General features: G+C 57.3%; 3 protein-coding genes across 4 annotated transcripts; 1 reads left to right on the top strand and 2 right to left on the bottom strand.

The window, feature by feature from the left end:
• Positions 1-2039: 2039 nt before the first annotated feature.
• Positions 2040-2495, top strand: GTSF1L (gametocyte specific factor 1 like). Its single transcript, XM_004612619.2, has one exon. The coding sequence runs from the start codon at positions 2040-2042 to the stop codon at positions 2493-2495; it is 456 nt and encodes a 151-aa protein (XP_004612676.2).
• Positions 2496-8795: 6300 nt separating this feature from the next.
• On the bottom strand, positions 8796-32159 carry MYBL2 (MYB proto-oncogene like 2). The gene is made up of 14 exons (XM_055139762.1): positions 32085-32159; positions 27247-27340; positions 24070-24141; positions 23384-23476; positions 23070-23290; positions 19770-19932; positions 16757-17080; positions 15127-15519; positions 13325-13464; positions 12315-12414; positions 10976-11089; positions 10330-10422; positions 9371-9526; positions 8796-9009 (listed from the first exon to the last, which is right to left on the bottom strand). The coding sequence occupies exons 1-14, from the start codon at positions 32102-32104 to the stop codon at positions 8881-8883; spliced, it is 2112 nt and encodes a 703-aa protein (XP_054995737.1). The 5' UTR covers positions 32105-32159; the 3' UTR covers positions 8796-8880.
• A 12818-nt stretch (positions 32160-44977) lies between these two features.
• IFT52 (intraflagellar transport 52) lies at positions 44978-65955 on the bottom strand. Of its 2 annotated transcripts, none has more exons than XM_055140480.1 (14): positions 65668-65955; positions 62549-62673; positions 60624-60711; positions 58218-58347; positions 57764-57839; positions 56617-56688; positions 55688-55814; positions 54640-54729; positions 53148-53216; positions 51758-51912; positions 50796-50883; positions 49585-49693; positions 47111-47256; positions 44978-45270 (listed from the first exon to the last, which is right to left on the bottom strand). In XM_055140480.1, the coding sequence occupies exons 2-14, from the start codon at positions 62665-62667 to the stop codon at positions 45223-45225; spliced, it is 1317 nt and encodes a 438-aa protein (XP_054996455.1). In that variant the 5' UTR covers positions 62668-62673; positions 65668-65955; the 3' UTR covers positions 44978-45222. The 2 variants fall into 2 exon arrangements, with proteins under 2 accessions (XP_054996455.1, XP_054996456.1); XM_055140481.1 differs by having other exon boundaries at positions 54640-54726.
• Positions 65956-69304: the final 3349 nt, after the last annotated feature.

The raw sequence follows: 69304 nt of genomic DNA, 5'->3' as shown, positions 1-69304 counted from the left end.
ACAATTTCAGGTACACCGGTTTTCAGGCTGAGAACTCTGGAGTCTTCTCTGAGTGGGGGTGGGCAGCCTCCCCCCTGCCCCCATACTTCTGGAGGCTCCAGTATTGGTGCCCACACTCCACGACTTCGCCGTGTAAACTCATCAGCCCTGTTCGACAGCCCCTGAAGTTCCTGGAGCACGTGGCCACAGAGCCACTCGACACCTCCAAGTTTCACAACACAGACATCCTGGTAGGAGCACACCAAATTAGATGGGAAAGGAGCTTACAAACCAACTAAGCTCAATAAACAAAGAAAAAAATAACACAGAAGCTCCACTAGCCACAACAGCTTAGTAAAGCCTCAGACAAGGACCTCATGACCCCGGGGTGAGATATAACTATTTCCACAAATTTTCTTTCACTAAAATACTTTTTGATAATTCCATTAGTCATTTAGTTGCGATAAGTGATATAAAACCAATTATTTCGTGCTGCTAAGTGGTCAGACTTTGGGAGTGGGTGGGAAACTGGGACTGATGGTGGCGGGAAGGTCACACTAGTGGTGGGATTGGTGTTAGAACACTGAATGCCCAAAACAACAGTATTAGGGGCTGGAGTGTCAGCACAGCGGGTAGGGCGTTTGCCATGCACGAGGCCGACCCAGATTCGATTCCCAGCATCCTGTATGGTCCCCTGAACACCGCCAGGGGTAATTCCTGAGTGCAGAGCCAGGAGTGACCCCTGTGCATTGCCAGGTGTGACCCAAAAAGAAAAAAAAAACTATTATAAACAACTTCGTAAACCATGGTGTTTAAATAAAGAATAAATACATAAAGGGTTGGGGATCTGAAATTGACATTTAACTGGGGTCCTGATTTCCTAAAGTCACCCAGTGCACCTCACAGCACACTGAAATGAGACCAGAGAAGGAGGAAGGTGACAACAGCCCAGCCTCATGGGGTGAGGCAGGATAGCACAGTGAGTAGGGTGCTGGCCTTGCACTAAGCCAACCCAGTCCCCAGCACCCCACATGGTCCCCCAAGCCCCACCAGGAGTTACCCCTGAGCATAGAGCCAGGAGTAAGCCCCAGCACCTCCAAGTGTGGCCCCAACACCCCACCCCCAGAACAAGTAAGGGAAGAAGGAAAAAAGACAAAAGCCCATAAAAGAAAGAGGCAAGGCAGCACCCCCTAAGATGGTAAGACTGAGGGCAAAAGAGCTGGGCTGATGTTCTTTCAGCTTAAAACTCACAAACAAGTGGGCACAGCTTATGGCCACAGCTGGTGTAAATAAAGGAACCTAGTCAGAGGCTGCCTCGCTCCTTCTACCCCTACCCAGCCGCGGGGAAGTGGGCGGGGCGTCAAGCTGAAGTGTCTCATTGCCCCGCCCCCGCGTGGGGGAGGGCAGGACTTTGAGTTGAGGCTCCTGGTTGCCCCGCCCCTAAGCAGGAGTGGGCGGGGCCTCGAGCTGAAGATCCTGGTTGCTCCGCCCCTCAGTAGGGAGTGGGCAGGGCCTCGAGCAGAGGCTCCTGGTTACTCCGCCCCTGAGTAGGGGTGGGCGGGGCCTCGAGCTGAGGATCCTGGTTGCTCCGCCCCTCAGTGGGAAGTGGGCGGGGCCTCGAGCTGAGCTGAGGCTCCTGGTTGCTCCGCCCCTCAGAAGAGTGGGCGGGGCCTCGAGCTGAGGATCCTGGTTGCTCCGCTCCCTCAGTAGGGCGTGGGTGGGAGCTGGAAATGAGGATTCCAGCTGCCCATTGTGACCTCCATGACAACGCCTGACCTCAGTGTCCCTGCCAGCGTCCGCAGGGGCAGACCTGCCCCACCGTCCACAGGGCTGCTGTGGGTTGGGGCTCTGGGGTCTGCCTTCTGGACTTTGGATCTCGTGTGTCCCTCCTAACGGTGCCTGCTCGGAGCAGCCGCGCCCCGCCGCCTCCGGCCCCTGCTCTCACTCCTCGGGGACGCAGGGGCTAAGGGCCCGGCCTCCAGGCTTAGCTGCTGCCCAGGCCGCCCCCCACCCCGTACCCCCCCAGGCCCCAGCGCCCGTGCTTCCCCAGGCCTGTTCTCATGGAGCCCGAGGCCTTGGAAACGTGCCCCTACAACCCCCACCACCGGATCCCCCTCAGCCGCTTCCAGTACCACCTGGCCTCCTGCCGGAGGAAGAACCCCAAGAAAGCCAGAAAGATGGCCAGCTGCAAGTACAACGCCTGCCACGTGGTCCCCATCAAGAGCCTGCAGGAGCACGAGGCGGGCTGCGCCAGCCGCAGCAGCCTGGAGGAGGAGGGCAGCTGGAGCCCCCCGAGGCTGGGTGCAGAGCAGGACCCCGACGGCCCGTGGCTCTCCCGCTGGCATCCCGGCCCCGACACCTGGAACGTGGACAACGGCAACTGCGGCCCCATGTTCGTCCTTAAGACTTTTATCCCTCAGAAGCTTGTTTGTGAAAGCGACGCCCAAGCGTCAGAGAGGGGGGGCTACCCCGCACCCCTGCCGGCCCCCCAGAAGAACCTCAGACCAGGCGAATGATGCCCCCAGCAGCAAGGAGTCGCCTGCACCGGCGGGGCCTGGCAGGCCCCGGGGCAGCCCTGCAGAATAAAAAGGCCTGTGACAGCACCGCCCCGCCGGTCTGGCGTGTTCTGGCTGGAAGGGGTCTCGGGCTGATGCAGGCTGAGCAGAGCCAGGGCCTGGGTGAGAAAGTGAGTCGGGGAACCTCCCTGCAGGCTGGTCTGAGGGTCCTGATAAAAGTGATGTTTAGGGGCTGGAGCAATAGCACAGCGGGTAGGGCGTTTGCCTTGCACGCGGCCGACCCGGGTTTGATTCCCAGCAACCCATGTGGTCCCCCAGCACTGCCAGGAGTAATTCCTGAGTGCATGAGCCAGGAGTGACCCCTGTGCATCGCCGGGTGTGACCCAAAAAGAAAAAAAAAAAAAGATGTTTATCTGCAGGGAGGCAGAGCTCGTAGGGCTCTTGCCAGGCTGCCCCTGGTTCAGTGCACCACAGAGTCCCCCAAGCCTCTCCCGGATGCCAGAGCTGAGCCCTGAGCACTGCCACTGGGTGTGGCCCAACACCACCCCCAAGGGGTGAAATACAGCAGTTGCAGGTGACTGAGCACCTAAGTCTCCACAACATTGATCTCAGCAGTCCAAGGCTACAGGTGAGGAAACCCAGGCTGCAGAGGGGAACTGAATCGTTAAAGGACAGAATCAGTAGGATAGTTCAGTGGGTAAGGTGCTTGTCCTGCTCATGGCCAACCTGGGTTCCATGCTCGGCCCCCTATAGGGTCCCCTGATCCTTCGAGGAATGATCTGTGACCTCAGAACCAGGAGTAAGCCCTGAGCACCACTAGGTGAGGCCTCAAAACAAATTGACAAACAAAACCTATGCTGTTAGCTGCTATGTTACAAGTCTTGAACCTACTCAGAAAGTGAATATGGGCCCAGAGAGATAGTACAGCGGGTAGAGCCATTTTCTTGCATGCTTGCCAAAAAATTAGGACTTAACTTTTTTTTTTTTTTGCTTTTGCTTTTTGGGACTGGAGCGATAGCACAGCAGGTAGGGCGTTTGCCTTGCAGGCGGCCGACCCAGGTTTGATTCCTCCGACCCTCTCGGAGAGCCTGGCAAGCTACCCGTGGCGTATTCGATATGCCAAAAACAGTAACAATAAGTCTCACAATGGAGACGTTACTGGTGCCCATTTTGAGCAAATAGATTAATGGGACGACAGTGCTGCTATAGTGCAGTGCTTTTGGGTCACACCACACCAGTGATGCTTAGGGGTTCCTCCTGGCTCTGTGCTCAGGAATTAGTCCTGGCGGTGCTTGGGGGACCCTATGAGATGCTGGGGATTGAACCCAGGTCAGCCGCGTGCAAGGCAAACACCCTCCCCACTGTACTATCACTCCAGCCCCAGGGCTTAACATACTTTAAAACGTTCTACTTAATACACTTAATCCAATGCATTGTCTGGTGTACACTAACCAGAATACGGGCTAGATCTGCACTAACTCGTCTGGAGACTCGGTAAGTGAGCCTGTCCACCCCCTTTTCCGTACGGGACAGACAGAGGTCCTCAACCAGCGTCCTGCAGAGCCCTCAGGTCAGTTGCCTTCTGTGGACAGGGGTCACCTCCCTGAGTGTGGTGGCAGGTGCTCACGTGACCCCTTCAGCCTCAAAGTCTCATTCAAGGGGTTTCAGGCAGAGTCCAGAGCTTCTGTGGAAACTTCCTGTTGGAGATCTGAGGGGAAAGATTGGCCTCATGGGAATGTCTCCTCTAGCTTCCTGCTCTGCATCTCAGCCCACTGCTCCCTCTCCTCCTCACCCTTGTCCCCACCTATTTGTCGGGGAGCGTCTGCTACACTTACCTGCCACCTTTCTTTCCCTCCTGTTAGCATCCTGCTAACACACACTTAGCAAAATTCCAGGGCTGAAGTCATAGACGGTGGAGGGTTAGGCACCTGCCTACACACGGCCGACCCATTTTCATCTCCAGTATGCCGTAGGGTCTCCCAAGCCCGCCAGGAGTGAGTGATTCCTGAGCACAGAGCCAGAAGTAATCGCTGAGCACCGCCGGGTGTGGCCAAACATCGGAGGAAAGGGGGAAAATAAAAACCAACTCAGAAAATCGTATCAACTTTACTTGAATCTCACCAGTTTTTCTTGGTTCTGTTTTGGGGCGACACCTGGCTATGCTCAGGGCTTACTCCTGGCTCTGTGCTCATGGTGTTTGAGGGACCATAACGGGTGCCAGGAACCAAACCTGGGTTGGCTGCATGCAAGGCAAGTGTCACCACCCCTCACCCCAGCCCCTCTCCACCATCTGTCTCTCTAGTCCCCTCACCAGCTTCTCTTTAGAATTCCAGGATCCAAGGTATTACACTGCAGGCCGGGAGCCCAGTGTGCTGGAGTGTGTTTTACATGTGGGGGGGCCTGGGTTTGGTGGTCCGCATGGTCCCACGAGCACTGCCAGGAGCAATCCCTGGGCAACAAGCTGGGAATAGATTCTTGGGCACTGCCGGATGTGAGCCCCCCAAAAAAGACCTTACATTGATTCAATAAATATACTGTCACTGTCATCCCGTTGTTTTGCTCGAGAGGGCACCATTAACATCTCCATTGTGAGACTTGCTGTTACTGTTTTTGGCATATCAAATACGCCACGGGTAGCTTGTCAGGCTCTGCCATGCGGGCGGGACACTCTCGATAGCTTGCCAGGCTCTCCGAGAGGGACAGAGGAATCAAACCTGGGTCGCATGCAAAGCAAGGGCAAACGCCCTACCTGCCATGCAATCGCTCCAGTCCAATAAATATACATACATGACATACTTATATGTTCAAACTTTTATGATAGCACCGTAGCACTGTCGTCCTGTTGTTCATCGATTTGCTTGAGCGGGCACCAGTAATGTCTCCATTGTGAGACTTGTTGTTACTGTTTTTGGCATATCGAATACGCCATGGGTAGCTTGCCAGGCTCTGCCGTGCGGGTACTCTCAGTAGCTTGCCGGGCTCTCCGAGGGGGGTGGAGGAATCGAATCCAGGTTGGCCGCATGCAAGGCAAACACCCTACCCGCTGTACTGTCGCTCCAGTCCGTACATAAAAGTAGAAAAATACAAAAATTCAGGCAAAAGCAGGGTGACCTCCAGGAGACCCCCTCCGAGGTGCTCCTGGCCACCCAGGGGAGATCCTGGTCTCCACACGGGCAGCGTCCCCTGTGCTCGCTGCTTTCGAATTATAAGGGGCGGGGGTGGGGGGTGGGGGGGTGGGGGAGGATCAGGATTTTTTCGGTCTGGATAAACCATTTCACAGTCGCTGCCCAGCGGGGAGCTGGCAGTTGAGTGGGTTCATTCACACTGAACGAGAATGAAGAGAGGACTCAAGACAGGAGAAAAAAGAATGCGAAAGGAAAGTGCAGAGAGAGAGTACGGTGGGGAGGGGCTTGGCTAGACAGTGACCCAGTTTCGATTCTCTGCACCCCCATATGGTCCCCAGGCCCTGCCAGGCACGATCTCTAACCACAGGCCAGGAGGGAACCAGGAGCATAACCAGATGAGCATAACCACAAAAAATTAAAGTCAAAAGTGTTCAGGGGGATGGTTCAATGGGCTAAACACACCCTGCACACAGGAGCCCCCTGGCACTACCTGGCTTACCTGAGCACTGCTGGGAGTGGCCCGGAGCACCACGACCCCCACTCACTCCAACAAAACAAAAACCCTTTCTAGACCTTCCTAGACCTTCCAGAAATGTCTGTCCCCTCGTTTAGCTGCAAACACAATAATGGCCACCAGGTGGCATCACCTGCAGGCGCTTCAACAGCACAGCCAGCAGCTCTTTTGGTAAGGAACATGAGTCGAAACATCTCACGAAAACAACTAAAATTAAAAATAGGGTAACCCTGGGGGCTGGAGTGATAGCACAGCGGGGAGGGCGTTTGCCTTGCACGCGGCCGACCCGGGTTCGATTCCCAGCATCCCATAGGGTCCCCCGAGCACCACCAAGGGTAATTCCTGAGTGCATGAGCCAGAGGTGACCCATGTGCATTGCCAGGTGTGACCCAAAAAGAACATTAATTAATTTTTTAGAAATAAGGTTCTGTCCCCTTCTGAGAGGGACAGAACCTACTCTACTGGGCCTGGAAGGAAAGAAACATTTGCCACGGCAGACATGAGCCTTGACATGAAGCTAAAGAAATCCACAAAGAGAGAAACAGCGTATAGTACAGTCGGTGCGGCATTTGCCTCGCGTGCGGCGGCCCAGGTTCAGCCCCTAACACCCGGGATGGTCCCCAGAGCCCCACCAGGGTGATCCCTAGGCACAGAGCCAAGAGTAAGCCTGAGTGCGGCCGGGGTGGCCCCTCACTGAAGACTGAGCCTGAGCCAGAGGGAGACAGGAGGGGCAGTACTCCCACGCAGAGGGCCCGGGTTAATCCCCAGCACCTCGCACGGTCCCCTGAGCAGCACCAGAGGGACCCAGCCCTGCCAGCCAGATGTGGCCTTCCCCACCCCCAGCCACCCCCTACATAAAGACCAGTGAGGGATGATTCTCCTTGGAGAGGCCCCACGGAGACCAAGAGGGGCTGGGATGTGCCTCAGTGGGTGCTCGCCTCCCATGGGGGGGGCCGAGGTCACCCTGGCACGGTTAAGGGGCCGACCCCGTAGTGCCAGGCCCTGCCCATTGCACTATCTCCCCAGACCCCTAGTTGTTTATTTTTAACCCCAAGGACCCTCTTACAGCGATGCTGCTTCTAGGGCAGCCCCACCCAGCATCACCCAAGAGCACCTGGGAATTGTGCCCCAGGTGCGGGTGGGGCCCCGCCGGAGGAGCCTGTGCCACCCCCAAGCAGTCAGGGGTCGCTCCTGTCCCTGGCAAGCGTGGCCCCGAAGCCTGAAGAGAAACAGAGCCCTCGACCCCAGGGAGAGGCTTCTGGAGGTCTTTGGAAGCCGCCGCACGCCACGAGCCGGAGGCCCAGAGCAGTGCCAGGGCCTTCAGTCGTGCGCAGCAAAACCGTCTCGGCTGGGGCTGGAGTGACGGCACAGCGGGGAAGGAGTTTGCCTTGCATGCGGCCGACCCGGGTTTGATTCCCAGCATCCCATATGGTCCCCTGAGCACTGTCAGGGGTAATTCCTGAGTGCAGAGCCAGGAGTGACCCCTGTGCATCGCCAGGTGTGATCCAAAAAGAAAAAAAACATCGTAGCAAATGCTTGCCTTTATTGATGACGCTCAGCTGCACGGAATGTTCCAGATCCCAAGCATGCTGAAGCACCGACCGATCCCTGGCCCATCTGCCCCCAACCCCACAGTGGGGAGGGGGAGGCCCGGAGCTTCTGACGGGAGTCTGATGAGGCACTGCCCCCTCTGAGAGCGGGTCCCCTCGTCACCCACAGCCCAGGCGGCAGGTGGAAGGGCCCGGCCAGGCCTCAGGCTGCCCCTCCCAAGGCCCCTGGCGGAAGTCCCGGCCAGGGCAGTGTGGGCAGCGGGACTGAGCTGGCCTGTGGACGGGCCGTGGGTGCCCTGGGCAGGCCTCTCTCGACAGTCAGGGCGTGTGCTGGGTGGTACCATCGTGGGGGAGGGGGGGTCCCAGTGCCCCTAAACCCCACCACTCAACTCCACAGCTGGTCTTACAACCCCACGGGTTGACATAATTGAGTGGGGGGAGGGTTACAACAATCTTTAAAATGTTTCTAAAAATAAATGTTTTTCTGGTCAATTCTCAGTACACGTCTGGCTTATAAACTTACACCCATGCCCGCGGGGGTCCTGAAAAGACGCCCCACACAACGGCGGGCTGTGGGCGGGGGGGACGCGCTGCAGCTGACGGGGCCGCGGGCTCCTGTCCTGCTCCAGTTCCAGCCTTGCTTCCTCCCAGGGCCATCCCACCCCGAGCCCCCAGCCCTGTCCTGACCCCAGGGCACAGCCGGAGGGCACTGGCTGAGCCCTGAGCGCGGTGTGCACCCCCAAAGGAACACTCCTGCAGCCCGACCCCCCAGACCCAGGCCCTCCAGCGGGCACCTGCCCCTCGGCCCCTGACCTCCGGGCTTCAGGGAGTCGGGGCCTGGGGTCCCCACGGATTCACTGGTGGGCCTGGGGCTGTGCGGGTATCATGGCAACAGCCCCGCGGAGCCCCACGGCCTTCCCCAGGCCCTCCCGCAGCGCCAAGAGCAGCTTCCGGGGCCACCCCTGGGTGGACCAGGCAGTGAGGGCCGGGCCAGGGGACAGTGACTGAGGACGGTGGGGCCAGCAGAGTCCAGGGAGAACATTTTATTCTCTGCAGACGGGGTGCGGGGAGCACGGCCACGCCCCGCTGCAAACGGGCCGGCCCAGAGGGAACAGTTCTGCTCGAGCACCAGGGTGCACCGTGGGGACAGGGCCCGGGCCGGCCCGCGTGCCCCCTGTAAACACGAGCGGAGCCCCTCAGGACAGGATGAGGGTCCGGGACGTGTGGCTGGGCTTCAGGCGGCCCAGGACCTGCCGCGCCTTCTCCTGCATGAACAGCTGGTCCTTGGTCCCACCGCAGGCCACCGTCTTCCAGGCACTGGTCATCTGTGAGGAGGAGGCCACAGTGAGCGTGCAGGCGGGGACAGCTGCGCCCACACCCCCAGGGAGGCCAAGGGGCCAGGCCCCCTCCGGCACCGGCAGGCCAAGGCCCAGACATGAGGCCGTGTGTGTGTGTGTGTGTGTGTGCCTTGCCAGTGAGAGTGAGGCCGTGTGTGTGTGTGTGTGTGTGTGTGTGTGTGTGTGTGCCTTGCCAGTGAGAGTGAGGCCGTGTGTGTGTGTGTGTGTGTGTGTGTGTGTGTGTGTGTGTGTGTGTAGGGTGGGGGCCCCGGATGGCACCGAGAGCAAGGCAGGTCTGCAGGGACCCCCACCCCCACCCTGGCGCGCCCCGCGGGGAGCCAGCACTTACGGGGGCTGGAGTAGAGAAGTAGCTCCGGGGCTTGGGGGCGGCCGCAGGCTTCTCGGGCCTGGCCTGCAGGAAGCCCCGGTTGAGCAGGCTGGTGTCCTCCTGGACGCCCGACAGGGACAGGCCGAGGCCCGAGGAGCCGCAGGGGACGCCTAAAGGCTGCAACCAGAGCGAAGCAAGAACTGGACCCGGCCGCACGCTCCCAGGAAAGCAGGCAGGTTCCGGCCCGGGGGACGGCGCTCGGGGCTGGGCACTCGCCCGGCTGCAGGAGTCCCGGGTTCAACCCACTGAGCGTGGCAGGGAGTGGCCCCAAAGGCCAAAAGGACGGCCCTGGGCCACGCGGCCAAGAGACGGTCCTGAGGCCATCTCTGCGGAGGGACTCCCTCCCGTTTCGGGGCCCACACCCCGTGAGGCGCAGGAGCGGACACCCCTGCCTGTCTGGGAAACGTCCCCAGAGGGAACGTTGGGGGCACTCCTGGCCCTGCTCGCCCAGAATCCCCCTCTGCCAGGCGAGTCGCCTGGCCTGGGGGCTGCAGAAACCAGCAGACCCCTGCAGCCTCAGGCATCAGGACGGCCGCCCCAGGCCTGTGCCAGCCCGACGGCATGGGTTCCCAGCGCAGGGTACCCGTCTGCGGCTGCTCAGTGAACACGGAAGGACATGCCTGCCCCATGACCCTCCGCCCCTGGCCGGCTGCAGGCGGCCAGGCTCGCCCGCGTCAGCTTCAGGGGCTAGTGTGGCTGGTTCTGGACATTCGGTGCCCTCGTGAGGTCAGCCCGAGCCAACCGGCCCCCAGCCAGCCCTAACAGCGGGTCCCCACGGGAGAACGTTAAGGATGGTGCCAGGCCCGACCCCCACCCCGACTCTTTTCTTTTCTTTTGGCTTTTGCCCCGAGTTTCGTCCTGCTACACAGGGGACCGGCTGCCTCGCGGGAGACCCCCAGCCCACCCTCGCGGGAGAGCACCTTGGGCAACGGGGACAGCAGCAGCTTCACGTCCTCGTCCACGATGTCCAGGGCCAGAGACTTGCGCACCTTCTTCACGGGGCTCCGGCGCAGCTGGGGGAGGGGCGCGGTGAGGGTGGGCGCCGGGGACACGGCCGTCCCTCACAGGCCCCTGGAGAACACCCGTGCCACACCCCGGGGGTCTGGCTCCAGGACGCAGGGGGCGGGGCTGCCAAGCCAGGCCAGCCGTGCCCCCCCAACCAAGTGACGGCTCACGGTGGCATCAGGCAGAGCGGCCCCCCCACCCGGTCTGGACGGCCCCTACGTGGGCCCCTGTCGGCTGCCCCGCCTCGGCCAGCCTGGCCCACCCGACATGGACACCAGGATTTCCGTGGCGCCCTCGCGGCCACCCCCCCACCCCCCATGGCCCCGCCTCCCCCGGCCCCGCTCACCCCATCTTCCACGGTCCCGCCTCCCCTGGGCCCCGCTCACCCCCATCTTCCATGGTCCCGCCTCCCCCGGCCCCGCTCACCCCCATCTTCCACGGTCCCGCCTCCCTGGGGCCTGCTCACCCCCATCTTCCACGGCCCCACCTCCCCCGGGCCCCGCCTCCCCCAGGCCTGCTCACCCCCACCCCCATGGTCCCACCTCCCCCGGGCCCGCTCACCCCCATCTTCCGCTTCTGCTTCTCGAGCCTCAGGTCGTCGTCGCCGCCGAGCTCCAAGCCCGCCTCGGAGCGCAGCACCTCCTTCAGGTCCTCCTCCAGGTGCGGGGTCTGGGGCTGCGGGTGGCCGGGTGGCGCGTGAGGCTGCAGCCCCGCAGAGGCTGACAGCGGCGGGACGGGGCAGGACCCCCCCCACCCAAGAAGCCCCCGGAAACTGTCAGCTGCCCATTGAGACCAGCTGACCCGAGCCCTCAAAGGGGTCTGGAGAGCAGGCAGGTGAGCCTCGGGGCCACCCCGCGCCCCACTCACACACGGACACACACAGACAGACATGCAGACACATGGACACACATGCTGACAATGCAGATACATGGACACACATACATGTAGACATACGGACACACACATGCAGACATGCAGGCATACATGCAGACACATGGATAGAGGGGCACACAGATACATATGTGCAAACGAATACTTATATACAAACATGCAGACACATGGACACAGAGGAGTTGTGCAAACATGCGAGTACACGTGCACGCATACACACATTCTCTCTCTCTCTGCCCTGAAGTGTCAGCTCTCCCTGAGGAACCCGAGCAGGGAGTGGGAGAGGAAGGCCAGGCCCCAGCAGTCTGGGAGCTAGGAGGCCTGCAGGCCGCCTGAGCTCATTCCTAGAGCACTTCCGGGCCCATGTGCCAGCTCAGCCCTTTCGGCACTGGGTGGAGGCAGCAGGGCCTCTGCTGAGCAGGACCCCCGGCACCTCCAGCCCACCTCCAAGAGCCCTTTGGGGTCTGTCAAGGACCCCTGTCACAGGGGCCAGAGCGATAGCACAGCACGGATCCCCAACGCCATGTATGATCCCCCAAGCCCCACCAGAAATAATTCCGGGGGCAGAGCCAGGAATAAGCCCTGAGCACTGTGTGGGGCCCAAATACCAAAGAAAAGAATCACGAAGACCAGAGTCACAGTGTGAGCAGACTGGCACAGGCGTCCCCTCCAGCGCACTGATTTCTGGTCACGGTGGGGAATGGAGCCCCCAAATCCCTGCAGGAGCCCCCAGATGCCACTGGGTCCCCAGCACCATCGCTGTCCCTGGGGCATGCTCAGGGAAAGACCCCAGACAGCTAGGAGGAAGCTCCGGGTGCTGGGTGGGACATTTGGGTGGGGAATGTCTGCTGTGCAGGGGGCTTGGGGGGTCCAACCCCTGCCCTGCTTGACCCCCAACAAACAAACGAAAAGCCTCGGAGATGACTGGCAACCTCCGGTGGGGCCAGTGGAGAACCAAGTCCTGGGCCCCTAAGAGGCAGAGGCAGCGGCCCCCACTGCAGGCACGTACCAGGGGCTTCAGGGGTCCGTACTTCTCCAGCGCGTTCTTGAAGGGGGTGGGCGTGTGCGGAGTGTTGTCCATGGAATACTTCTGATCTGGGGTCACAAACCTGCAGAAAGGGGGCCACGGAGGCTCAGAAGCAGGACTAGGAGGGGGTCCGCGGGCAGGGACCGAGAATCTAGCTCTGGAACCAGGCCCTGCCCTAGAGGGCTGGAAGGGACGTAGAGACAGAGCAGGTAAGATGCTCGCTTGCCTTGGGCACAGCTGACCCGGGTTCGATCCCCCGCATCCCCTATGGCCCTGGGTGCACCACCAGGAGTAATTCCTGAGTGCAGAGTCAGGAGGTAAGTCCTGAGAACTGTCGGGCTGATCCCAAAAGCAAACAAACTAAAACAGAGAACACGCCTCTCCCGGCGGGCAGCCCTGCAGCAGGGAGGGTGTGGGCCATGCACGAGGCCAAGTCAGCTTCTACCTCAGTGTGTCCCCCCAGCAGAACCAGGAGTTAAGTCCTGAGCACTGCAGGGTGTGGCTCCAAAACACAAAAGCCCAAAACAAACAAAACGGGCCAGAGCACTATTAGTACAGTAGTCAAGTGCTCACCTTACACTCAGGCAACCTGGGTTCAAGCCCCAGAATCCCTCAGGGATCCCCTGAGCCCACTGGGAGTCTGTGACCCCAAACCAAAGGCGGAACATGCCCTCGTCCCCTCGTCCCCTCTCTGGGGGGGACGGGAGGGTGTGATATCTGTGTATCGGAGCCGACCTGCCCAGGCTTGCGTGGACGGGGCCCGTGGGAGCACTGGCAGGAGAGGGACTCTCTGAGCCAGAGACCCCCGACACCCCTTCCTTGAGGCCACCCGCAGCACACGGGTGGATGGAGGTTGTGAAAAACAGCCAGGCCGGGCTCTGCAGTGGAAGATCTCGAGCCCGGAGATCTCACCAGCGCTGGACCTGCCCCCTGAGTGAGACTGCCCCCGCCCCCCCACCCCGCGTCCTGCCCGGCCAGCAGGGGGCGCTCACGCGGCGTGCTTCTGGTGCAGGGGCGTCTTGTCGCGGTGCAGGGGCGTGGTGACCACCACCTTCTGGCTGCACACGGGCGTGGACGTCAGCGAGGGGCTCTCCAGCTCCAGCGCATCCTGCTTGTTCCAGAAGTTGAGAAACTGCCCGGAAGGAAGACCCAGGGAGGGACAGAGGTGGGCCTGGGCGTCGCCCACGGGCTGCCCCAAGTCAGCCAAGGCCAGGACCCAGAAGCAACCCTGCCGTGTCCAGGCTGACCCTGGGCGGGTCCCCACCCCGACCCCCAACTTCGTCTGCTGGATAAAGTGCTCCCCGCCCCCCCCCCCAGGCCCTGCTTCACGTGCTGCGGCTGTCCAGCTTGTACCTCACCCTAAGAATTCCAGGGTGTAGGGCAGGAGCCATAGCGAGGCATGCAGCCGCCCCGGGGGTCAACCCCCCCCCACCGCCTCCCCCTTGGCCCCTAGAGCCCCACCAGGAGGAAGCCCTGAGCATCATCGCTGGGTGTCGTCCAAGCGAAAGGAAACACAGCTTTCTGGGTGGTTCTCAGGGTCCTGAGTATAGGTGACCACGCCCCTTCTCAGACACGCAAGCCCAGAGGGGGCCAGAGCCAAAGCACCGTGGGTCCCCATGGGCCACGGCGCCTGCCCTGAGCACAGAGCCAGGAGTGAGCCCTGAGCATTGAACCAGGAGTGAGCCCTGAGCACAGAGCCAGGAGTGAGCCCTGAGCACAACTGGGTGCAGCCCAAAACCCAGAAGGGAAGAAGCCAGATAAGTGGCTGGAGTGCATATGTGCCGGCCTGGGAGGGGCCCAGGCTCCGTCCAGCACCACCCACCCCCACCTCCCCCCAGCACTGCCACGAGTGATCCCAAACTCTCCCGAGCACCACAGGTGTGACCAGCAACACAACAATCGCAGCAGACAGGCTCAGGGAGGGCTTCCCAGCGGGTGGGCGCTGGAGGGTCTGCAGCCCACTGCCCCAAGCTGCCCCGGAGCCGTGAGCCCCCAGGAGGCCAGCTGCTGCCTCCAGGGTCTGGGGTAAAGACAAACAGGGGAAGCTCCTCACTCGCCTGCTCCTGGGCTCATCACTCGCCCTGCACCCCTGCTCCTGGGCGGAGGCCCTGTGGCCAGCAGGGCCCCTCCTGAGTACTGCACCCAGCACAGCCCCGAGCAAGGCCAGGTGTGGCCCAGACACAACCTGCAGGCAGCTGGTCTAGGAGGCGAGAAGCCCCACCCAGCCCCCCTAACACTACTGGGCGGCCCACCGGCGCCCCTAGCTCATGCCCTGCCTCGCACTCAGGACTGCGCAGCCCAGGCTCCCCTGGGAAGGAAGAGCCTCAAGCCCCGCCCCCACCTCCAACGGAGCCGCCTGCTACACCGAGGGTCCCCAGCACGAGCCAGTCTCCCCCCACCCGCCCACCTGCTGCTGCAACCCCAGGCTCAGCCAACTGGCTCTGAACTCACAGTCCTCTGTCCCTTTCTGCCCAGGCGTCACCCCCTTGTCCCGACCCCACTCCTCCTCCTCCCCCTCCTCCTCCTGGAAGCCTTCCTGTCTCCACTTCGTGGACCAGGCGTCCCCGGCAGGGCTGCCAGCCTCCAGGACCCGCTGACCACACTGACCACACGCCCGGGCACCTATTCGGGAAAGGGACATGAGCGTTCCCAAGGACAGCGGAGAGCATGAGGCAGCAGGAGAAAGGCAGGCCCGGCCCGTGGCGGGCGCGGGACTCCAGGGGGCCGGGGCAGCCAGAGCAGACCCTGCCCACCCACCCCCCTGCCCCCCGCCCCGGCAGGCCGGGGTGCGCACCTGGGAGGGCGAGAAGGGCAGCGCCTTGACGGGGGTGCTCTTGGGCGTGAGGCTGCGGGAGTCCAGGCCCGAGAGGCCGCCGCCGGGCTCCGTCACCGGGGACAGGGCCACGCGCCGCTTCTTCTGCCGCTGCAGCACGGAGGGCGGCGTGCCCACGCCCGGGCCCCCCACCTCGGTGCTGGGGGAGATGGGGATCAGCTCGCCCCGGCTGCCCCGGCTCAGGTCCGAGATGGTGTGTCCGTCCAGGCGGTACTCCGTGACGCTGGGCGCCGGGGTGGTGGGCGGGCGGGCGGGGGGCGCGTGGGGCTGCAGGGGGCTGCTGCCCAGGCTGGCCTCCAGCGACGGCTCCTCGGGGAGGTCGAACTTGCTCAGGTCGCACCACGCGTCCGGGTCCTGCCCACAGAGAGAGGTCAGCCGTGGCCGCAGCTCCTCCCCTCGGGCAGGGCAGAGCAGCAGGGACAAGGACGCTGGGTCCAGGGAAGCCCCGGGGCAGGGCGGGGCGCGGGGACAGGAAGGGGGTCTGCGGCAGGGCACCTGTGTCCTTGTGCGCAGGAGACACTGAGGTCCAGCCCCGGCACCAGGGCAAAAGGAGAAATTAAAAATCAACTAGCGGGGGCTGGAGCCATAGCACAGCAGGGAGGGCGTTTGCTTTGCACGCGGCCGACCCAGGTTCGATTCCCAGCATCCCATATGGTCCCCTGAACACCGCCAGGAGTAATTCCTGAGTGCAAAGCCAGGAGTAACCCCTGTGCACCGCCAGGTGTGACCCAAAACAAAAAAATAAAATAAAATAAAAATAAAAATCAGCTAGCACAGGGGTCTGGAGCCAGAGCACAGCGGGTAGGGCGTTTGCCTTGCATGTGGCCAACCTGGGTTCGATTCCCAGCATCCCATATGGTCCCCCGAGCCCCGCCAGGAGTAATTCCTGAGTGCAGAGCCAGGAGTAACCCCTGTGCATTGCCGGGTGTGATCCAAAAGGAAAAAAAAAAATGAGACTAGCATGGAAAAGAGGTGGGAGGCCCGGCCCAGCCCAGCCCCTAAGTCAGACACTCGTCCCTCCCCCTCGTCCCTCCTCCTCTCCCCTCCCCCTCCTGGGGGCGCTCTGGCGCCCTAGCCATAGTGCAAACAAAACTAATCTTTATTTGGACAGGAGAGGCGGACAGACGGGGCCAGGGAGACTACTTGGGAAGCCCCCAGGCTGGAGCCGAAGCCCCTCCTGGCTCCCCCAGCCCTTCGGGGAGCAGCACCAAACACCACGAGGTGTGGCCCCCAAACAAAACCTGCACGAGAGAAACAGACAAGGACCCAGAGAAGCTGGGGGGAGGCTCCGTGGCAGTGCCCGAGACCCCAGATTCCACATGGCCGTGCAAAGGGGCGCGGGCGCCGGGCCAGAGGCGGGAAGGCACGCGACGGTCCCTAACAAGCCTCGAACAAGGCTGGTTCGGTGTGGCCCCCGGGGCCCCTGGCGGTCACTTCAGAAGGCGACTCTCCCGTTTCAGTCTCCCCATGCCCTGGCTGGACGCTCAGCACCTGCCAGCAGGGGGCTGGCCCCCAGGAAGCACTGGGGGCTAGGGGGAGGGAGCGGAGACGAGGCCCTGGGCCCACTGTCCAGTGCCGTGACGGGCCTTACCGACTCGATCAAGTCCAGGGCCTCGGAGAAGCTGGAGCCCATGGCGGGGACCAGGAGATTGGCCGCCTCCACCACCCACTTGTAGGGCAGGCTGGTCTCCTGCGGGGAGCCGCCCTCCTCGCCCTCCTCCTCCTCGTCCTCCTCCTCCTCGAGGGCCTCCTGCTTGGGGAAGACGTCCAGGGGCTCGGGCTTCGGCACGTACAGCTCTGCAGGGCCGCTGTCCGGCTCCCGAGACGCCGAGCTGGTGGCCACAGTCTCTTCCTCACTGCTCTCCTCCTCCTTCATGGCGGGGAGCACGGCGGGGCAGGCCGGCCCGGCACCGCCCTGCTGGACAAGGGGCGAGGGGGGCAGTGTTGGGACAGGCACCGGGCAGACCCCACGCCCCCAGGACCCCGCCGGACAAGCACCTGGACTCAAGCGGGAGGGGTGACCTGACTCCGTGCCTCAATACCAGGCAAGGGGCTGGAGAGAAGCACAGCGGGGAGAGCGCCTGCCTTGCACGGGGCAGGCCCGGAGGCCCAGGTTCGATCCCCTGCATCCTCTAGAGAGCCCCAGCACTGCCAGGAGTGAGTCCTGGGCACAGAGTCAGGAGTAAAGATTGAGCACTGCTAGATGCAGACACACACACACACACACACACACACACACACACACCCCACAGTGAAGATTGAGCACTGCTAGATGCAGACACACACACACACACACACACACACACACACACACACACACACACACACACACACACACACCCCCCACAGTGAGTCCTGAGCATAGAGTCAGGAGTAAAGATTGAGCACCTCTAGATGCAGACACAGACACACAGACACACAGACACACACACACACACACACAGACACACACACACCCCGCCCCCAGTGAGTCCTGAATATAGTCAGGAGTAAAGATTGAACACCACTAGATGTAGACAGACACAGACACACACACACACACACACACACGCGCGCATGCACGCATACACACATACACACATCCCTCAAGGAAAAAAGTCACTACAAAGACCAAGAGGCAGCTGGAGTGATAGGCCAGAAAAAGGGCATTTGCCTTGCACATGGGTGACGTGGATTCAATCCCCAGCATCCCTTACGGTCCCCCAAGCACCGCCAGGAGTAATTCCTGAGCATCACTGGGTGTGACCCAAAAAGCCAATAAATAAATAAATAAACCCTCCTAAGAGAAGGGCTGGAGAGAGAAAGAACAATCTAAAACATACATGAAGTTCACTGTGGGCCCGGGAGATGCTGACAGGGCTAGAGCGAGGGGTCTGTGTGCGGGGCCCAGTCTTGGTCCCCGACACTGCTGTGCAAAACGCAAGATCCTCCTGGGCAGTGCGGCTGAGGCCTGGCCTCCACAGGGCGCACGGACACAGAGGGTTCAGAGGATGCTCCACAGGACAGATGGAGGGACGGGGAGGCAGGGAGGGGCAGAGCTGATGCAGAGGGCCATGGCGGGACGGAGTGGGGAGGACGTGGGCCTTGCACGCAGCTGACCCAGGTTCCATCCCCGGCATCCCACTGGTCCCCAGGGCCCATCAGGTGTGATCCCTGAGTGCAGAGCCAGGAGTGCCCCTGAGCACCGCTGGGTGTGGCCCAGGAACAAACAAACAAACAAACAAAAAAGTGGCTATGGGGTGGGGGCGGGGGAAGAAAGGAATTAGGGCGTGGGGAGATCGACACACTCAGAGCCACAGCGAGCACCAAGCACATAGCACCGTCAGGTGGAGCCAGGCTGGCCTCCCGGCGCTGATACGAGCTGAGAAGCCCAGAACAGGACAGCGGTTAGGGCGGGGCCGGCCCAAACATTCCAGCCTCCCGTGTCGTGTCGAGGGGGTGTGTAGGATAACATAGCCTCAGTAGTTTAGGTTTATTGGGTTACTCCCGTTACAGTGCTCCTATTCCTCTTTGTTTATTTGTAGCTTCTTTCTTGGTGTTCTGTTGACTTGTAAATAATGTTTTTCTCTTCTCCTTGAGTCCTTTGCATAGTTTATTCAGAGCAAGTCCTTTTTGTATGGACACAGGAAGACTTAACAAATGTTATGCTTTTGTAACCTGGGAGTCATTTGACTCTACATGATATTTTCCTCCAGGGCATCTGTTCTCTTGACCTAAGCCTCAGCTGCCCTTACTTCCTAGCACCCCCAAAGCACGGTCCCGACGTGGGACAAGAAGGACCCAGGGCAAGCGGTGAGTTGTGTGCTACCCTGGCATCGAGATGGGCCTGGCCAAAGTGCCTAATGCTTAACTATAAGTTAAGAGCTTGATCATGGACAAATGCTGTCATGATCCAAACAGTGATAACTAGATTTGGACCCTGCTAGGGTGAGGAATGATTAATCTGGCCTGAGTGCTGTGGTCTGAGCCTGTGGCAAGATGTTGCCAGGAGAGCTGCCTTGCAAGCCTCAATGTATCCCTTGCTATGTCCATACAAAAATAACTAGTATTAAGATGTTAATAAGTTCCTGGACTAAGGAAAAGAAAAAAACCTTAAGAGTGAGGAAGGGCTTTGGAGTGCCCTGCCCTCAGGAAGGGCTTTCTTATGTTGATTTTGCGACCTGGCTGGTTGTAGCCTGGAGGGTAAGGTGGGAGAGACAAGTAAGTAGGAGGAGAGAGAGAAGCCAGAGAGAGAAGCAGCAGTTGAGCAGTAGATCCAGAGAGAGGCCGGAGCTGGGAGTGCGGGAGATGAGAAAGCTTGAAGATTGAATAAACGGTAACTAATCAGCAACCAGCTTGGTCCTCGTTCTTCCTTCGCCTGTCCTTGACCACCGGCCGTCCCGATCCAGTCCACACACTGCGGTTCCAGAGCACCGAACGCGGGTGGTGAGACAGAGCCGCCCGGAGAGCCCGCGAGTGCACTCGCCCCTCGGCGAGCCTTAGTTTTTTACAGGGGTGCAGGGTCACACGCGGGCCTCGCCCACAAGCCAGGGCCTGGCACCCGCGGTCTCCTGGGTGTCCCCAAGCCCACCGTGCCAGCTCTCCTGCACCCCCGACCCGCTCACCTGGCCTGCCGGGGGCGGGGCGCCCTGGCCGCCGTCCTTGCCCTCCAGCTCCAGCAGCAGGTACACCGGGCGCCTGCAGTCCTTGGACTCGCCCAGGAAGGCGCCCGTGTCCACCTTCCTCTTGATGGTGGAGTTCCAGTGGTTCTTCACAGCATTGTCAGTCCTGCAGGGTTCCAGGGACACGCTGAGCCGCAGCCTCGAGGCGGGGAGACCCCGCACGCTAGGACCCGCCCCCCCAGCTTGGCTGCCACGACTGGGTCAGCCGGGCACACGCCCAGGCCCCGGGTGCCCAGAGAGAGCTGCGGTTCAGCCTCTGCACACTGAGGACTCAGTCTCCGGGGAAAGTGCTCCCGCTCGCCAGCCAGACTGAGCAGGGGGAGCAGGGAAGAGCTGGGGTGACCCAAGGCGTCCGCCGTCTCAGCCTGGGGTCCCTCTCTGGACAGTCCGGAGACTTCTTCACAGATGTGATAGGGAGCACGGGTAGCAGCACTACAGCGGGACAGGAGTAGGCACAGGTAACAGTACTACAGCAGCTTGGTACTACTCTGGTAGTACCAGAGTACTGCCAAGCACAGGTAATGTACTATAGCAGGACAGAGTACTACCAAGCACAGGTAATGTACTATAGCAGAACAGAGTACCACCAAGCACAGCAGGCCAGAGTACTGCTGAGCACAGGTAACAAACAGCACTACAGCAGGACAGAGTACTACCAAGCACAGGTAACAGTACTACAGCAGGACAGAGTACTACTAAGCACAGATAATAGTACTACAGCAGGACAGAGTATTACAGAGCACAGTAACAGTACTACAGCAGGACAGAAGTGCTACAGAGGCCCAGTACTAAGCACTTCCCTTTGGGGCTCCGAGCAGAGTGCTCTCCCTTGCCTGGTCTGTGCGCAGTGCACAGCTGCCTGGGTGAGCATCACCAAGCCCCCAGGTTCTCAGGCACTGTGCTCAGGGCGGGAGGCTGAACGGAGCCCAGGGCCACGGCGTCAAGCCTGCCGGTTGCTGGGCCAGGGCCTGGAGGGGCAGGGGAAGGACGTCCGGGAGCTACTGAGACTGGACCCCAGAACAGTCCCTTCCCTCAAGAGAGCTCAACCCTGTGGCAGAGCAGCTGGCTGGGCCTTTGCCTTACAAGGCAGCTGACCCTGATTCAATTCCCAGCACCCCCAGGAGTCATCTTTGAGCAGAGCAAGAATTAGCCCCTGAGCACTGCCAGTTGAGGCCCAAACCTGATCCCCTAAAATAATTTCGCTTGGGGGGCCGGAGAGATAGCTCAATGGGCTGGAATGTGGACTCCTGGGTCCGCACCTAGGCACCCACGGTTTCCTGAGCACTGCTGGGCGTGACTCTCCCGAAAGAACTCACACCCCGTGTTCACACAGACTGTGCATGTGGGGCCGGGAGCGAGTACGGGGTGTTACGGCCAGTTTCAGCCCCAGCACACACAGTCCCCCCAGCACTGCCAACAGTGACCCTCCATGCAGAGCCAGACGTGGCCCAAACCCCCCACATACACCCAGCAAGTTTCACCCATTAAGCTAAGGGGAACACATGGCCCCTCCAGCCCCAGCCAAGGGGAACCCCCGAGCACCACCCAGAACCCAAAGGCCAAACAACAATAACAAAAGAGAAAGGTCAAAAATTGAAAGTTTAAGGGCTGGAGCGATAGCACAGCGGGGAGGGCATTTGCCTTGCACGCGGCCGACCCAGGTCCGATTCCCAACTTCCCTTAGGGTCCCCTGAGCACTGCCAGGAGTAATTCCTGAGTGCATGATCTAGGAGTAATCCCTGTGTCTCGCCAGGTGTGACCCAAAAAGAAAAAAAAAATTAAGTTTAAATATGGACAGTTCTTCAAAAACTAGAAATTGAGCTTCCCTATGACCCAGCAATACCATTTCTGGGAATATATCTCAAGAGCGAAAAAAAAGCACAGTAAAAATGACATCTGTACTTATATGTTCATTGCAGCACTGTTCACAATAGCCAAAAATCTGGAAACCACCTGAGTGCCCAAGAACAGATGACTGGTTAAAGAAACTTTGGTACATCTACACAATGGAATACTATGCAGCTGTTAAGAGAGGTGAAGTCATGAAATTCGCTTATAAATGGATAAACATGGAGAGTATCATGCTAAGTGAAATGAGTCAGAAAGAGAGGGACAGACATAGAGGGACTACACTCATTTGTGGAGTATAGAATAACATCACATGAGACTGACACCCAAGGACCGTAGATACAAAGGCCAGGAAGATGAAAGCCTGCCTCATGAGTGGGGGGAGAAGGCAGCTGGAGTAGAGAAGGAATCACTAAGAAAATGATGTTTGGAGGGATCTGTCAGGACGGGAGATGTGTGCTGAAAGTAGACTAAGGAGCAAACATGATGGCCTCTCAGTGTCTGTGTTGCAAACCATAAGGCCCAAAAGTAGAGAGAGAGTATGGGGAATATTGTCTGCCATGGAGGCAGGGGGGGAAAGGGGGGGTATACTCGGGATATCGGTGGTAGGGAATGTGCACTGGGAGGGATGGGTGTGTGATCATTGTATGATTGAAACCCAAACATGAGGGGCTGGAGCAATAGCTCAGCGGGTAGGGTGTTTGCCTTGCACGCGGCCGACCCGGGTTCGATTCCCAGCATCCCATATGGTCCCCTGAGCACCGCCAAAAGTGATTCCTGAGTGCAGAGCCAGGAGTAACCCCTGTGCATCGCCAGGTGTGACCCAAAAAGCAAAAAAAAAAAGAAAGAAACCCAAACATGAAAGCTTGTAACTGTATCTCATGGTGATTCAATTAAAAAAAAAAAAATGTTTAACGATGGGCGCAGAGAGGCAGGACAGTGAGCAGGGCGCTTGCCTGCACGCGGGCAACCAGGTACCCCAGGTGGCCCCAGGCGCCACCAGGAATGTCCCCTGAGCACAGAGCCAGTAACAAGCCTGAGCACAGCCAGGTGCCGTGGCCCCCGATTAAACAAGAACAACAACAAAGGTGTAAGGAAAGGGGCTGGAGAGACAGCCCAGTGGGTAGGGCGCTTGCCGTGCACGCGGCTACCTGGGTTCGAGCCCAGCTTCCCATAGGGTCCCCAGAGCCCGCTGCACATTATCCCTGAGCACTGAGCCAAGAGTACGCCCTGAGGACTGTCGGGTGGGGCCCCCGCAAACTCCCAACCGGCGGCTGGGAGTTCACCCCAGGAAGGTTCCGGCAAGAAGGGAGCCACGTGTTCCTGGGCTCTAGGATCCCGCCAGGAGGGCGACACGGGGCCCCACCCCCGCCCCCACCCCCGGCAGCCGCTCACCGGCCCGGCAGCATCTTGGCGATCTCGGCCCAGCGGTTGCCCAGCACCCTGTGGGCCTGGCAGATGATGCGGTCCTCCTCCTCGGTCCAGCAGGACTTCTTCACCTCGGGGTTGAGGTGGTTGTGCCAGCGCTCGCGGCACTGCTTGCCCAGCCGGCCCTTCAGGTGCTTGGCGATCAGCGTCCACTGCTTCGTGCCATACTTCTTGACCAGCTCGATGACCTGCGGCCACCAGTCAGCCGCGACGGCTAAGAAGACCTGCAGCCCCCGCCCCCCCGGGACCCCGCCCCCCCCAGCCGCCTGCCCGGGCCTCACCTTCTGGTCTTCCTCCTTGGTCCATGGCCCCTTGACCAGGTCGGGGTTCAGGACCCGCAGCCACCGGTACTGGCACTGCTGGTCGGTGCGGTTCTGCGGGAGGAGAGGCCTCCTGGGGTGACCGGCTCCCCACACAGCCCTGGGTCTTTAAACCTCCCCCACCCCACCAGCATGCTGGGTAATTCGTGTCAGGGGGCATCCACGTCTGGACGGACGGTTTCGGATCACGGGGAAAAGGAATGGGGGTGCGGGCGCAAGGCTGCGGGGCCCAGGAGACAAGGAAACAGCAGTTCCGGCCACAAGCCCGCCCTGGCAGACACCTGCAGGGCGTGGGGCGGGGAGGCATCCCCCAGAGGGACCCAGGTGGCCGCCCCGCAGCTCGCAGGTGCCACGTATCCGCTCAGCTTGGGCCCAGGCAGAGGAACTGGTGTCATGAGCAGGAAGAAATGCAAATGTGTCCCCCAGGAAGAAATGCAAATGTGTCCCCACAGCCCGCAGCCCAGGCTGGGCTGAACTCTGGGGTGCCGAGGTCAGGGTGCTGCAGGACCCAGCCTGGGAGCCCAGGTCTCGGGAACGCGTTTTTGCTCTCAGTGGAGACCGAGGGGGGTTTACTTGGGGTAGGGGAGGGAGGGGTGCACAGCGGGGGTCGCCCTTGTCACCCAGCCACCCCGGGGGCCCGCACTCACAGGGAAGTGGCTGGCCAGAAACTTCCAGTCTTGCTGCCCGAACTGCCTCACCAGGGCCCTCAGCTGCTCGTCCTGTGGGAAGACAAAGGCCTCAGCCCAGGGCTGCCCCAAAGCGCCAGCTTCCTGGGAGCCCCGGCATGCACCGGCCATGCCCGCCGCCACTGCCCGTGGCTCCGTCTAGAGGGAGGAGCTGGCGGGAGACACCCACAAACCCGATGGCCACTGGTGCTCGGGGGGTGGAGAGCCCCAGGAGGCAACAGGGCACGTTCAAGAGTCCCGGAGTGACAGCACAGTGGGGAGGGCGTCTGCCTTGCGTGCAGCCGACCCGGGTTCGATCCCCGGCATCCCAATGGTCCCCTGAGCACCGCCAGGAGTGATTCCTGAGTGCAGAGCCAGGAGTAACCCCTGAGCATCGCTGGGTGTGACCCCTGCCAAAAAAGATAAAAGAGCCCCCAGAATGCAGGGCGCTGTGGGGGGCAGGTGTGAGGCGACTGGAAGGCAGGGGCAGGGCTGGGCGAGACTGGGCAGCCGGGGCCGATGCGGCATGCCAGCTCACTGAGGACTGGTGACATGGGCATCCAGGCTCCCCAGGACGGCCGCGGGCAACGGGCAGGAGGAAGGGAGCGAGGGCAAGGAGGCCTGCCCGGGGCTAAGACTTGGGCAAGCGCAGGGGGAGCTTTTGCCTGGCGTGCAGCCACCCGGGGTTTGATCCCGGGCACCCCATATGGTCCCCTGAGCACCGCCAGGGTGGCCCCCGAACAAAGTCAAATATCAAAATAAAATGTGGGTGGAGCCATAGTACAGTACAGTCGTTGCCTAGCACGTGGCTGACCTAGGTCCAATCCCCGGCACTCCAGACAGTCCCCCCCACTCCCCGCCCCACCAGGAGTAAGTCCTGAGCACAGAGCTAGGAGCAGGCCCTGACCACCACCAGGGGTGGCCAGAATAAAAAGAAAGTGAGCAATGGAACACTGCAAGACCCCCGGTGCCTCGCGTGCATCACAGATCTCGGGAGCTGTCCCCCTGCAGTCCCTGTCACTCCTCAAACTGCCGCTGACCCCGTCCTCTCGCTCAGACACGGCCCAGGCAGGCCTCCTCCCCTAGCACCACCAGTCAGGGACCCGCCCTTCCAGCCAGAAACACGCTTCCCTGCTTGCCTTTTCCCCACCCACAGTTGGCTTCCTGTTCTCCTGTCTGGGGGCAGGGGCTCCCCCAACTGTGCTCGTAGCCTGGAGGCTGCTCCCCACGATACCTGGCCAGGTCGCACCTCCAAAGTGGCTCGGGTCCTGGGCTGCTGAGGTCACTGGGGCCACACCTGGGTGGTGGCCGGGGACACGTCCACAAGGCTGGACACAGGACGCGCGGTCCAGGTGTGGAACCCGAGACCCCGAGCAGGGTGGGCATCCGTTCGATGAGTGCCCGCCCAGGCCCTCACTCCGGTCCTGACTTCCGTTCCCCAGTCTTGTCAACGACACCTCCCGCTGCCCGAAGCTTCCGGACTACAGACCTGCCCCCGAAGGGCACTTCAGTGACCCGACCCTCCCGTGCGCGAGGAGCCTCAGCCCAAACGGACAGGCTCGGGGGAGCACAGCACAAGGCAGGGCCGTGATGGGCTGGCAGGCCCGGGCGCCCTTATCTCGCCCACCCAGGCGGAGCCGCTCCGGGCAGGGACAAGCTCCTGTTGGTTCTTCGGGGTCCACGGGAGCCCAGACACATCCCTGCTCCACCAGGATAGACAGAACCAAGAGCGCCACGGGGAAGAAACCTTTACGAGCACAGCTCAGACTCACAGAGAAAGGAAGAAGGGCCCGAGCAATAACAGCAGCAGGGAGGGCGTTTGCCTTGCACGCGGCTGACCCGGGTTCGATCCCCGGCATCCCATATGGTCCCCCGAGCACTTCCAGGATTAATTCCTGAGTGCAGAGCCAGGAGTAACTCTGAGCATTACCAGGTATGACCCAAAAAGCCACCAAAAAAAAAAAAAAAAGGAAGATAAGTGGGGGGGAATACCTACAAACACAGGAGAAAAAAGCTGAAAATAATTCCATGAAACCAAACACGGGCGTGCCACACTGCTGTGAGGTCACCGGGTGTGATCCCCACCGCCATGTGCAAACTCCAGTACAACCAAGTGTGAGAGAACCACCATGAGGGTCCAGCCTTGGTGAGCCCCACAGCAAGAAGTGAGGACCCCACCGAGTGCACTTGAATGAGTGTCAGGAGTAACACACCCAAGTGTGCACCCCCAGGCACCAAACAGAAGGAGGGAGATGATGAGGCCTGAACGGACACCTGCCCTGTGTACGTGTCCAATTTCCCTCCCTGCGGCATGAACGCTGCTCAAAACACAGGGCTGAGAGAGACGGTACAGCAGGTCGGGTGCTTGCCCGGCACACGGCTGACCCAGGTTCGATCCCTGGTACCACATATGGCCCCCCCTCGAGCCCTCCTAGGAATGAGCTCTGAGTTCCGAGCCAGGAGAAAGCCCTGAGCAATGCCAGATACGGCCAACAGAAATTTAAAAAACTCAACTAAGCACAAGAAGCTCCATTACGGGTGAGAGATGGTAAGTGGGAGACCTGGGTTCAATTGCAAGCACAAGTGGCCCCCCAGATGGGCCGGATCGATAGCACAGCGGGTAGGGCATTTGCCTTGATCCCGGGCATCCCATATGGTCCCCCGAGCACCGCCAGGAGTAATTCCTGAGTGCAGAGCCAGGAGTAACCCCTGAGCATAGCCGGGTGTGACTCAAAACGCAAAAAACAAAAAAGTGCCTCCCCCCGCTTGGGGGCCGGAGAGATAGTACAGTGGGTAGGGCATTTGCCTTGCACGCAGCCGACTGAGTTCAATCCCAGGCATCCTATATGTCCCCCGAGCACCACCAGGAGTAATTCCTGAGTGCACAGCCAGGAGTAACCCCTGAGCATCGCCGGGTGTGACCCAAAAGGCAAAAAAATTTAAAAATAAAAAAATTAAGTGCCCCCCCACCCCTGCCAAAACTGAAAGCTGGACATTCTCCAAGCGGAGCACACCCACTTCCCACTCCCGGGGACCACAACCACCACCAATCGCCAGCCCTGAGGCCCGAGAGACGCAGCCCTCCTGCAGTCTCCTCGTCCCTGAGAAGGCTTCATCCTGGGGGCGCCCCCAGCCTGCGACTGCCTCCGTGCCCCTCACCTCTTCGTGGGTCCATTTGACTTTGCACTTGCTGTCCCTCTGCTCGGGCACGTCGGAGTCAGTGTCCTGGGAGTGCAGCTCGTCCAGCTCCTCCCTGCAGGGAAGGGGAGAGGCCAAGGTGAGGGCGGAGTCGCCGGGAGCCAGGAGCCGCCACCCCAGGGACACGCCTGGGAAATTTGGGGAAGGCAGGCGGAGCGCGTGCGTGCCTGCGTGCGTACTTGGCCCTCTTTTATTTCAACTGGGCTAAGGCTATTTTTGTGTGTTTGGGGGCCACACCTGGCAGTGCTCAGGGATGCCAGAGATCAGACCTGGGTTGGCTGCATGCAAGGCAAGCTCCCTCTCTCCGCCCCAAGGGAGGGCTATTTGAATTTTCTTGATTTTTTTTTTTTTTTTTTTTGCTTTTTGGGTCACACCCAGCGATGCTCAGGAGTTACTCCTGGCTCTGCACTCAGGAATTACTCCTGGCGGTGCTCGGGGGACCATATGGGATGGCAAACGCCCTACCCGTGGTACTATTGCTCCAGCCCCGAATTTTCTTGATCTTTATTCATTTTCAGCACAATTCGTGGTTTCAAAAGCTACACAAAGGGGGCCAAAGCGGTAGTACTGAGGGTAGGGTGCTCACCTGGCTGACTGGGGTTCTGTCCCAACACCCTATGTGGTTCCCTGAGCCTAGCCAAAAGTTACCACTGGGTGCAGTGCACCAATGGGTGTGACCCAAGACACAAAACAAACAGGAGGGCCGGAGGAATAGGACAGGGATTAAGGATTTTTCCCTACATATGTCCGACCCCAATCAATCCCTGGTACCACATTCGATCCCCAGAGCACAGCCAGGGGTGAACCCTGAACACAGAGCCAGAACACAGTCAGGTCCGGCCCCAAAACCAAAATAGAATCAGAGCTTTGAAAAAGATGGCTTGGAGGTTCAAGACCTCCACTAGGGCAGCCTGGTTCCATCCCCAGCATATGTTCACCTCTGTAAAATCCTGGGTCCAATTCCTGGCATTGCAAAGAAAGGAAAAAAAAAATCATAAAAGAAATATTCAAAACCAGGGCGGGAGAAGTAGCTCAGTGCCAGAGCATTTGCCTTGATGTGTGAGGTCTTGGACTTGATCTCCAGCATCATAAAAAATAAAATAAAAATTCAATATACACACACATATGCAAAACCAAACACCAAATACTTTCATATCAATAACTTTCAAACACGACATGGCTATTTTAAGGATTAAATCCAATTAAATGCGTAGGCAGAGGCTCGAGGCTTAAGTGCAGGCTTCACATGCAGGAGCCCCAGCTTCTTGGTCCCCCTGCCCCGCTGGGAGCGACCCTGAGCACCACCAGGTCTGAGCACTCCCCCCCCAAAAAAAAAAAAAACTAAACCCAATGATACATATGCCTGTGGAGCACCCAGATTCTAAACAATAATTCTTATCTGGGAAAAACACTTATCTCAGTAATTACGTCCATCTTTTTACATCCCCTCTCTGAATCCTTTCTCGCCCCCCTCCCTCCACCCGCTGGTCTAGTTTACAGAGAAAAATCCAAGTCAAAGCAGCTTTGAAATCTGATTATTTTAATTTCCGAAAAGGCAGATTTCCAAGTCACTTCAAAATCCTCGGGCTGGAGTGGTAGCATAGCGGGGAGGGCGTTTGCCTTGCACGCGGCCAACCCGGGTTCAATTCCCAGCATCCCATAGAGTCCCTTGAGCACCGCCAGGAGTGATTCCTGAGTGCAGAGCCAGGAGTAACCCCTGAGCATCAGTGGGTGTGACCCCCCCCCTAAAAAAGCGAAATCCACTCATGCATCTGGCTTAATGGTTACCAGAGCGGGATCCCTGAGCCCATCCCCAAGGCCGCCGGGTGCTGGGGTGAGGTCAGGAAGCTCCCGTGACAGACAGGTGGCCATCAGGTGACGTCCACACGGGTGCATTGCAAAGTCAAGCTTGTTGTCATGGAAACACTGACCCACTGCAAACAGGCAGGCAAAGGCTGTGGGCCTTGGGCACCACCCTCTCTCCTTCCCCACTCCAGAACTTTGCCGCTCAAGGCATCTAGGAAATGTTCCAGAAGGGTGGTGCCGGGGCTGGAGAGAGAGCTCAGAGGGCTGACCCAAGGCAAAGCCCATCTGGACTGCATGGAACAGCCCCTTGAGCCTGGCCAGGTATGGCCCAAACCCTCCGCTCCCCAAACAAGAAAAGAATGTAGGTGCCTCACCCACTAAACAATGCAGAAAGGTCAGGGCTGGAGCCATAGCACAGCAGGGAGGGCGTTTGCCTTGCACACAGCCGACCCAGGTTCAATTCCCAGCATCCCATATGGTCCCCCGAGCACCGCCAGGAGTCATTCCTGAGTGCAGAGCCAGGAGTAACCCCTGAGCACAGCTGGGTGTGACCAAAAAAGAAAAAAAAAATCACAGGGGCTGGAGTGATAGCACAGCGGGTGGAGCGTTTGCCTTGCACGCGGCCGACCCGGGTTCAGATCCCAGCATCCCATATGGTCCCTTGAGTACCGCCAGGAGTAATTCCTGAGTGTAGAACCAGGAGTGACCCCTGCGCATCGCCAGGTGTGACCAAAAAAAGCAAAAAAAAAAAAATCACAATGCAGAAAGGTCAGTCGCAACTTCACATTGGAAGGTCAGGTCCCGAAGGGCCTTAATATGTTTGCTCAGGGCCAGAGCGGTAGTGACATCTGGTAGGACCTTGCACATATCTGACCCGGGTTCGATCCTTGGCGTCCCGTATGGTCCCCGAGCCCTGCCAGGAGCAATCCCTGAGCTAGGAGTAAGCCCTGAGCACAGCTAGCTTTGACCCAAAACATGATATTTTGCCAAGTTTGCTGAGAGGGGAAGCTGGTGCGTGACGCCCAGCGCGAGATCGCCAGGGCTGCAGGGACCCAAGGAGCACCACCAGAGAAGGCCCTGGGGGGGGGGGGCGGAGGAGGGGAGGACAGTGAGTAGGGTGCTGGCCCTGCCTTGGGCCAACCCGGGTTCGATCCCTGGCATTCCACATGGTCCCAGAGCCCGCCAGGAGTGAGTCTGGAGAGCAGAGTCAAGATTAAGTCCTGAGCACCACTGGGTGCGCCCCAAAAGAACAAAAACAAAACACAGAACAAGAAAACTAAAAAGACCAGTGTGGGGGGAGGGGCTGGAGCAATACTACAGAGGGTAGGGCAAGAGTACGGAAGGTAGGATGTTTGCCTTGTGCCAACCCAGGTTCTATTCCCAGCATCCCAGAGCACCACCGGGAGTAATACCTGAGTGCAAAGTCAGGAGTAACCCCTGTGCATCACCGGGTGTGACCCAAAACGCAAAAAAAAAAAAAAATCACCGAGGGGCTGGAGTGATAGCACAGCGGTTAGGGCGGGCGTTTGCTTTGCATGCAGGCAACCCGGGTCCGATTCCCGGGTTCGATTCCCAGCATCCCATATGGTCCCCTGAGCACGCCAGGAGTAATTCCTGAGTGCATGAGCTAGGAGTAACCCCTGTGCATAGCTGATGTGACCCAAAAAGCAAACAAACAAACAAAAAGACCAACTGGCCCAGACACCTTTCCCATAGAAACCATCCCTGTGGCCAGCATTCAGCTTCCAGGGGCACAGGGTCCACAAACTCTCCTTCAGGGGTATGTGCCAGGCTGGTCTCTGATACTCTACTGAATGCCCGGGAGGGAGCCCTGGCAAATGCCCCGCCCCTCGGCTTCTCATGCTCCCCACTTAACAGGGGTGGAAACTGAGGCTCACTATCTGCCCTTTGCCAGACAGACCAGAGAGCCGACTGCAGCCCTGCACCTTCACACCCTGCCCTACTGGGCCCCGGAAGGGGAAGGTGGGAACAGAGGGGAGGCGGCCCTCGGCCCAGTCCTGACCCTGCCAGGGTGAGTCAGGTGAGCGGGAAGCCGCGGGCACGGGAGAATTACGGCCCCGTGGCCGGGCCAAGGCAGAGCCGCGCGCGCCTCGGTGCCACCCCACGTACTCCGGGGAGGGAAGTTCCTCCACGGCGCCCCGCGGGGGACCTTCCCTGGGCTCAACTTCCTAAAGCCAAGACCGGGTCTGACAGTGCCTGGACACGAGACGGGCTGGGGGGCTGCAGGGACACGGGGGGGGGGGGGGGGGGCGCAGGGCCCCGCGGAGCGCGCGCCCGCCCGGCCGCGCACGGTCCCGCGGGAGGGCCCGGGAGCCCAGGGCCGGGGTCCAGGCTCGGCGCAGGCTCTCCACGGGGGTCGGTGCGGCCGCGGTCACGGGTCTGCCTCCCCCCGGGGACTGGGGACCCCCACCGCGCTGGCTCGCGTGGCCCCCAGCCTCGGCCCCGCATGCACCCTTCCCGCGCTGCAGGAAACTCACCCGGACCGGAACCCGGTCCGAGGGGGGACAAAGAGCTCCCCTCCCCCAACACCTTCCCCGGCCCGGGGTGCGAGCGCCGGGCGCGGGCAGGAACGACCCCCCGGAAGCCAGCACCTCGGTGTCCCGCCGGCCCCGGGGGAGGCGCTTCCCGTCGGCGGGGCTGGCCGCGCGCCCCGGCCGGGCCCTCCCGCTGCCCTCGCCGGCCCACCCCCACCCCGCAATTAGGCGGGAGATCTAATGCCACCGAGCAGGCCCGGGTGCGGGTCCCGGCGGAGCCGCCCGTTCGGGCCCCGAGGCCGGGCAGGCTCGGGGTGGGGGCGCTGGGGAGGGGCGCGGCGCGAGGGTGCCCGGAGCCCCCGGCCGGGCGCGCGCGGCCCGGGACGCAGCATTCCCGCGGGAGCCGCGGGGCCCGGGTCGGGGGGCTGCGGCCGAGGCCGGGCCGTGGGGGTGCGGGTCCGGCGACCGAGAGGGGCCCGGGGCGCCGCTTCTGCTCACCCGCGCGTCCGCCGAGACATCCCCCCGGCCCGGGCCGCGCCGCGCTCGCCCGCCTGCCGGCTGAGCCCGGAGCGGGAGCCGGGCCGGGGCCGGCGCGTGGGCTGCTTCGGCCGCTCCGGGTCCCGGAGCAGCTCCGGGGCGCGTCAGCGTGGCCGGAGGTGCTGCCGCCGTCCTCGGGCACCGCGGCCGCCGCCGGCGCGCACAGAAGCACTTTCCTATCTCCCGCCAAGCGCGTCGGCGCCGCCCGGACCTGGCGCGCAGACGGGTGGGCGGGCCCGGGGCGGGGCCTGCGGCGGGAAGGGCGGGGCCTGGGCGGGGAGGGGCGGGGTCTACGACTGCGTGGGGCGGGGACACTTTGGAGGGGCGGAGCCTGTAGAGAGGCGGAACCTGCGCCGGGGCGAGGCAGAGCGGAACCTCAGCGGCGTGGGGCGGAGTCTGCGACGGCGTGGGGCGGGGCCTAAGGCGGGGAGGGGCGGGGTGGGGCGGGGCCTACGGCTGGGAGGGGCGGGGCCAGCGACCCGGCGGAGCCTGGGACCTGGCGGATCTTGTCGCGGGACTGGCCCCAGCTTGGAGCCGGCCGTCCTGAGCGGAGGGCGCGGGTGGGGCGGTGTGCTGGGAGGTGCCACCCTGCCACCCTCGTCCTAGGACGGAGGCCTGCCGAGCTCAGGCCAGGGCGGCCCAAGAGTTGCCCATATAGCGAAGGCTAAGAAACCGAGTGGAGAGCTGGAACGAGACGGCTAGGGAGCGCCCGAGCAAACACCTAAGAGTGAATTCATGCCTCCATCCCAGCCCTAAAGCCGACCCCCCCCACACCCGCAATACCTGGACCAGAGTGGCACCTCCCTGCTGGATCCCTGCTTCCTCTCCAGCCTCAGGTTCAACGACCTCTTGCTGTGACTGCTGAGACTGGAGTGATCTCCTAAAATGCAAATTTGACCTTGTCTCTCCAGAATTTAAGACCTCCTCCTCATCCTCAGGGTACAACTCATTCTAATCTGGTTTGCAGCATTCAAGCAGATCACCACCCAGCACTACCCTAATTTCCTGGAACTTTTCCTGTTCCTCCTACCTAATTCCTATTTATCCTCTGGACTCACTATGGATTTGTGAGTCTCTCCCTGTAGGCATGCAAAGGTCCTAAAGACCCTCAATTCCACCCCAGTATCCCCAGGGCCCAGAATTCAACTGTTGTGTTGAATTCAGTCCGCCAGTCCCTTCAACAAACTCCTAGAAGTTAAATAAGGATATCCTATTTTATTTATTTTATTTGATGGCCACACCTGGCAGGGCTACTCCTGGTCTGGTGCTCAGATGTCACTTATGGCAATGCTCAGGGGACCATATAGAGTGCTAGGGACTGATCCTGCACTCCTGTATGCACTCAACTTGTTTAACAATCTCTCCAGTCTGGACTGGATTTTCCATTTTATTTGCCATTTACCTGCCAAGGAAGGGATCCAGGGTTTTATTTGGTTGTTTGGTTGGTTTTGGTTACTGTGAGGGGGCACATCTGGCAATGTTCAAGGGTTACCTGTGGCTCTGCACTCAAGAATTGCACCTAGGGCCGGAGCAATAGCACAGCGGGTAGGACATTTGCCTTGCATGCGGCCAACCCAGGTTCCATCCCCAGCATCCCATAGGGTTCCCCAAACATCGCCAGGAGTAATTCCTGAGTACAGAACCAGGAGTAACCCCTGGACATCACTGGGTGTGACCCAAAAAGTTGAAAAAAAAAAAGAAAATTGCTCCTGGCACGCTCGGGGGATCATAGGGGATGCCATGGGTTGAACGCAGGTCAACCGCATGCGAAGCAAACGCCCTACCCATTGTACTATCTCTCCAGCCCCAGAATCCAGGATTTAATCCCCAGCAAAGTATGGTTCCGTAGCACCACTGGGAGTGATCTCTGAGCACCACCAGTGTGTCACCCCTCCACCAACACCAATCACATAAACTAATATGGACCAGAGACATAGGACAGAGGTTAAGTCACTTACCTTGCACATGCCCGACCTAGGTTCAATCCATGGCACTTCAAACGGTCCCCTGAGCACCACTGCCTGTGGCCTACAAACAAAAACAATAAATTAGTCTCTCCTCACTTAGCACCTACCTGGCATAGGGGTAGGCCACAGTGGGCCCCCAGAGGAAGTGCCTGGAGGAAAGGAAGTGAAATGTGCAGCCAGATGTGGGGGAACCTGGATCTCTTGAGACCTGCTAGCATCTTCCATCCCATTTCCAGAAACTGGGCCAGCCCCTGCTGATGGCGGACTTTACTGCAGCAGAGAGAACACTCACTGACATCTTCAGTTGTTCGGTTTGGGGGCCACAAGCGGAGTTTTGGGGGCCGGGGGAAGAGGAAGGTCACTCCCTATAGGGTCCTGGGGGACCGTGTGGCATAGTCGATTGAAGCTGGGGCTTCTGTAAGTAAGACATTCCCTCCAGCCGTGAATCCTTCAGGGCTGACACGTTAAGCATTGATATCTTTAAGTGCTAGAAGCTTCCACATCAATTAATTCAGGGCTATGGAGTTCATGCCCAATTCAATCAGCTTTATCAGTGGCTGAACAAATAGCAGTACTCCTACATTATTAAATAATAATAATAAAATAATTTAAAAATTAATTCGGGGCTTCGCCCACCCACTTCCCTAAGAAAAGTTTTTTATGTGGACATCCCCTTCCCATTGCTAGAGCCTCATGTTTCAGAAAACTAACTATGTAGTCACACTCCCAGGTGAGATGCCAGCTCCGTCGTTCACAACTTAAGTAAATGACTTACCTCCTCTCGGCCCTCGTTCTTTATTTGTACATATTAGAAGTACCCACAACATAGCATCCTTTTTTTTTTTTTGCTTTGTTTCGGGGGTCCGGGTCACAACCGGTGATGGTGATACTCAGGGATTACTCTTGGCAGCGCTTAGAGGGACCATATGGGATGGGGGGGGTAAGGGGTGGAAACCGGGGTCTGCCACATGCAAGACAAGCCCCTGTTCTATGGGACTTTGGCCCCCAAACTTAGAAAGCTTGTTCTCTACATACCAGCCTCTTCTGCACGCTACAAAAACCTGAACTATTTTCCCCCTCATTTACTGAGCCACACCCAGAGGTGCTCAGGGCTTACTCTTGGCAGTGCTTGAGAGGATCACCTCGGTGCTGGGGACTGAACCCAGGTCAACTCTACACAAGGCAAACACCTACCCACTGTGCTTTCTCTCTGGTCCCTAAATCTGAACTTTTTCTTTTTGGCTTTTCTTTTTGGGTCACACCCAGCAGTGCTCAGGGGTCACGCCTGGCTCTGTGCTCAGAAATTACTCCTGGTGGTGCTCGGGGACCACATGGGATGCAGGGATCAAACCCGGGTGCAAGACAAGCGCCCTCCCTGCTGTACTATCACTCTGGCCCCCCCAAAACTGAACTCTTCATCCTCAGGGATCACTCCTGGTGGTACTGAGGGACCAGCTGCCATAACAGGGGTCCACCCAGGGCAGTCTGCAAGCAGGACAAGTGCCTTCTCCCTGTACTCTTTCTGGCACCTAATTTTTTGCACCACAAGGTCCCCCAGTATTTCCAGGAGCAACGCCCTGGCACAAAGCCCTGAAGGAACTGGAGGAGCTTCCCCACACCACCAGGCATGGCCCACAAACGAACAAAACAATTCAAATTGCTCCTTAACAGTTACCACTTTATAGGGCCCTCGTGGGATTAAATGAAGTTAAATGAAAGCGTATGATTAAATCTGACAGCAATCCCTGGAGTCCAATAAGTACTTTATTACTTTCATTTAGTATAGTTAGAATAGTAATCTTTCGGGGCTGGAGCGATAGCACAGCGGGTAGGGCGTTTTCCTTGCATGCAGTCGACCCGGGTTCGATTCCCAGCATCCCATATGGTCCCCTGAGCACCGCCAGGAAGAGCCAGGAGTAACCCCTGTGCAGCGCCGGGTGTAACCCCCCCAAAAAAATAGTAATCTTCTTTTGGTGGGGAGGGGGTATTGTTACTGTTTGCTTGTTTTGTTGTTGTTTGGGGGCCACACGCAGTTGCTTACTCCTGGCTCAGCCAGTGCTCAGGGATCACTCAGAGCAAGCTCCCTGCCCCGCTGTCCTCTTCAGTTGCCCTCACACTGTGCCCTTAGGTCCAGGCAGCTGCTTTGCAAATGGCACAAGGGATCCGCGGCTCAGGCAAGGTATGTGCTCACAGTAAGAGGCAGGGGGCGCCAGAGAGCACAGGGACCAGGGCCTGAGCAAGTAATGGGACCGCTGCACCCTAAGTTGCGGCCGTCCACAGGGGTCCCGCAGCTTTAGTTGGGGCTGTCCACGGGCAGGGAGACTGCTTGGGTGGCAGGTGGACTCTGACAGACCCCGCAAGTGCATCTTCTCCCACTATCATCACACCAACACCCCTAAGTCGAGTCTATTTACAAAGTGCTCAGGGCCCAGCAGCAGGCTGAACGCAAACCCAGCGCTGACAGATGACAGGGGATAGAGGAGGGTCACGTGCCCTTCTGTCTGTCTTCTTCCCCTTTCTGCCCACTGAGCCCTTTCCTTATTGTCCAGGTCCTTCCGCCCTACTTCCTACTTCCTCTACCCACAATTTTATTGGTCTTTTAGCTCAGATTTATGTGTGTCAGGGGTCGGGGGTGGGGGGTGGGGAGGGCAGGTCACACCCAGGGATGCTCAGAGCTTACTCCTAGTTCAGAACACAGAAATTACTCTTGGCAGTGCTTGGGGACCATATGGGAGTCCAGGGATCAAACCCGGGTCGGCCACATGCCAGGCGAGTGTACTATCTCTCCAGGCCCCAACTTCAGCTCTTTACGATGATGCATGGCTCCTGGGAGGTACATAACCTTGACGGTCCCACTGCCTGTCAATCAGGAGACACGGTGACAGCCCAGAAAGCTTTAGTAGAGACTGCAGCAGGCTGGGAGATGGTGTCCTCAGGGGCTCAAAGTAACCCTTGTGGGGCTGGAGCGATAGCACAGAGGGTAGGACTTTTGCCTTGCACGTGCCTGACCCGGGTTCAATTCCCAGCATCCCATATGGTCCCCTGGGCACTGCCAGGAATGATTCCTGAGTGCAGAGCCAGGAGTAACCCCTGTGCATTGCCGGGTGTGACACCCCCCCAAAACAAAAAGGAAAAAGAAAAAAAAAGTAACCCTTGTGTCTACAAGAAGTGGCTTTTATGGGGCCGAAGAGCTAGTACAATGGTAAGGAATTTGCCTTGCAAGTGGCAAACTGGGGCTTGATCCCCAGCACCCACATGTCTCTGAGCCCTGTGAGGAGTGATTCCTGAGTGCAGAGGCAGGAGTAAGCCCTGAGTACAGCCAAAATGTGCCCCCCCCAAAAAAAAGAGCAAGGGCTGGAGCGATAGCACAGAAGGTAGGGCATTTGCCTTGCACGAGGCCAACCCAGGTTTGATTTTCAACATCCCATATGGTCACCCCAAGCACCGCCAGGAGAAATTCCTTAGTGCAGAGCCAGGAGTAATCCCTGAGCATCACTGGGTGTGACCCAAAAAGAAAAAAATAAAGCAAGCAACTTTTCCAGGAAGAAGCACATTCTTAGGCAGGACAGAGGGATGAGTACATCTCCGCCACCTGAGGCACACTTCCGGGGAAGTGACTGCTAATCAAGATTTTCCTTTTCTGGAGGGGAGGCTTGAGGGGGTGAGGGCACACCCAGGGTGAGTGTTACTCCTAGCTCTGTGCTCAGGAATCACTCCTGGTGGTGCTCGGGGGACTATATGGGATGCGGGGAATGGAACCTGGGTCAGCGGTGTGCAAGGCAAGTGCTGTCCCCGCTGTCCTACGAGTCTGGCCCTTTGCTAGTCAAGATCTCTATAGGCTTCCACCCTCCTACCCCTGAGGACGAGATAAGGGGACATTCTCAACATTTTCGGCCACTCCTGCCCAGACAAGTTTTCTGATTCCTAATACTGAATTCAGTGCTTCACTTCCCTGGGCCAGTTCCAGGTACTCACACAAAGTACTTTGCACATTTTTTCAAAACTGAGTGAGTGAACTGTTAGGAAGCTGGTGTGTGGGTTGGAGAAGCTGGAAGATAAAGGACCAAAGAGGGAAGGATTTGAAGTGCTAGAATAAACTGGATTTTGCTATACATGTGGAATGTCAAGAGATTGTGAAACAGGGGCTGGAGCAATAATACAGCAGGCAGGGCGTTTTGTCTTGCACATGGCCAACCCGGGTTCAATCCTAGCATCCCCAAACGCTGCCAGGAATAATTCCTGAGTGCAGAGACACGAGTAACCTAGTGTGGTATCACCCAGTATGACCCAAAATACAAAACAAAAAAAGAAGAAAGAAAATAATAATAGGGGCCAGAGAAATAATACAGCGGTAAGGTGCTTAGCTTGCACGTGGATGACCTGGGTTCGATCCTTGGCATGCCATATGGCGCTTTAAGTATCGCCCCACCAGGAATAATTCTTGAGTGAGGAGCCAGGAGTAACCCCTAACATCGCCGGGTGTGGCTCCCAAACAAACAAACAAACAAATAAACAAACAAACCAGAATATAGTAATAGGGGCGAGCAGCCCAGTGGTAGAGCACATGACTAGCATACATGCGAAGAACTGGCTTCAGTCCCTAGCAACACACACACACACACACACACACACACACACACACGCGCACACACACCACACACACGCGCACGCACACGCACGCATACACACACGCACACACACGCACACACACACATGCACACACACGCGCGCGCACACACGTACACACACGCACGCACGCAGAAAAGGAGAGTAATAATAGTTGGATTTTATTGGGGAATATACCAAGTGTCTGGCCCCATACTAAAATCTTTGTTTATTGGCCATCGGGCATCGGCGATCGGGTCCATCAGGCGGAGCTCAGGGACTATATGCAGTGGAAGGATCCAATTTGGGGTAGCCACAAGCACACTAGGTTCTGTACTATCTCGCCAGCCTCTTCCTATTTAACACTCATCACTATGGAACAGTCAAGTCTCCCCATTTCAAAGTGAGGCACCAGGGGCAGCAAAGAGAGTGCCAAGGACAGAGCCAGCTTAGCATGCAGGAGGCCAGGTTGGATTCTCAGTACCGAAGGGTTGGGAACCCTTGAACACACAGCCAGGAACAGTCCTTGAGCACCGCAGGGTATGACCCAAGAACAAGCAAAGAAAACCAAGGCACAAAGATGGGAAGTTGCCAAGACACAGCCAGTGAGCTGAGCTTGAATGCCTATCTGCCAAGTACTGTTTACGAAAATATGCTGAACTGGGCTACAGCCAGAGGCCAGTCAGAATGAGACAGCCCACATAACTACACCCAGGAGTTTATCTGCTGGCAGGGGAGACAATGAGTAAAAAGAGAAGCGTCTCAGGAATGGTTAGAAACCACAGGGTCCCTGAGCACCACCAGGAGTGACCCCTGACATAGCCAGGAGCCTGCCATGAGCAGAGTAAGATGTGGTCCAAAATCCAAAAGGGGGAAAATGATCATGGGTGATGCTGGAGAGACAGTCCCAGGGGCTGGAGTGCATGCTTTGCTTTCAGGAGATCTGGGTTCAATTCCCAGTACCTCATATGGTCCCCTGAGCGGTACCAGGAATGACCCACAAGAACCGAGCTGGGAGTTTTGCCTGAGGATCATTGGGTGTAGCCCAAGTCCCTGCCCCTCCCCCAAATATTTAACCTACACGATTCGGTCATTCCAAGAAAAATAAGTGCATGTGCCTACATTTTTCACAAAGCGTTATTTGTTACAGCAATGAATTGGAAACTGGTAAGTAAATACTCATCAAATGAACATACAGTGGAGTATCATGACTTTTTTTTTTTTTGGTCACTCCTGGTGATGCACAGGGGTTACTCCTGGCTCTGCACTCAGGAATTAATCCTGGTGGTGCTCAGGGAACCATATGGGATGCTGGGAATCGAACCCGGGTCAGCCTCGTGCAAGGCAAACACCCTACCCGCTGTGCTATTGCTCCAGCACCTATCATGACATTTTAATAAAATAGCATTTGAAAGGAATCAATAGAATATGAATCAAATAATCATGCTGATAGAAGCCAAAGCACATATCATCTATTTATATACAACTTCAGACACTGCAAACCACTCATAGTGACAGAGGTGGTATTGGAGAGACAGAGCGGTGGAGAAGGAATCGCAAAGGTGATACCGATCATGGAGCGGGCCCAGCAGGTAACCTGCCCAAAGGGTAATTGTTTCTCTTTTCCCTTTAGCCTTTTGGGTCACACCTGGCGATGCTCAGGGGTTACTCCTGGCCCTGCTCAGGGGACCATACGGGATGCGAGATGGAAGACAGGTCAGCTGCATGCAAGGCAAACGCCCCGCCTACTATACCATCACTCCAGCCCGCACAAGGGAAATTTCAAAGGAAACTGGAACACACTTAGCTCCTTTAATGCTTAGTTCTCAGGCTTGAGGAGTGGGGTGGAGGGTAAGAAGAGAGAGACAGACGCACACACGCACACACACACACACCACACCCCCCCTCCCCCCCGAATGATCATTGAGAAGCTGCTCTCATTTGGCGGTTCATATCTATGCCATCCCCACAGCACTCAGCGGCTGTCAGGGACAATGTGCAACGTGGTGCACATGGGGATCAAATCTGGCCTCCTGTGCTCGGGACCCCTGAGCTAGCTCTCCGCTCTGGGGTCTTCACTTTAGCTCAGGTTAGCAAGGTCCCTCCCCGAATTAGCCATTGCATCTAGGTACAGGCAGCCGCACCTCTACGAAAGTGTGGGCAGTCACACACCCAGCCAGGAGTCCCGTGGTTTCCGTAGAGCGGAAATTTGTTTTGTTAGCACCTGACATCTCCAGCCCCGGGCTGATTTCTAGTATTCAGATGAGGGTAAAGGTCATTCCGAGGGCGGGTTTAGGGCTGCCTAGGAGCAGAGCTGGTTGCCACAGTTTTTCTCGGGACATCCTGCTCCACATTCTTTTGAGATAAGCTGTCCCAGGAAGAGCAGTTTGACGTCTTCCTTTTACAGTGATTATGTACAAGACAAGGACAAGGGTGGGATCCGATTGTGCTGAATATCTTTGCTCCTGAGTGGTCTTAATTTTCAGGTTTTAGGTGGAGGAGTTCCTCCAGGCTCCAGCTGGCTACTAAAGGACACCAGGAAGGAGTTTTTTTGATTTTTTGCTTTGGGGGCCACACTTAGCAGTGCTCCGGGCTTACTCCTGACTCAGGGACCACCTCTCTCTCTCTCCAGCAATATTCTCTCCAAGAATATTTATGGCCTGGGGGGGGGGTTCCATTTGTCCTGCATACAAATGCAAAAAATCCGCAAGGTCCTTTAGGAAGCAACGTACTCAATCTCCCGCTGCCCCGAGGCAGCTGCGCGCCCGCACCTGCGACCTCTCCCCCGGGCCTCGTGGGCACTAACTCTGGGACCCTTCCTTTGTAACCCGGCGCCCGCAGCCCATCTGTGCCGCGGCTCGTAGGGCCCGTAGGACGGGGACCCCGGGCAGGAAGCGCGGAGGGCGCCGAGGTCCCCGGCCGGCGATCCGGCCGCCGCCGGAAAGCCCCGCAAGCCCGGCCCGGGGACCACACTTGGTGGTCGCTATCTTCCCCCGCGAGGATGGAGGGGCACAGGTCAGACTTGGCGTGTCCCAGCGGCCCGAATGGGAACGGAGCCGCACGGTCAGCGGGGACGACACGCGCGCGCGGGCCAGCGGGAGTCGCGCTGCTGACGTCACAGACAGGCGCCGCGCCTGCGGGGTCGCGCTGTGACGTCACTGGCGGGCGCCGGTGCCACAGGGCGGATTCCGCGCAGCCTGGAGCGCCGTGCCTGCGGCAGGGTGGGCCTGACCCCCGCGGGGGCGGGGTCCCGCGCTGGGTGTTCGCCTCCTGCCCAGGGAGCCTCTCGTCGGCTCCGGGGTGGCGAGCAGCGGAAGGGCGGCCCCAGTATGAGACGGTGGTGGGCTTCCTGTTCAGATTTAGTGCAAGCAAGATTTAGTGTGGCTTTTTTTTTCTTTTTGCGTTTTTTTTGGGTCACACCCGGCGATGCACAGGAATTACTCCTGGCGGTGCTCAGGGGACCATATGGGATGCTGGGAATCGAACCCGGGTCGGCTGCGTGCAAGGCAAACGCCCTCCCCGCTGTGCTATCGCACCAGCCCTCTACTGTGGCTTTAAAACACAAAAATTGTTGCATGGGGTCCGGAAACGCTAGTACGGCGGAAAGGGTGTCTTGCCGTGCACGCAGCGACCCGGGTTCGATCCCCAGCACCACATGTGGTCCCCTGAGCCCTGCCAGGAGTGACCCCTGAGCCGGCTGAATGTGACCGCCCCACCCTCACACCCCCACCCCTGAAATGCAAGTACAGAAATAAGGGGGTCCTGCCTATGTTACTACGCGTTTTATGTATGTTGGGAGAAATGTACTGTCTGCAGCCTAAAGACATAGCATCCTTCAGAGGAGCCAGGAAAACCATTGAGATGTAGAATTCCAAGCCCAGAGCCTGGCTGTGCCCTCTGTGAGGGCCCGCTCCAGCTTCAACGAAGGTCTTATGCGCATTAAGGAGATCCAAAGAACCAGCAGCTTCAAGCTCTCCCCTTAGGCAACTGCCCTAGTAACAGACGTTGGGAAGGGGGGCAGTTTGTACACTTGCCCACCTGAGATATGTACTTCCGTCTCCCTTACGGCTCATTTGCCTGCATCTCCCCAGATGACTCTTACCCTGGGGTGGGGGGAGGGTGGAATTTTGCCCACACCCACAAGTGATGTGTACTTCCTTTCAGGTGGTTTCCCCATTCTGGGGAAATAGTTGCATTTGCCCGTACTTCACTTTTTCCCCTCCAGAGAAGCCCGTGTTCTCTCATTTCTCATGAGTACTACCCCTATCTCTACTCCCTACTGTTTTTTTTTTTTTTTTTTGCTTTTTGGGTCTCACCTGGCAATGCACAGAGGTTACTTCTGGCTCTGCACTCAGGAATTACTCCTGGCGATGCTCAGGGGACCATATGGGATGCTGAGAACTGAACCCGGGTCAGCTGCGTGCAAGGCAAACGCCCTACCCATGTGCTATTGCTTCAGCCCCACTCCCTACTATTTCTTTAAAGTCAGTCCTTTAGGGTTTTTTCTTTTGGGGGGGGTGTCATACCCAGTGGTGCTCGGGGGACCACATGGAGTGTTGGGGTATCAAACCCAGATTGGCTGTGTGCAAGGCAAAAAGCCTTACCTGTTGTACAATGGCTCTGATCAGTCCCTGGTTTTTATTTTTTTGCTTTTTGGGTCACACCAGGCGATGCACAGGGGTTACTCCTGGCTCTTCACTCAGAAATTACTCCTGGTGGTGCTCAGGGGACCATATGGGATGCTGGGATAGAACCCGGGTCGGCCGTGTGCAAGGCAAACGCTCTACCCACTGTGCTAATGCTCCAGCCCCAGTCCCTGGTTTTTAATATCTGGATCAGGCAGAGTAAGAGAGGGACACAAGGTCAGATGTGAGGAAGGTGTTGGAGTTTTCCAGAACCTCTCTGGATATACCATTCTCCATAATTTCCACGTCTGCTGGCCCAGAAACTCCTATTTTATTTTTAATGTAAAGGGGTCAAAGAGATTGTACAGGGGCAGGGCACGCTCACCATGCGCTGCCGACTCTGGTTGGTTCCCCAGCACCTCCAGGACACTGAATGTCAGGAGCAGACCCTGAGCACAGCTGTGACCCAGAACCAACCAGAACCAGAACCAAAACCGAACATAAGAAACACCTTCATGGGGTCTCAGTAGCTGATGAGTGAAGTTCTTTCTCTTCAACACTCAGTACTGGGTACTGAGGTCAATACTCAGTACTTACTATTTGGGGTGCTGAGCACTGAACCTGTGTCAGCCGTGCGCAAAGCGAACACCCTACCTGCTGTACATGGCTCCGGCCCCCGATGCTCAATACTCTTACTGCAGCTCAGGGTTTGCCCCTCGCCTTGCTCTGGGCACCATGTGCTGGGTTTCAATGCGGGTTCTTGACTGGCAAGCACGCCCATTAGGCTGCCATCTCCTTGGCCCCTTAATCAAATTGTTTAATTAAAATTAAATTTCATTAAGGCGGATGTAGTGTTCTAGGTTCCTTTGGGCATCAGTTTAAAAGCTTCTTATATTTGGTTTTAGGACTGAAAAATAACTTAGCAAATCCCTGAATCCTAAGATGCCCCACCTCTTCCTCCGTACCCTTACAGAAATGCTTGTCACTGACATGTCTCCCCCTCCATTCTGGCACCCAAATGTCTGCTGAGAGCTGTACTTGAGTTTAAAAAGAGACCTTTTGTCATGGTGTCAGGAATCAAGCCCAGGGCCTCACACATGCAAGGCTAGTTTTGATCCCTGACATTGATGTCCCCCACATGCCTGCTGGAATGACCCCTGAATACCAGTGGGTGTGGCCTTAAAAGGAACAAAAAGTCACAAAAAGTTCCTGTGGCTCTAGGAACTTAGTTCACAGCCTCACCCTGGCTGGGCCTGCGTCGTACTTCTGCTACGTGGCCTTCCCTCCACAAGGCCATAGATTGGTCTGTGATGTGGAATCCAGAGCCAGCTGCGGAGCCAATCCTTGTGCCACGCTCGTTACACACTGGCAGTGGCTCTGGGTACCCCGAAGATGGCTCCCCTGTGGACCTAGCTCAAGACAACAGTCTCCAGACAGTCGTCTGGGCAGGTGGGCGGTGAAGGGGGGTCTGTGTGGGGGAGGATCTGCCGTTTTCTCTTTCTCGTTGGGTCTAGTGGGGCACGCGACACTGTCACTGAGTTTGTCCTGAATCGTCTGAGCTTGTCCAAAAGCTGTCAGGTCCGAGCTCGAGGGTGGTTCGCACCTTTGATAAAAAGAGAGTCACGTCTAGAACGGGAGTGGAAAGAAAAGACTTAGATGAAAGACAGTTTTATATTATTATAAAAGTACAGATTTGCTCAGATCTTAGAAAAATGGGAGTGGACTTTACACAGGGTCGTCGGGGCTGGCGGGTGAGACCGATCGGGGTGGCCCAGGAAGAGTGAGCAGACCCCGCACAGCCCACACCGGAGAGCCTGGAGCGACAGCTGTCACCAGGAGTCCGAGAGTCGACAAGCAGCACGGGAAGATCAGGAGGCAGCGACGCTCCCGGCCACGCAGCCCTCAGAAATGACTCTGGAACGCCACCTCACTCGTGTCGATGTCGTGCTCCTGCGGGAGGGAGACACGGGGTGTGGGGTTCAGGGGGAAGCCGTGAGCCTGGGTGCTCTGGGCTGTTTCCCTTTCTGCACCGATGGGGACACACAGGCGCCCCCTGGTGCCCAGGCCGGGTGCAGCCCCAGCGCAGGCTGTCACCGGGGTGGGGTTTGACTGCAGACCAGCCCTACAGGGAAAGCCATGGATCAAAGACCACCAGAGGGTCTGGAGCGGGTAGGGCGTTTGCCCAAAAAGTTTGCCCAGGAGTGTGACCCAAAAAGAGAGAAAAAAAATAGACCACCAGACTTCTTTTTTTTCCTTTTGGGTCACGCCTGGTGTTGCACAGGAGTTACTTCTGACTCACGGACTCAGGAATTCCTACTCCTGTCAGTGCTTGAGAGACCATATGGGATGCTGGGAATCGAACCTGGGACGGCTGCGTATAAGGCAAACGCCCTACCCGCTGTGCTATTGCTCCAGCCCCACCACCAGACTTCTTGCGGGGTCTTGGGAAACCTATCAGAGCACTGTGCTTGTATCCCTGCCCTCAGCACACGGCACAGAGACGGGCACAGAGTGAGGCTGCACACGGGCAGATGCTGACCTCCCGACTGGCCTTTGCACTCAGCGTCTGAGAAGGAAACGCTCTCTCGTAGACTGTTCACGTTCCGCAAGCCACCTTCCTGTCTGTCTCAGGGATATCTCCCAGAACAGCTTTGTAATTCTATGGCTGCACCTGAGAGACACGAGTTCTCTAGTGATGGGGATTTTTACTTAATGAAGCAATGCTACATCCTGCTTGGCAGATCTCCACGCACTCAGGACTGTATCATGACGTTGTGGGGCTTGGGGAGCACCAGCAGTGCTCAGGACTCACTCCAAGCAGTGCCTGGGGGACCAGATGGTGCCAGGAGTCGGAGCAGGGCCTCCTGCATGCACAGCATGTGCTCACTGAGCCCTCTCCATGGCCCCAAAGTACATACAGTGTCATTTGCGGATAACACTACAAAAAATACCTCCAGGAACGTGGGAACAATTAACTTTACCACCAGTACCGAGTAGGAGGATATTTGATTTTAGAAATTCTGTCAAGAGGAGGGAAGGTGAAGGTCGGGCAGAAGATCCCAGTTCTCGGTCACCTGTCGAGAGCGAGCAGATTCCCCCTAGCACAGGGAGCTACCGTGACCTCCACCCTGCTCGGTCCCCACGCCCCTGGCCTCCGCACTGTTCCCTGCGCATGCAGGGCAGGGCCAGCCTGAGGGACGGCACAGAGGCCTTCTGTCCGACAGGACTCTCGGCCCTGCCACATGCACGGCTGACTCCCTCACAACCTTCACGTCTGCGCACACCGACTGACTACCCTCCCTCCGCCTCGTTCAGCACACGCTTCTCCTGTGGTGCTGGAGACGGAACCCAGGGCCTCTCACGTGCAGAGCTCCACTGCTGAACCACAGCCCAGCCCGCACGGCCTTCACCCTCTTCACTGGGCTGCTGTGGTCTGGGGCCACAGCAGCAAAGCTCAGGGGTGACTCCTGGCTCTGCGCACTGGAATTACTCCTGGTGGTGCTTGGGGGACCAGACGGGATGCGGGGGATCCAACCTAGCTCAGCCACGTGCATGGAAAGCGCCCTCCAGGCTGTGCTGTGACTCCAGCTCTAAGCGTTCACCAGCTACCAGCCAGCGCTAGGAGCTACGTAGGCAGGCCACGCATCCCGGGCCATCCCCTCTCGAGGGAAGATGTCGGGGAGTGCGGGGATCTGTCACTTCCCAGGGGTCCCTAATGGGCCCCCGCAGCAGGAAAGAATGTATCAGAACACAGGCTCAGTGGGAGGGACAGCACTTCCAGGCGTGGTACCTGATTCAGTTTCTTGAACTCCACCACCTGGAAGAAGATGTGCTCCAGGATGTGCTTGGCGTCCTGCTGGTCCTTTGGGAGTTTGCTGGTCACGCCCAGGATGCCGCCGCACTTCCTGACATAGAATTCCAGGTCGTCTTCAGTACCTGAGAGAGTGGGCAGGAGGGTGAGCCCTGGCCTCTACCTGGCCCCAGCACACGCTTCTGTCTTCCAAGGGCAACATGACCAAAGAACTTTAAGAGTGACCATCTAGGGCTGGGAAGAGAGTATGGTGAGGAGGGCACTTTCCTTGCACGCAGCCGACCTGGGTTCAATTCTCAGAATTCCCTACGGTCCCCTAAGCCACTGATCCCTGAGATCACAGCCAAGAGTTAAGTCCTGAGCACCAATGGGTGTGGCCCCAAATAAAAACAAACAAACAGGGGCTGGAGCAATAGCACAGCGGGTAGGGCGTTTGCCTTGCACGCAGCCGACCCAGGTTCTAATCCCAGCATCCCATATGGTCCCCTGAGCACCGCCAGGGGTAATTCCTGAGTGAAGAACCAGGAGTAACCCCTGTGCATCGCCGGGTGTGACCAAAAAAAAAATAAAAAATAAAAAAATAAAAAAATAAAAACAAACAAACAAACAGGATCAACTGCCCTGTGGCTCCGAGCCAGAGCACTTTGCCTTGCAAGTGTGAGGCCCTAGAATCAATTCTGGTACTTTGGCAAGTTTGTCAGTCCTAAGCTAGATCATTTTTATTTTTTCACAGTCCTTTCTGATCTTTGAGTGCTTGTGGCCCCAGTGACTGAATGTAGCTGTTAGTGGTCATTCTCTTCCATATGCACATTACAACTACTCCCAGTTAATTATGCATTTTGAAAGTTCATCCTTTTTTTTTTTTTTTTTTTTTTTTTTTGCTTTTTGAGTCACACCTGGCTCTGCACAGGGGTTACTCCTGGCTCTGCACTCAGGAATTATCCCTGGCGGTGCTCAGGGGACCATATGGGATGCTGGGAATCTCAACCCGGGGTCGGTCTCATGCAAGGCAAACGCCCTACCCGCTGTGCTATCACTCCAGCCCCAAGTTCATCCACTTTTAATGTCACCACTTTCGGTGTCAAGAGTCAAACCCAGGGCTTTACACATGCACTCTTCCACCAAACACAGCCCTGGCCCCATGCCCAGCATTATTCAGGGCTTACTCCTGGCTCTGTGCTCAGGGATCACCCCTGGCGAAGCTCAGGGGGCCATAAAGGGATGCCAGGGATCATCCCGGGTTAGCTGTATGCAAGGCAAGTGACTTTCCCCATTGTACTATCCCTCTAGCCTCCACCCTGCTCACAGTTCTGGGGTCTCGGGTCTGAAATTATGTGTATAATTTCCTTTTTATTTTTTTGGGGGTCATACCCAGCGATGCTCAGGGGTTACTCCTGGCTCTGCACTCAGGAATAACCCCCGGCGATGCTCAGGGGACCATATGGGATGCTGGGAATCGAACTAGGGTCAGCCTTGTGCAAGGCAAACGCCCTACCCGCTGTGCTATCGCTCCAGCCCCTCCTTTCTTTGGTTTTTGAGGCCACACTTGGTTGTGCTCAGGGCTTACTCCTGGCTCTGTACTCAGGGGGACCATATGGTGTACTAGGAATCGAAACTGGGTCAGCCACATGCAAAGGAAGTGCCCCCCATGTGTACATAATTCCTAAACACCCAACATAGTGGGTGCCTTGTACCTTCAGGCATCCCCAGAGACCGGACTCTCGGGAGCAGGCTGGGCCAGCATGGCTGGCTGCTCCGGGCCTGTGGGCTGTGCCGGAGACGGAGCCTGGCAGAGGGGGCCCCTGCGGCTCCCCTTTGCGGCTGCGTGGCCTGAGACCCTACTTCTTCACCGCATGTCGCCATGGGTGCACATGATGCAGGATCCTGTTCAGTGAGAGCCTCTGGTTCTTTCAGCCCTGTCTGAATTTTTCTGTTTATTTATTTACTATTTATGCTTTGGGGGCAACACCCAGTGGTGCTCAGGGCCTACTCCTGGCTCTGCACTCTGGGATCAGTCCCGGAGGGGCCTGGGTGACCATCTGGGGTGCCGGGGAGAGAACCTGGGTCAGCAGGGCGCAAGGCGAACCCCTCCCTGTCGTGCTATCCCTCCGGGCCCTGAATCTCGATACCGCATTTCTCCTCTGGGCAACGACTGAGCTGTGCCTGGTGGTGGCTACGGGCAGAGTTTATTCCCTGACCACTCCGTGGGCCTGCACTGGGGCCCCAGGAGAGAGCGGGACCTGGGCGTCCGCTGAGCACCAGATCTCACTCACTGAGCCATCGGGCCTCCAGCCCACGATGTCACTTACGAGTCTATCAGTAAGTGTTACAGTCAGGCCCAGAGTCTGTCTTCCAGAAATAAGCTGTAAGCGCTCATGGAAAATTTCAGAAGTTGGCCATGAAGGAAAAGCTGACAGAAGAATCTGCACAGGCAAGAGACCGGCCAAACTTACACTTATTGGTGATCTGCGCCAGCCGGGCCTTCTCCGAGGAGAAAGTCTCATCCAAGTCAAACAGCTCCAGGGGCGGCGGCGGCAGTTCCCTGAAGCTGGGAGGGAAAACCTGGAAGGAGGGACGGCTCTCAGCAAGGATGCAGGGGGCTGCAGCCAGGGCGGGGGGTGGGAGGTGGGGGTGCTGGCCCTGCACACGGCCAATCCGGGCTCGATCCCTGATCCGCGCCAGAGTGATGCCTGAGCACACAGCCAGGAGTACGCCCCGAGCACTGCTGCCTGGGAACCCCCCCCAGACACAAAACTACGACTGACAGAGAGAGGAAGCGTGAGGAAAACGAGAGGCCAACTGAGGCCATCCTGGGGGCTGCCACACCCATCGCCTCCTCCTGCCTGTTCACTGGAGCCAAGTAAGAGAACTGACCAGGGGCTGGAGCAATAGCACAGCGGGGAGGGCATTTGCCTTGCACATGGCCACCCTGGGTTCGATTCCCAGCATCCATAGGGTCCTCCGAGCACAAAAAACAAAAACAAAAAATTTGTTTTGTAGTCAAAAGTGATATTTTAAAATCATGTGTGAAAGGGATTGGTGGGGCCCTGGTGATTGTACAGAGGCTTGGGCACTTGCCTTGCACAAGGCTGACCCCGGGTTTGATCCCCAGCATCCGTTATATTCCCCCCGGCACCGCCAGGAATGATCCCTGAGTGCAGAGCCAGGAGTGACCCCTGTGCATCACCGGGTGTGACCCAAAAAGAAAAAAATATATAAATATTCACAGTCAGGAAGCTCTGTCTTTTTTTTTTCTTTTTTGGGTCACACCCGGCGATGCACAGGGGTCACTCCTGGCTCTGCACTCAGGAATCACCCCTGGAGGTGCTCAGGGGACCCTATGGGATGCTGGGAATTGAACCCGGGTCGGCCGTGTGCAAGGCAAACGCCCTCCCCGCTGTGCTATCGCTCCAGCCCCAGCTCCGTGTCCTTGATCTCTCGGCTGGGAAGGACCCCTTGGAGGGGTCCCCGAGGAACACACACAGCGAGTGGGGCCGCAGCTCAGTGGCACGGCCATGCCTCGTCGGCGTGAGGCTCTGGCTTCGACCCTCAGCACCACAGAAACCACCCCCGAGTGGGTTCGGCCTCCGCGGGTCCCGCGGAGGAAGGGGAGTGCAGGGGGCGGCGGGGCTGGGCGCGGCGGGGCCCGTCCCCGCACACTCACGGCTGGCTGGAGGGCCGGCAGTGGCGTCTCGAACTGAGGCTGGATGAGCTGGAGAGGCTCGTGCTTCACGTTCAGCTGCTCGTGAGCCCTGGGTGCGGGAGGAAGCGGCTGAGCAGGGGCCCGGCGTTCGAGAGGCCACCCTGCCCCGTCCACTCCGAGCAGGCCCCCGGGAGCCGCGTAACCCAACGACGGTCCTCTCGGGATCGCCCGAGAACCGGGAGGAAACCCGAGCACTTCACAGCGGGCTTCTGAGAAGTTTGACCTGGGGGGGCCTCAGCCCTGACGGCGCAGCAGACACAGGCCGGGGTCTCCCACTCACCACCGCTCGGGTCTGACTGTCTCCAGCGCGCCACCGGCCTCCGGGTCACTACCGTACTTCTAGCACTAACGCAACAACCTCGTGTCACTTCCTGCCCGTCTCCAGAGGGGACCGGCTCTGAGCATTTGCCGAACAGACCGGAGGAAGAAAGCTGGACTAGGGGCTGGAGCCATAGCACAGCGGGTAGGGCGTTTGCCTTGCACGTGGCCGACCCGAGTTCCGGGCCAGGGACTCTCAACAGTGCTGGCTCCTGTGTGTGACTGGGGGTAGAAGCAGTGACAGAGCTGACGGGAAGCGGGACAAAGCCCCGAGGGGAAGCCATAGCCCCACTCCGGGGAGGAAGGGGACCTGCCCGACTTCGACCTGCTTCAGGAAACGCTGCAGGTAACTCAGAGGGAGGGGCGAGGCAGGGGGGCTGCCACAGGGTGACGGAGGCATCTGGGCAGGGAGACAGAAACAGCAGGGAAATCCCGGCCCCCCGGAACACAGCGGCTCTAGCGTCCACCCAGGCCTCCCCATCACCGGTCTGAGAGGCCGTCTGCAACCCCAGACTGACGATGACCCTGACCCTGAGGCCCCGGCCCTGATGTCCACCAACACGAGCGGGGCAGGGATCGAGGGCGGGGCCAGCCCGGGTACTGACTTGATGACCTTCGGGAGGGAGGTGGTGTCCAGCTGGTAGATGGACAGGTCGAAGAGGGTGGTGAAGTCTCGCGGGTTCTCGTCGCCCTCCTGGAGACACACCCGCAGGCGCTCGGACAGCGTGGCCGTGTCGGGCAGCATCATGTAGTCGGAGATCTGGAACCCGAGGAGGCGCCTTCAGCAGAGCCCAGCCGTGAAGCCCCGCCCCCCCCAGCTCTAAGGGGCCCCGGGGACCAGGGATGTGGCTCAGCGGTGTAGGCCTGGCAGAGGGGAGGCCCTGGGCTCCACCCCAAAACCAAAAAATAGCGATAATACAGTGGGTAGGGTGTTTGCCTTGCAGGCAGCCGCCCCAGATTCCATCCCCGGCATCCCAGATGGTCCCCGAGCACCGCCAGGAGTAATTCCTGAGTGCAGAGCCAGGAGGAACCCCTGAGCATTGCCAGGGGTGACCCAAAAACAAAAGAAAACAAAACAAGGGCCCACAAACCACTGTTTTCATGACTTCCTAACAGATTCTGAGGTTAAAATTCACGTAACTGGCGTCCTGAGCGATAATGTAGCAGGTGGGGTGCTTCCTTTGCCTGCTGCCAACCTGGGTTTGATTCCAGGCACCCTGTACGGTTCCCCGAGCAGCAGCAGGAACGACTCCAGAGTGCGGAGCCAGGAGTAGGCCCTGAGCACTGCTGGGTGTGGCCCCCAAACAAAAACAGAACAAACTTCACGTACTTTTCAGAGAAGGAGCAGTAACGCAAAGGGCTGAAACATGCGTTGCATGCCGCAGTCTGGATTCGCTCTCCGACACCACAAGGGCATCCCAAACACCCCCAGGAGTGAGCCCTGGATACTGCTGGATATGGTCCAAAAAACAACAACAAAAAGCCCAAACACAAAACTCTTATGTTTCTTTCTTTTTTTATTTTCTTTGTTGGCTTTTTGGGTTACTCCTGGCTCTGCACTCAGGAATCACTCCTGGCAGTGCTCAGGGGACCATTTGGGATGCTGGGAATCGAACCCAGGTTGGCTGCATGCAAGGTAAATGCCCTCCCTGCTGTGCTATCACTCCAGCCCCCAAAACTCTTGTGTTTCTTCAGCCCTTTTCTGATCGACCACTTTAGTTTGAAACGCCTCCCACATCAACATAACAAGACTTCAAAATCTGATCTGAAATCGGGATTAGAAGTTCAGATTTTCAGAAATGTTTTTGGGTTCTTTTTTTGTTTTTTTTGGGGGGGGTAGTACCTGGGAGGTTCTCGGGGTGATGTCCAGGTCTGCGCCCTCTCCTGGCAGTGCTTGGGGGGCCGTGTGTGCAAACCCACACCTCCCCGGTCACCCGCCTCCCTAGCTGCCCCCCTATTTTTCAGCGACAAGTTGTTACAATCACAACCTCCCACCTCTGGGTCCTCGGCGTCGATCTGGTTTAGGTGGATATCTCCCGTCGTGAGCCACTGGAAAACGACATCCTGGATTAAAGACACACAAAGAGACACTCGGTTACCCGAGACAGCGAGGGTAGGACCGGACGATGAAATCAAGCCCCAAAGGGCTATGGGGCCGAAGCGGAGGACAGCAGGAGGGTTTGGCCTTGCACTCGGCCAATTGAATTCAACCCCCAGCACCCCCTAGAGTTCCCCGAGCACTACCAGGAGTGAGCCCTGACTGCAGAGGCGGGAGGAAGCCCTGAAACGGAAAGGAAGAAGGTGGCCAAGGGGAAGGAGTGTGTCAGAGATTCACAAGGGGGCCGGGTTATCCCCGGCACCACAAACGGTCTCCTAAACCCACCACAAGTGATCCCTGAGCACTGCCGGGTGTGGCCCCAAAGCTAAAGTTTCCCCATGGGGCCCCCACTGCATGACGGCCCCTCCCACAAACACAAGTCAACGTTTTCCTCCTCCCCAGGCTACTTTCGGTATCAGAAACTTAACTAACCGCCAGTCAAAGGGCATCCGGCTGCCTCCCGGCCCCGAGCACAGGCTGCTCAGCGATGGACAGCAGCCTGCAGTGCAGCGGACAGTGGGGCCGGGCCCCAGAGAAAGTGTCCGGGCACTCGCTGGGCTTCTGGCTGAGTCCACAGGGAGCAGATGGGGATAGACGCGGCACCAAGCCTCCGCAGGCCTCATCTCCGGGGAGTAGCTCGGGCCAAGGGGGTGATTCTCAGTCAGCCGGGACAGCCGAGGAGCCCGGGGGCTGCCCCCAAGGAACCTGCTATCCTGGCGGGACCCGTGTCAGGGTGCTGGGCCCACGCCTGGCCCTCCCACCCGTCAGCCTGTTGGGCCCACACATAACCCCCTGAAGCGCCACCCGAAGGACACTCACACCTTCATCTTTTTGGGAGGCCACACCCCGTTTAGGGCTTGGGCGAGCTTGCTGTGGGTCCTCAGAGACGCACATCACCTCTGCCAGGGCTGGCATGAGCCCACATCATGATCCACCCCACCCCAGGGGCAGACATGACGCATTCGACTTAGAACTTGCCCAAAGCACAGGCTACGCTGGACTCATCTCTGTTCAGGTTGGGGGAAGGCGGGTGTGGGCCACACACGGTGCTGCTCAGGGGACCAGGCATGCCAGAGACCTAACCCAGGTCCCTACACGCAAAGCACATGCTCAACCACTGGGCCAACCCTCTGGCCCAAACAGTGTTTTTTAATGACATTAAAAAATAGGGAGCTGGAGCAACAGCACAGCGGGTAGGGTGTTTGTCTTGCACGTGGCTGACCCAGGTTCCAATCCCAGCATCCCATATGGTCCCCCAAGCACCACCAGGGATGATTCCTGGGTGCAGAGCCAGGAGTAAGCCCTGAGCATCACCAGGTGTGGCCCCAAAACAAAACCAAACCAATCAACGAGTAAACTGTCATGACTGTGATGAAAAATGAGGCGTACCATGATCTTGCTATTTTCTTCTTTATCCAGATACTGGTCGCTGAACATGTGGCAGGAGCCGAGCACTGCCAGCTTCCCTCCGTGGCTCTGCTGACGAGAGAACAACAGCCAACAGTCAAAGCCCAGAGTCAGCACCCGCCCGCGTGCTCATCCACCATAGCAGAAACATAGGAGCAACGCTTTCCAATATTATTAAGTTACTGCCAGTTAATTTCCCCAACTAGCACCGAGACATTTTCCAGTAATAATACTGACAATAAGTATATCATATATACTATATATTATGCACTGTAGCACTGTCATCCCATTGCTCATTGATTTGCTCGAGCGGGCACCAGTAACGTCTCCATTGTGAGACTTGTCCTTACTGTTTCTGGCATATCGAATACGCCACGGGGAGCTTGCCAGGCTCTGCTGTGAGGGCGGGATAGTCTCGGTAGCTTGCCGGGCTCTCCGAGAGGGACAGAGGAATTGAACCTGGGTCGGCTGTGTGCAAGGCGAACACCCTACCCGCTAATACACTAAATATATATAGTACATATACTTTATAACAAGTATAGAACAACACGGCCCTGAGCACGGTGACTTGCTAACCCAGCCCCTGTTCCGGGGGGCAGGGGAGGCACAAAGAGCAGTGCTGGGGCTACTCGCTGGTGCTGAGGCTACTGCTCAGGCTGGTGCTCACTCCCAGCAGTGCTCAGAGAATGACGTAGTACCAGTGACCAGCTGGGGCCTCCTGCATGTCAACTGTGTGCTCCGGGCCTCTGAGCCGTCTCCCCAGCCCCGGACGGCCCTTATTATAATAAATCTAGTATTGGTGCTTCATGCTGCAGAGGAAAAACTTTATATCTGGAATGATAGTCTAGGTTTAGGACTTGATTCCATGAATCTTGGCACCACCACTGCTTCCCCGTAAGCCCCATGCACATAACTGAGATACTATTACACAGGGCAGTAAGGAGCCCTGGCATCGGGCAGTGTTGAAACCGTCTGTCTTCTCGGTTTCAGTGGAAGTCACACACCCTCCCCGCGCGGGTAAAGGCCGTACCTTCGAGTGATAAAAAGCCAGGATGGGCCTGTTGAGAGGGAAACAGACAGAGCCTGTGGACAACACAGCCACTGCGGGTTTCATGACGCTCAGGGTGGCTCCAAAGGGGTACACGAAGGTCAGAGCCCTGGAAGAAAGGCAAGAAACGTTCAAATTCAAAACTGGGGGAAAAAAAATTAGTTTCAGGGGGCCAGAGCAATAGTACAGCAGGTGGGGTGTTTGCCTTGTACGTGGCTGACAGGGGTTCAATCCGCAGCATCCCATAAGATCCTGAGTACAAGGACAGAGCCAGGAGTAAGCCCTGAGCACACCAGATGTGGAACAAAAGCAAAAAAAAAAAAAAGTCTTAGGATCGAGAGCAATCGTCGTGCACACGGCTGAGCTGGGGTGGGTCCTGGTATCTCATAGGGTCCCCAGCCCTGCCAGGAGACTGTCCTGAGCGTACTCCTCAGGAAAGACCAGGGACACCTGCAGCAGTGCTGGGGGTACAGCGCGAGGTGCAGCACCGTACCGGCCTCCTGCATGCACAGGACATGCTCCAATGCTTTGAGCTATCTCCCCTTCTTCGTTCTTGTGTATGTGGGGGGGAGGGGCGCGAGCATGTGCCAAAGATCAATGCGCAAGGCCACATTAACAACCCAGAAATTATTTGGGAACCAGAAATAAAAATCCTCCATTTTGCAGGGCTGGAGCAATAGCACAGCGGGGAGGGCGTTTGCCTTGCACGCGGCCAACCCGGGTTCGAATCCCAGCATCCCATATGGTCCCCTGAGCACCACCAGGAGTAATTCCTGAGTGCATGAACCAGGAGTAACCCCTGTGCATCGCCAAGTGTGACCCAAAAAGGAAAAAAAAAAAAAATCCTCCATTTTGCAAAAGGGAACTCTTCCAGTAATACCTTCTCCTCGGCCGGCTCGGGAAATACTCACTGGGCGTTGTTGCCGCTGTTCTCCTCGTCAATGATTCCGGGCACAGCCTTCCCTGCGGCTCGGCTGATTTCCCTTGAAGGCAGAAAAAAACGAAAACCAGGAAAGTCAAAATTGGCATGAATTTCCCTCGTCATTCGTCACTACCAAGCACGAACTTCATCAAAGACCTTGCAGCTCTGCTCCAGGCACAATTTTCCAATATTAAATAAAGGCAGATCCACACCACACCTCCAGTGGGAAGCTTGGAAAAGAGTTAACATTTAAGTATATGGACTAGGGGACTGGAGGGGGTCGGGCATTTGCCTCGCACAAGGCGACCCAGGTTCAACCCCCTGGGGCCACATATGTTCCCGAGTCCCACCAGGAGTGATCCCTGGTAGCACCGGGAGTCCCTCCCCGCCCTCCAGCCCCCGCCAAAGCACTCGTTCCTCTTTCCTGAACCCCGAGGGAAAGGTCCACACAGCAGACTCACTATCTCCCGTAAGCCCAGGCCCAGCAGAGAGCTTGGCAGTGAGCAAGGCCAAGTGTGGGATGGATCATTTGGAAAATAGAGCCAAGTGCCCAGAGAACACCCCGGGTTGTCCCTCTCAGGCAGCCAGTTCCCAGTTCCCGTTTCCCCAAAGTCCCTGAGGACGTTAGATTCTACCGCAGGAGAAAACACAGACTGCGGCTGACCCACAACCCCGGGGGCGGGAGCCCGGCCGCGTGCTGGGGCCACGCTGTTCTCTGACTTCGGGGGACAAGGGAACGGATTTGGGAAGCCAGGAAAACCAGCCCAGATGCACATCTGCGACTGTGGGAGAGAAATGCAGTCTTACTCTATTTTATTACAGAATAACACAAGAGGGGGGCTGGAGCGATAGCACAGCGGGTAGGGCGTTTGCCTTGCACGCAGCCGAACTGAGTTCGATTCCCAGCATCCCATATGGTCCCCTGAGCACTGCCACGAGTGATTCCTGAGTGCAGAGCCAGGAGTAACCCTTGTGCACCGCCAGGTGTGACCCAAAAAGAAAAAAAAATACCAGAATAACACAAGAAAGGCGAGGAGGCAAGGGGCCAACGAAAGACAGGACCAAGGAGCACTGAGGGCGGGTGTGTGGAGAACTGCAAAGGCCCTGCTCATGAGCCTTCTGTTCCGACAGCTCACCTGTTCAGGACGCCGTTGGACACCAGAGCTTCTTTCGGGTGGAAATACTTGTAATACACGTTTCTAACCACAGCGTCTTTGAGGGGACAAGAGTGAGGGAAATCAGCAAGATCGGAAAGAAGCTGTCTCTCCCAGGCTGCCCTCCCGGACGGCCTCCGTGTCACACAGGGGAGAAGCCCAGACCCCAGGTCCAGCCTGTTAGCTGGACCCTCCGCCGCTGCCCAGGGCCCTGAGAGAGAACCGGTCGGACCCAGAAGCAGGGAATCGCTGCCTCTATTGAAATATCAATAATCGGGGCCGGAGAGATAGTGCAGCGGGTGAGGCGCTCGCGTTCCGTGGGGCTGACCTGGGTTCAATCCCGGCCCCCCCATATGGTCCCCGGCACCCACCAGGAGTAACCTCTGAGCACTGCCGGGTGCAGCCCCCAAACCTAAAATAAATAAATAACGTTTACCATTGTTAACCATGATGCCATACTCTTCTAGCAGGAAGTTGATGTTGGTGTCGAACCGGGACTCGCCGCCTTCCCCCAGCATCACGAGGACATCGCCGCCATCCTCAAGGTACTTCTTCAGGACCTCGAACTGTGCCAAGGTGAAAAAAAATCTACGAATACACCCGAAAGACTTCTGTCCAAAATACTACGTGATCGGGGCTGGAGCGATATAGCACAGCGGAGTGCTTCCTGAGTGCAGAGCCAGGAGTAACTCCTGAGCATTGCCAGGTGTGACCCAAAAAGCAAAAACAAAACAAAACAACGAGCTGAAAATTAACAATTCAAGATCTATAAGCATTAAAGGACAACGAGTGAAAAGGTTAACATGAAATTTATTCCTGATGTAGAATTGTCACGTTTGTAGGATTTTAAACTCAAAAAACGGGGCTAAAGCGGCTGGAGCAATAGCACAGCGGGGAGGGTGTTTGCCTTGCACGCAGCCGACCCGGGTTCGATTCCCAGCATCCCATATGGTCCCCTGAGCACCACCAGGAGTAATTCCTGAGTGCAGAGCCAGGAGTAACCCCTGTGCATCACCAGGTGTGATCCCCCCCCAAAAAAAATGGGGCTAGAATGACAGCACAGTGGGTAGGGCGTTTGCCTTGCACGTGGCCGACCCAGGTTCGATTCCCAGCATCCCATATGGTCCCCTGAGCATGGCCAGGGGTGGTTCCTGATTGCAGAGCCAGGAGTGACCCCTGAGCATCGCTGAGTGTGACCCAAAAAGAAAAAGAAAAAAAAATGATAAACTCAAAAAATACTCAAATTGCATTTCAGCTGTATCATTACCGAACATGGGAGTACCCCAGGGGTGCTGTCGCCTGGGGCCACCCAGGGTGACACTCAGGTGACTCGATGCTGCCTGGAGCCAGCAGTGATACGGGACCATGAGGGCCATGGCAAATGGTACGTCGGACATTGTGAGGTACCGGGGAGCAAACCTGGGGCTCCCTCTATGCCCCGGCCCCTAGAGCCATCTCTGCAGCACGAACAGCCTTTCTGAAAGCCTGAGAAATAATCACTGCATAGGGCCGGAGCGACAGTCCAACGGGGAGGCCGTCTGCCTTGCACGCAGCTGACCCGGGTTCAATCACCGGTAGCCCATATGGTCCCCTGAGCACCACCAGGAGTGATTCCTGAGTGCAGAGCCAGAGTGATTCCTGAGTATTGCTGGGTGCAGCCCAAAAAGAAAAAAAAAGATTCACTGTACCTAGAGACGGCATTTGTTTTAGCTGTTTTGTTTTGGGACCACACCCAGGGGTGCTCAGGGGCCACTCCTGGCAGGGCTCAGGGGCCCTACGGGATGCTGGAGGCCGTTACCTCGCATGTGGTAACCTAACCACCCCCACAGGCCCTGCAGACCGCATTTTCTTTATTCCTTTGTCTACTGGTTAACACATCCAACTTTCAGTGGCTGCGTCCTATTTTTGGCTATTGAGAACAGCAGTGGGCCGAGGAGAGAGCGCAGGGGTTAAGGCTCTCCCACACGGCCCAGTCTGGCCTGAGCCCAGCACCACAGAGGGCCCCCTGAGCACCTCCAGCAGTGATCAACATGGTGCTCAGTAAGTTCTGGCAAAAATGTGAAGAAATTGGAGGCTTGTGACCTGTTAGAAAAAAATGTAGAATGGTGTCATTCTGTTTTCATAAGAAAACAAGTCCCAAGAGAAGAAAAAAATAGGACAAATAGGACTTACATAAGCTCAGGCAGCTTCTTTCTCCTTTTCCTTTCCCCTCTCTCCCTCTCTCTCCTTTTCTTTTCTCTTCTCTCTCTCTCTCTTTCTCTCTCAGGCAGCTTTTTCTCCTTTTCCTTTTCCTTCTCTCTCTCTCTCTCTCTCTCTCCCTCCCTCCCTCCCCATATCTGCGTCAGCTGCATGCAAAAAAAGTGCCCTACTTGTAGGACTATCATTCCACATCCCAAAAAAGCTTAATTTGTTGTGTGTGTGTGTGTGTGTTTTCTTTTTCGGTCACACCCGGCAATGCACAGGGGTTATTCCTGGCTCTGCACTCAAGAATCACCCCTGGCAGTGCTCAGGGGACCATATGGGATGCTGGGAATCGATCCCGGGTCAGCCACGTGCAAGGCAAACGCCCTACCCGCTGTGTTACTGCTCCAGCCCCCAAAAGCTTAATTTGAAGTAAGGGCTTCCTGTTTTCAAAAGCAAACCTAGAGCGAAGCAGGATGGCTGGTACTGAATCAGCCTGCGAGACCCATCAGCTCCTTCTCTGTGTCACGTCACTGAAGCTTCCCCACTCCCCGAGGAGGAACGAGGCGAGAGCGCCGTGGGGGCACAGGGTTGATGAGGAGGGTCTCAGGCCGTGCCCGCGACTCTCTCGTCATACGTTTCCTTCACAGATATCTCTTACCTCGGCCGCAGTAAATTTTTCCCTTGGCCCAGCCGTAATCCATAGTTTCACCCCAATTAGCTTCTCAGATGTGATTTCATCTTTTAGGCTAAAAATGAGATTTTAAAAACAAGCTTAGATTCATAATTTACAACAGCGAGTTCTCTTCTCTTGGGACTAACTCTATAGAAGAAGAGGCCAGAGAGACCCAGAGATGAAGGTTTGGAGGCACCTAGGCCAGAATTCCTGCACCCGGGAAATCCCCACTGTGAGCAACTAAGCCAAAGCACCCAAATCAAATCAAACTCCCAGGCCAGAGACATAGTACAGGGGAGAAGGCCGACCCGGGTCGAACCAGGTTTGACCGCCAGCATATCCCATCCGTTCCCGCCAGGAGTGACTCCCGAGTAAAGAGCCAGGAGTCAGCCCTGAGCCCTACATGGTATAGCCCCCAAACATACAAATAAATAAACTATGTTAGAATGTAGAGCTCTCTATCTCTAATTCAATCAGTTCCACATCAGCTTGAAACAACTACAGATCTTTACCCACAAAGAAAAAACCATAAAAACATACTTGGGGCTAGAGTTATTACAGTTAGGTGGCCTTAAACAGGACACGGGTCAGCCAGAAAGATAGTACAGCGGGGAGGGCATCTGTCTTGGATGAAGCCCGTATCCCAAGCACCGCAGGAGTAATTCCTGAAGTGTAGAGCCAGAAGTAACCCCTAAGCATCACCAGGTGTGACCCCAAAAGCTAAAAAAAAAAAAAAAAAGACAGACCCAGGTTCAATCCTGTCAGAGTAATTCCTGAGTGTAGAGCCAGAAGTAACCCTAAGCATCACTGGGTGGGCTCAAAAACAAAGAAAGAAACAAACAATAAAAGCCATATTTGAGGCCATAAGTAAAAGGGGTTAAGGTGTGCAGCCCAAGATTATAAAAAAGGAAGAAAGGAAAAAAGGAAAACCATACCTATAGGCAAACAAAGAGACTGTGGCATTTCCCTAAGGCACCAAACAAGTCAAAATACAGAAAAAGCACTTGCTAATAAGGAAGTTGTACAGGTCTAACTGCAATGCTTTTTAATTTGTGATTTGGAGGACAAGTTACTCATTTGCTAGTTACCTTTTTTTTTCCTTTTTTGTTTTTGGGTCACACCCAGCGATGCATAGGGGTTATTCCTGGCTCATGCACTCAGGAATAACTCCTGGCGGTGCTCAGGGGACCATAAGGGATGCTGGGAATCAAACCCAGGTTGGCTGCGTGCAAGGCAAACGCCCTACCCGCTGTGCTATTGCTCCAGCCCCCTAGTTACCATTTTTAATGAGATGCTTCAGTAATAATTTACTTCTGAAGGATCCTCCCACCTAAGCTTATCTTCTATTTTTTGTGGTTTGGCCACATCGGGCCATGCTCGGGGCTTACTCCTTGCTCTGCACTCAGAGATCTCTTCTGGAGAGGCCCGTGTGACCAGACACGGGGCCAAGGATTGCGTGCAAGGCAAGCACCTATCTGCTGCACCAATGCTCCAGCCCCCTACACTTCTTATTTCTTCCACTGTACTAATGCTCTGGGCCCCGCTATCTTATGATGAAGACATTGAAACTTACGCTAGAAGATGGATAACAGAGCAAATATAAAAGAAAATATATATTATTATAATTAGGTTATTATCCCTCACGGAAAAACCTGGCAAGCTCCCTGTGACATATTCGGTATGTCAAGTACAGTAACAATAACGGGTCTCATTCTCCTGACCCTGAAAAGAGCCTCCAATTGTTGGGAAAAACGAGTAAGGAGAGGCTGCTAAAATCTCAGGGCTGGGATGGATGGAGACGTTACTGGTGCCCGTTCAAGTAAATCGATGAACAGTGATACAGTGATATACAGTAAGACTTTTCAGGCAAGTTATTCTCATTTAAAAGGGACAGCAGTAAACAGAGTCACCTCTGGATCTTCCAGTTACTCCGAAGTCTCTTCTGCAAGGACTTATAGCCATTGGTGGTGGTAAACACTTCCTTTTTGTATGCATTGAAAAGAATGGTGCTCCGAAGCTCTTTCTCCATGTTTACCTTGAAGAAAAGAGATTAAAAAAAAAAAAAGGACAACAATGAACAAATTTCAAAATACTTCTTTCCCCAAAGAAATCTGCTTTCTACTTTCTAATATTCTAGAAAGCTTACACCAGTGCCAGCTTTCAGTGAAAAGCCTGCAATTCACAAAGGCTGAGGGTTCACTGCACAAGAGGCCCAGAAATCAAGCCACCCCAAGCTTGCTCATCCTCTTTTGTGGGGGGGCCACACCCTGCAGGGCTCAGGGGTCACTCCTGGCAGTGTGGGGGGAATCATTATGTATGCCAGGGATGGGATTCTTGTCGGCAGCATACAAGCCAAATGCCCTACCTATTATCATTCAGGTCCCATCCTTCTGTCTCCCCCACTTCTTCGTTTTTTGTTTTCCTGTTTGGGGGCCACTCTCAATGATGCTAAGGGACCATATGGGATGCTGGGGATCAAACCCGGGGTGGCTGCATAAAAGGCAAGTGCTCCCCCCACTGTGCTATGGCTCCGGCTCCTATCTTTTTTTTTTTTTTTTTTTGCTTTCTGGGTCACACCTGGCGATGCACAGGGGTTACTCCTGGCTCTGCACTCAGGAATTACTCCTGGTGGTGCTCAGGGGACCATATGGGATGCTGGAATCAAACCCGGGTCGGCTCCGTGCAAGGCAAACACCCTACCTGCTGTGCTATCACTCCAGCCCTATCTCTTTTTGCAATGGGGGGGCCCACACCTAGTGGTGCTTGGGGGACCATACAGTGCCGGCGACTGATCCAGGGGCCTCTGCAGGGAGAGCCAGCTCTCTGACCTGCCCTCTGGGATGTCTCTCCAAGCCCACGGGTGATTTCTAGTGAGGGCCGCCTGCACCAGACAGTGCTTGGAAGGGCCATGAGGTGTTGAGAATTAAACTTTAAACTCAGTATCTACTGCTGGTGTGATTCCCCAGCCCCTATGATGTTGTTATGGGGGGGCGGGGGGGACCTCCCAAGTGGTGCTGGGGAGGCCCAGGGGTCTCTCCCAGCAGTTCAGTCGACCTGCCCGGGAGTTCAACGCACAGGCCTGAAGATGCAGTGCCAGGGTCACCTGCACCATCCTAGTGGTCCTGAGGTCCAGGGCTGCACCTGGGGGGGCACAGAGGACCACATGGTGCTGGGGTGAGAAAAGGATGGGCTACATGCAAGGCACACTCCTCAACGCCAACACTCTCCCCCCAGCTCTGCTGCCTTTTTTTAGGTTTGTTTTTGAGTCACACCCAGCAATGCTCAGGGGTTACTCCAGGCTCTGCACTCAGGGATCACTCCTGGTGCCGGGGGGAATATAACAGATGCTGGGGATCAAACCCGGGGTCAGCCTTGTGCAAGGCAAGTGCCCAAGCCTCTGTACGATCACCAGGGCCCCACCAATCCCTTTCACACATGATTTTAAAATACCACTTTTGACTACAAAACAAATTTCTGTAATTGCTTTTTTATTTTTGGGTGCGGGGGTCACTCTCAGAGGTGCTGAGAGGCTACTCTGGGCTTGCTGCTAGCAGGTGACTCCTGGCAAAGCTTAGGGAACTATGCAGAGCACAGGTTGAACCCGGGGGTCCCACAGGCGAAGCCTTCTGAGCCACCGACTCAGCCCTCGGGATCTTATTCTTAGTTCTACAAACCTGCTGCTCTCTTCCATACTTTCTTTTTTTTTCTTTTTTGGTTTTGGGTCACACCCGGCGATGCTCAGGGGTTATTCCTGGCTCTGCACTCAGGAATTACCCCGGCGGTGCTTCGGGGACCAGATAGGATGCTGGGAATCGAACCTGGGTCGGCTGCATGCAAGGGAAACACCCTACTCATTGTACTATTGCTCCAGCCCCTCTTCCATACTACCTTAGTAACCACAGTCCTTCAGTGTAATAACTGGCCGTGCTCAGAGCACAACCTTATTCCCATGGTTCACCTTAATGTTTAGAAATAATGTCACACATTTATTCTTCAAGTTAAACTTCAAAACCGTATTTTAGGGTTAAAAAAAATGAGCTATAATACAGCAGGCAGCGTGCTTGCCTTGCCCACGACTGACCTGGGTTCAATTAATTCCCAGCACCCCATATGGTCCGCCCAATCACCAGAAGTGATCCATGAATGCAGAGCCTGGAGGACTAAGCCCTGAGCACTGCCCGAGTGGCCCCAAAGCAAGCAAAAAAGGAAAAAAAAAAATACTCCCTTAGCTGCAAAAGGGGGCGGGGGGTGAAGGTGCTTTCTTTGTAACCTGCAGACCCCAGTTTGAATCCCAACCACCACGTAGAGTTGGGAGCAGTGCCAGGACTCACTCCTGAAAGAATACAAAGCCAGGAATAGTTGCCCCCCTCCCCAGCACCAGCAGGTGTGGCCTAAAACACCCCCTTCCCCATAGCCCAGGGGCCGTAGCACATGCCTAGGAGCTGCCAGGTCCCGAGTTCAATCCCCAAATACCTTCCGCCCACCCTCAGCGTCGTCGGGGCCAGCACTCATCTGCCAGCCCCGCACAGCTGGGGCAAGGCGGCCCCGGGCCCTGGAGCATGGCTTGGCAGCCCCCAGTGCTCCCTGCCCCCATCCCAGCTCCTGCATTCACTCCCGGGACGCGGACCGCGGTCCGGTCCGGTCCAGTCTCCGCCTCCTCGGGTTCCTGCCGGTCAGGCGGGGTGGCTCAGGGATGACCCCTGGCGGTGCTCAGGGGTTCGCCGCTGGGCTTCGAACCCGGGTGGGCCACACGCCAGGCAAGCGCCTGGGCCCCGTCCCGTCCCACCCACCCACCTACTACTCCGTGAGCACCGGGTCCCCCCGACGCACCCCCACCCCCGGGCACCGCCGAGATGCCCCCTTGCAGCCTCCCCCCCTCTGAAGTCCCTCATGCAACGCAGCAGATTTCCCCTGGACGGGGCCGGCCCGCCACGAGCGCGTCTCGATTCCCTGCCCGGTGCTGTCGGGTGCCCCGCGGGAGCCCGGGAAGCCCGGCTGCAGCGGGCTGCAGGGCTCGCGGCCGGCTTACCTGGGCCCCGGGCAGCCCCGTCCTCACCTGGCGCCCGCCCGCATCCCGCGCCCAGGTGGCCAACGGCGCCTAGCAACGGCCGGGCGGGCGGGCGCGCGGCGGGGCCGGGCCAACGCGGGGCTCTCACCGCGGCGCGGACGGGCCTCGGCCTGAACGCAATCAGGACCGGGATTTGAGGGCACGAGCTAAACTTGGTCCTTTAAAAGCGCGATTTTGGGCAAAGACGGAGAAAGACGGTAGCCCCAAGGGCCCAAAATTGCTCCCCTCCCCGCCGGGTGGGTGGGCCGCGCGCCGGCCTGGATCGCTACTGCGCAGGCGCAGGGCGGGCACGCCCTGTGGGGCGGGGCCAGGCTGGGCGGGGGCAGACAGGTGGCGCTGGATAAGGGGCGGGGCTATGACGGAGGATACGCCTCCGTGGGGCGGGGCCAGACGGGTACGACTGGCTGAGGGGCGGGGCTTGACGAGGGGCGGGGCTTGATCTTGGGGTCCCGCGGGCGGAGCGGGACTGCGGGGAGCTTGCTTGCAAGCCAGGACTTTGTGGACGCTGGGGGAGGACTTCAGAGCCCTAGGCCAGTACACTGCTGACACTGGTAGCACGGGGTGGCTTCCTTGCATAAATTAGTCCAGCCACTCTGGCCTCCACGGTGCCAGGTCCAGCAAAGGCAAAGGCTGGGAAAGCAGTGGACAGACTGCTACCCGGGAAGGGAGATGCTGCGGGCGGCAGGCGGGGGTGGGGCGGTGGGGGGCTGGGGGCGCGGACCATGGCCACCTGCTGATTTGCCTAGGAAAGAGGCTGCCAGGAACCTGGAACTGACTACCCTTCCCCTCGGCGCACTGCTCCAGCGTGGACGAGGCTCACCCGCAAGGCATCTGACTCTCCCGATCCACGTTTCGACGTTTCTTTTGATACCTTCTGCAGCTCTGACTTGTTCCTGGGAGTTTTAGGATTGTTTTGTTTTACTTTTGTTTTGGTTTTTGACAGGGCAAATTTTAGGATCTTAGAACACACATGTTGGTGCCTTTCACAGCCTGTCTCTGCAAAATTCAAAGTGGAGAAAATGAGACTTCTTTTCTTGGTGTTGTTTTGTTTTGTTTTTGATGGGGGCGGAGAAGGGGCCACCACCCATCAATGCTCAGGGCTTAATCCTGGCTCTGTGCTCAGGAATTACTCCTAATTGTACTGGGGGTGGGGGGGAAACCTTCAGGTTCAAGGCTAGTGCTCTACGGGCTGTGCTATCTCCTCAGCCCTCTTAGCGTTGTATGTTGTGCAAAATTAGATGAAATCTGTCTGCAGTTCAAGGTGGAAGGGAGATAGTACAGCGAACAGGGTTCTTGCTTTGCATGTGGCTGCCTGGGTCTGATCCTCAGAACCCTACATAGTCTCCTAAACCCTCCAGGAGTACAGAACCAGGGGTAAACCCTGAGAACTTCCAGATATGGCCCCCAGACACACACACACACAAACACACACACACACACAGAGGAAGGGATGGATTTCCGCCACCGAGGAGAGAAGGCTCTACCCATGTTTGATTTTCTTGTGCATGTGTATGTGTGTATATATGTGTGTGGGGGGGGGTGTTGGAGCACACCCAGAAGTGCTTGCAGGCTACTCACGGCTATGTTCTTAGGGAACCATGCAGTGCTAAGGTTTGAACCAAGGCTCCCACGTGCAAAGAATGTGCTCCAGTGACTCAATGAGGTGCCACATGGAGGGGGGAAGGTTTACTGATCCTTGGCCTGACTGATGTCTACTCTGCTAGAAAAAAGCAGAGGTGGGTGGGAGCGATCATACATCGGGTAAGGCACTTGCCTTGCTCGCACCCAACACAAGTTCAATCCCCAGTATCACCTATGCCCCTCCTCCCCCCTCCTGCCATGAGTGATCACTGAGCACAGAGCCAGGAGTAAGCCATGGGCACCACTGGGTGTGGCCCAAAAATGAGAGAGAGAGAGAGACAGAGAGAGAGAGAGAGGAGAGAGACAGAGAGAGAAAGAGAGAGACAGAGAGACAGAGAGAGAGAGGAGAGACAGAGAGGAGAGAGACAGAGAGAAAGAGGAGAGAGAGACAGAGAGAGGAGAGAGAGACAGAGAGAGACAGAGAGAGGAGAGACACAGAGAGAGAGGAGAGACAGAGAGAGGAGAGACAGAGAGACACAGAGAGAGGAGAGACACAGAGAGGAGAGAGAGACAGAGAGACAGACAGACAGAGAGAGGAGAGACACAGAGAGAGAGGAGAGAGAGACAGAGAGAGGAGAGACAGAGAGAGACAGAGAGACACAGAGAGAGGAGAGACACAGAGAGAGAGGAGAGAGAGACAGAGAGAGAGAGAGAGAGAGAGAGAGGAGAGAGAGACAGAGAGATAGAGAGAGAGATAGAGAACAGTACCTTTTAATTCCGTTCCTGGCTCCGCTGGTGCCAGCGGGGTGACCTGGGGCAAGCTGCTTGGTATCCCAGAGTGAATGTTTCTGAACTGTCAGGGAGGTTAATCATTTCCAAGGGTTGGCTGATGGTGAGGACTTTAGATAAGACAGATGAAGCTCAGAGCGTACTCATTCAGCATTCAGCATTCAGCATGATCGACTCACTAGCATTTTATTTCCTTCTGTTTTTCAGGGCAGAGAGTGAACACAGTCCCCCACGACCACAAAGGATGCCACCGAGTTTCCCACACATGGGGAAGTTGCGGGGGTCAGTGCATCTGCACAAGAGATTAGCCTCGCCCGGGGAAACTACTTTCGTGGTCATGGTATCGGCCCTGCCAGGGGAGTATTTCATTTTCTACTCTGGCGAAATGTTCATGATTTCACAGTGGGTTTTTTTTTGTTTGTTTGGGAGCCACACCCAGGGGTATTCAGGAGCTACCCCTGGCTCTGGGCTCAGAGGTCACTCTGGGAGGTCCTGGGAGGTCCTGGGGGACCATGTGGTCCTGGAGACTGAACCTGGCCCCCTCCCTGCGACGCCTCAATCTCTTGGGTTTCCCCCAGCCCAGATTTTACAAGTTTCTTTTAAATTGTTATCTTGGGGCTGGAGCGATAGCACAGCGGGTAGGGCGTTTGCCTTGCATGTGGCTGGCCCAAGTTCAAATCCCAGCATCCCTTAAGGTCCCCTGAGCATCACCAGGGGTAATTCCTGAGTGCATGAGCCAGGAGTGACCCCTGTGCATCACCGGGTGTGACCCAAAAAGCAAAAACAAAAAAAAATTGTTATCTTTTGGCCGGAAGGGCAGGGAGTTTGGGTCACATCCAGCTATGCTCAGGACTTACTCCCGGCTCTCTCAGGGGCCACTCTTGGAGGTGCTCCAGGACCATCTGCAGTGCCAGAAGTAGAACTGGGGTCAGCTGCAAGGGGGAGTCTTCCCCACTGTCCTGCTCTCTGAGTTCTACAGGCAAAGACCCAGGATGATTAGGCGTCTGGACAGTGTCCTGACCCTGCGCCAGGCTGTCTTCACGGGGGCAACTCGGAGGAGGGCGGAATGAGTTTCCCTCCCCGCCCCAGCAAAATCCCTGCAGCCGAAAGCCTCCAGAACCCAACTGCACAGCCGTGCTCAAGGCCGCTCTCCACAGGCTCAGACGAGCCTCACCTATGGGGAACCTTCAGGAAATCCCAGGTATGCAGGACCCGTGACTGAGATCTC

Source organism: Sorex araneus, chromosome 5 (genome assembly GCF_027595985.1).
Source record: "Sorex araneus isolate mSorAra2 chromosome 5, mSorAra2.pri, whole genome shotgun sequence".
Lineage (NCBI taxonomy): Eukaryota > Metazoa > Chordata > Mammalia > Eulipotyphla > Soricidae > Sorex > Sorex araneus.
Note: the sequence above shows the minus strand (reverse complement) of the source record. Positions and strands in the feature narration are given on the sequence as shown.

Bases quoted from the DNA above. Each gene is read 5' to 3' on its own strand.
- MYBL2 (XM_055139762.1), bottom strand. From the start codon at position 32,104: ATGTCTCGGCGGACGCGCGG. The intron at 19,933-23,069 runs GTGAGCGGCTGC...GGAACCCTGCAG, and splicing joins GCCAAGATGCTGCCGGGCCG to GACTGACAATGCTGTGAAGA. The intron at 9,527-10,329 runs GTGCTCTCCCGC...CTCTGGTTGCAG, and splicing joins TGCTGTCCCCGTTGCCCAAG to CCTTTAGGCGTCCCCTGCGG.
- GTSF1L (XM_004612619.2), top strand. From the start codon at position 2,040: ATGGAGCCCGAGGCCTTGGAAACGTGCCCCTACAACCCCCACCACCGG.
- IFT52 (XM_055140480.1), bottom strand. From the start codon at position 62,667: ATGGAGAAAGAGCTTCGGAGCACCATTCTTTTCAATGCATACAAAAAG. The intron at 56,689-57,763 runs GTGAGCTGTCGG...TCTGCCTTCAAG, and splicing joins TCCAACGGCGTCCTGAACAG to GGAAATCAGCCGAGCCGCAG. The intron at 50,884-51,757 runs GTCAGTACCCGG...TCCCGCACCCAG, and splicing joins TCCCTCCCGAAGGTCATCAA to GGCTCACGAGCAGCTGAACG.